The sequence below is a fragment of the Nelumbo lutea genome, chromosome 5, assembly GCF_056320005.1.
Source record: "Nelumbo lutea isolate HS-2025 chromosome 5, American lotus-T2T, whole genome shotgun sequence".
NCBI lineage: Eukaryota > Viridiplantae > Streptophyta > Magnoliopsida > Proteales > Nelumbonaceae > Nelumbo > Nelumbo lutea.
In genome coordinates this window covers 28,363,494-28,428,183 of record NC_142688.1, presented here as the reverse complement: position 1 = coordinate 28,428,183, position 64,690 = coordinate 28,363,494, and the positions used below count along the sequence as shown (strand labels likewise).

The following is a 64,690-nucleotide window of genomic DNA, read 5'->3' as shown; positions in this document are numbered from 1 at the left end:
AAGTATGTATGTATGTATGTATATATTCATTTAGCATTTCATACATTATCAGTGTAAATGTAATAATAATAATAATAATAATTGCTGGTACTTGTTGACAATTCAATTTGATATTTGAATGGGACTATTATTTATGTAGGTATGCATGTTATTTGGGCTTTTTAATTGGTTTAAGCCCAATATAATGGCTCAAGCTTTATTAAGACCAAATCACTCGATTACATTATTTAAGCACTTTCAAATTAGTTTCTATGTAACAATAGCATTTTCATAGATGTTTATTTTTGTAATTTCGTATAAAGACTAAAGCTGTATTGGATTGTATCAGGATAAATTTGATTACAGTTTTGTTATATCTATTTTGTGGGATCGAACTGGGAAATTTCTTCTATCTGATCCATTTACAGCGGCGATGTTTTACACCTGCGGTGATGTTTATAATTAAATATATAGACTCTACTACTGTGTTTCTGTGTTCTTTTAAGTTGGTGAATTTTGGAATCTGTCCACTTGATGATAGTATATACTTTTGAAATAGTTCCGAGTCATTCTTGCCAGTTAGGGGACATGTCACTTCCCTTTGTTGTTTGAGGTTCTCTGTCTCTCTCACGATGTAAACTGTAACAGTAGAGGTTGTGTAATATCGTTCGAAGCAGAGTACATACAACAACATACAATCGAAAGAAATGATGAGAGAGGGAAGCTAATTAATACAGCATAGCATCGGTTGGTGCAACTGCAACCCAGTCACTCACAGATCTGTTTCCTTCCTGCAAGGCAGATCACAATAGAGTACTTGTTTCTTTTTTATTTCTTGTTCTACTGCATGCATCTTTTATTTATTTATTTCATCAGGCAAACTGGAAATTAAGAATTAGCACAACCAGTGATAAAGATTTGATAAAATGATCACGGCCGGGACCCCATTTGTCCATTCAAAGACTTTGCACTACAAATAAACCTCTACATCAAACTCTTCTGTCCAGTAGTCTTCGTAGCTGGCACGATTATGCATCAACATAATTGACCCATTTGGCTTGAATTTATCACAAACATGCAGTAGCTGTTCGTTCTACAACTCACATAAAGATTTCTTATGACGTAGTATCTCTTCTCGCGCCGTGGGAAAAGACGAAATGAGTTTTAATCATCTGAGATTACAATAGATTTTTGTCATAAATTATTGGTGACAAATACAAAATTTGATGCCAAACCTTTTGATTGATCCCGTATTTCACACATCGAACTGGTTTGTGGAAACTATCAACCCATATTTGGATTTGTCCATTAGTCTACCCTTGGCAATCTCGCCTGTACTCATCCGGCCTAATGATTTGGACTAAGATAAGGCCTTTGGTCCATTGCCTTGTCTCTTCCCGGGCGGAAGCCGGAAGCCCGAAGCCAATTAATATGAACTCATTTGTTCAACACTTTGGTTTCCAACTCTCGTGTGAGTTATGACAGGCAGAGATATTGGGTCCCAGAATTGTTTCGTAAACATTAAAAAGGGGCCGGGTTTTCTGACTAATGTACGTACGTCGACAGATGCTTCGTTTATGATGCGTCTCAGACCCATATTCATTTTTGATTAGCTCTCAAAACTATTGATGGTCAATGATGCTCCAACTCTTCTGAGGAAATGAAGTGATGGAGAAGCAAAAATCAATCAACACGGATCGAAAGTGGCCTTTCGTAGACTTAAATGCATCTAGACATCGGTAGAGCTTTTTCTGGGTGGATCTTATCGAAATCTTTGGTCAAGTCACAGTTAATTGGTCTAATTACTTTACAGGTAGCTGTAGAGTGACCGGCAGTCTTGTTAGCTATGTTTGTGGGAGTTCACATCTGCTGGGATTGTCGTAGCTCCGTCCATATTCGGAGCAACGCCCAATGAAATACGAACAAACAACACACACCAGCGCTTGAATCAAAAGAAAATCATCAGCATGGACTTTGGTACGTACGCGATGTTTCCAAACACTGGTGTATTCTTCGAGCAGCAGATGTGAAGGAACTCCGAACTCAATAAGGGTGCTATGCCAATGCTATTATATCGATCTCATCCAAGGACCAAGGGGCCAAAGGGAGAGTCGGTCGGTGGAAGGTCTGAGTCCTTGATCATTAAATGATCATCAATTCCACACCTGTTCCATCATTACCACATCAGCAACGTTCCTTTAATTTGGAGTGAATCCATGCATGTCTGAGCCCGAATTTGCTGAAATCATAAAGATGGACCACATGGGAATGGGAGTAAGTAACTCTGTAACAAATAACAAAAGAAGAAACCGCCCATGCCCCATGGTGATGGTGCCAATGTCACGCTTACACGACAAAGTTGCCCCAAGCACTAAAGGACGGCCGGCCATGTGTATGTAATTGTAAAGCATACTTTCTCTCTGTCTGTCTGTCAGAGCGTTGTATTTGTAATTTGTTTCACCGCCATGCTCATGGGATCCCTGATTCATGCTTGTCAGAGGTATGGCCGACAACTCCCATTGTTGTGTGACTTGTGTCCTAGTTAACAATGGACTTAATTTCTCCTTAAATTTTCACAAGGCCAAACCAAAGCCCAGATATTTGGGGTTGGGGAGACAGATTTTGATTTTGATTTTGAGGCGGAGATGTGGTTTCATTTTTATGACGAGGTTGAGTTCTAACTTGTGTGGGTGGTAGTACTTAATGTGGCCCGGTTCAATTGGACCAAAAGTTTTAACAGGCGGCTCACCTTATAAAATAACCTGGCTTTAATTAAGCCTTTAATGATCGATGACCATTTGTTTGACCTTTTTCAATCACTTTGGACCTAATGGGTTGTTCATCATGCGCATGCATCAACAGCAGTGAATACATGAATGAGTCATTGGGGCAGACAATAATGAATTAAAGACAGCCAAGTCTTTAACCCTGTAGCTAGGTGCGAAGTACCAATTGCAACCCCACATTGAGAATTGGTAATACACAGTTCATCAAGTGTTGTGTGACCTGATCGCCGGATTCGGTGCAGAGTCAGCGACTATAGCAAGTTGGTTGTGTGAGTGTGACCTCACTGGACAGCGGCCTTTATCTTAATTTGATTATTTATTCCATTTAAACAAAATTATATAATATTGTTTAGATCGAATTTGATGTTGAGTGTGATATAAGTAAGTAAACCGAATCTAGCTATCTAGTATCCAGTCTACACTACAAGTCTACAAATAATGAATTCAAGTTATGTAAGTAATGAATAATAAATCTTGAAACAACTGGTGTTCATGCTTGCATGTATTAGCGGATCTAGCTATCTATGATGTCTCTTCCTGTAGGCTGTAGCTGACGTGCATGCTGGTGCTGGGGCCTGGGGTGTGCCTCTACCAACAAATCAGACTCAAAAGCCATTACCCTTGTCAGCGTCGTATGTATATTAGCGGAGCGGCCTCTGCGTTGCAGTGGCTTGCAAAAAGCTAAATTATTATATAGGAAAACGATCAATTATTTAATTAATAATTTGTAGGAAAAAGGATTTACTTAGAATAAATAGAAATGTATGAAAAATAATATATTTAATTTAATGAAATAAAATAATAAATAAATAAATAAAATTTTCAATTTTGAACTCAATTTAATATAATAAATCAACTTTTTTGTTAAATAAAGAATATAAATCTTTTTTTCTCAATTTTCTAGCTAGGCTTTGGGCTTTATATGGGGGTCGAGCTTGGGCTCAAGAACTAGGCCCGATGGTACGGTCATGCTCAGGATTGAACTTCAATATGTTTCGTGAATATGAAGGCAAAGCTTAGTGTGGCCTATGAATAGGTTTAATCCCAACCCTAGGGCGGAGACAGGGGGGACCCCAAGGAGCCATGACCCCCTATGGCCAAACAAATCCCCACTCTTAATATATTTTCCCACTCCCCACCCCAATGGCCATCTATATTTATTCCTCCTACCCCCAACCCACTTAGATTTTGGCACCCCTCATAAAAATTCCTAGATTTCCTCCTACCCAACCCAGACCTAACCTATTGATAGCCCTAAATTACACCCCCCCTACTCCACTTAGATTTTAGCTCCCCTCATAAAAAATTCCTAGATTTCCTCCTACCCAACCTAGACCTAACCTATTGATAGCCCTAAATTACACCCCCCTACTCCACTTAGATTTTAGCCCCCCTCATAAAAAATTCCTAGCTCCGCCCTTGCCCAATGTAGACCTAACCTATTGATAGACATAAATTATTAGGCTCGGGGAGAAAGAGAAATAATTTATTAGTAAAATAAATTATTAACTAATTAAATAATTTAGTAAATTAAATAAATAGAAATATATGCATAATAATTTACTTAAATTTGTAAAATAAATAAATTATTTATTTATTATAATAAAATAAGTAAGTAAATATTCATTTATTATTGGGACATGATTGGTCCGAGTTATCTAGAACCAAACCCAACCCATTGACAACCTTAAATATTAGGTGCATGTTGAATTAAATAAATAAAAATTATGGATAATAATATATTTAATTTAATAAAATAAAAAAATAAATAAATAATTAAAATTTTCACTTTTGAAGTCAATTTAATATAAATAAATCATTTTTGTTGTTAATATATTTAATTTAATAAAATAAAAAAATAAATAAATAATTAAAATTTTCACTTTTGAAGTCAATTTAATATAAATAAATCATTTTTGTTGTTAAATAAAGAATACAAATCTTTTTTGTCAATTTCTTGGTTGAGCTTCAGGCTTTATATGGGGGTTGAGCTTGGTCCTGCCATGCTCAAACTTGGACTTAAATATGTTTGGTTGGTATAAAGGCAAAGGTCACATCCCGATGTGACTTGTGAATAGGTTTAATCCCAACCCCAGGTGTGGAGCCAAGGGGACTCAAGGAAGTTAGATCTAGGACTTATATTTTGGCTCCCCTCATAAATATTGGGCTCAAACCTACCTATTGATAGCCCTAAATATAGGATTATTAACGGGTCAGGTCTAGGTTAGAACCAGCTGGAACCGGAACTAACCCAACTTGAAATGTTGAGGACTTGGATCTAGATACAAACTTGATAGGGTTTGTAATTTTTGGACCATAACCAAACTGATTAGTTCTTAAGACAATCGGGTTTGACCCGATAGACCCAATTATAATAAATAAAAATAAATATTTATGTATAATATATATATATATATATATATAAACCGATAGTAATTGGGACCTTATATTAGGACTCGGAATTGACTCGTTCATTCCAGTTCCAGGAACTAGAACTGGCCCAATCGGTTTGTGTCGATTGTGTCCATCGTGTTGGACCTGACCCATTGACAATCCTACCTAACTATTGGGCTCAAGGGGAAAAAATATTTTGTTAGTAAATTATTTCTAGATAAATAAATAAATCTCTATTAAAATCTCTCTCAATGTCAATTCTCTTTTATTTTATTGAGTTAAAATAATTTATTTAATTTTATTAAGTAAATAAATACTTAGATAATAATAATAAAATAAATAAAAGTTAAGATAAAAAAAGGAGGAGAGAGATAATTAAGAGGAAGAGAAGAAGGATGGCATAATTGCAAATAACTATATATGGCATTGCTATAAATTTTAAATATCATAAAAGCATTAGAGAGTAAATTTGCCTTATATGTGGCATTCCTATAATTTTTGAATACCTTAGAGTCAATTAAATTGAAAATTTTGTCTTATATCAAGTTGAAAGGTTTGTCTTATATGCGGTAATCATATCATTTTCGAATAGCATGGGCAATTATAAGTCAACCACATATGGGGGTTTGTATTTATGTGATATTCTTGTAATTAAAAAAAAATGGAAAATATTACTATTAGATTGGATTTATTGTATCTTCACCTTATATATATTTCAACTTAATATGTTTATATAGATATAAATATACTAATAATAGGTGTACGTATATAGTATTATTTAAGTGCATGCTATATCGCACCATCTAGCTAGCTAGCTCTCCAAGTAATTGACAGTACTGTACTCTGTCTATCCTTTTCCTTTTGTAATTAAGTCAAACTTAAAACAAAAAAAAAAAAAAGAAAGAAAAAAAAACTGGGTGGATGGCCTTAGTGATTAGATGGATTGATATCTCGATAGAAAAGGTCGGGTGGGGGTGAAGGGTAGCGTGATACTGATGAGGATCTCTATCTCTTGGGTTTCCGTCATTTGTCATACCTGCAGTATGAGTACGAAATGGTTTATGGATGGGTATTGGGTTACTGGGTTTATCTGCATGCACACAATGAATCCATTCTGGTGAATTCAATGGGTGGAGAGAATCCAAGAGTAGTTTAATTGCTTGGCACATCATCGTCAATTATCACTAAAGTTTTTTCCAAGTGTTTTGATTGGGTTTATCAATTACCAGCAAATGCGAAAGGAACATTAATGCATCTAAACTAAACTCACGTACCAAGGACACAAAGTTCATGGCTAGCTATATCAATACGTACCCAAATTTGTAGTTGTGTAGATTAGGAGATTGCCAGAGGTTCTTTTTTACAACCTTATTCCTTGTCGTGCACAACTCATATATACATTATGCTCAAACACACTCTTAGAAGTTAGATCGATACACGACATGAGTGAGCATATATTCTGTTTTATATTTTGGATTGTTATATGAAGCAAATCCAAAAGACCTTGTGGCCCGAGGGTTTGTAATTTAATTATATAACAACATCCAATTTTGAGGTGGATATACCCTAATTAAGTACGCCTTGCCCCTTAAAAACACTTGCTTTCTATGTCTTTGCCATGCTGGTTGTGGCTGGTACAAAATACAAACAATTCTTTGATTCTTTCCCTCTTGGCGAAGGGTTTGTACATTGTAGGGCACTCCATCTGCGGTGGTGGTGGTGGTCTCTGATAGAGCTAGACAGCAACCCTCCCAAGGCCGGAATAAATAACCACACAACGACGAAATCTTAAAAGAAATAAAAAATATTTGCCTTGTCAGGCAGTGACCCTTTTCCAGTCATGTCTACTACTACGCTACAAAGTGCGTGATTAAATTGGCTTTGTCCATGCAAAAGGCTAAGGTTGAGGACCACTTTTGCCTGATCTCATCTGGCCCCTTCCACATGTGGCCCATTAATACAAAAGGGAGGGAGGAATGAAGAATCCATTAAAAAGAAAGGGTTGGGCTGAATAATGGCTGATGAGAATCTGAGGTGATGATTATAAGTAATATTGAGGGGGGCCTGACCGGGGTGTTCAAGTGTTAACGTTCCACCATCAAACCATGCTGTAGCCGCATCATACGCGCCGCGTTTAATTTGGAATAATGTATGATTAATTAGAGTAGTAATTACTGGTCAAGTAAGTCTTCACATTAATCACAGAGACACTCACAGCCTTCCCAATTACGACTCCTTCACTTGCAGCCATGAGCCGTGCATATATTATATTATTAATTAATACACTTGATATATCGCCAAGCCATACGGTTCTCTCTCCCTCTTGTTTGTAAAGGAAGGTCTTCCTGGCTGGCCACTTGAGATTTCTTACTCACTTTCTCTATCAATTCCGTATCTGCTGTGAATCGGAGCCATACATCTATATTATGAATTAAGTGATGTATGACTGCAATCAACTGCAAGTGAAGAATGGATAGGAAAGTGAATAGGAAATCTGGACTCCTTCCCGGTCAGGTTATGACGCAGCGGATTTCTCACATCTGATATTCTGATGTATTCCATATTAACTCTCTTTGGACCAATTAATCTACTTTGCTATTTATTCATGAGGGCATTCTAGTAATTTTAGAGTGGACCCCAATATAAGATTTTGTCTAAAACATGCAATGCAAGTGGGGGGGTGTGACCGTGCGAGGGAGGGACGTGTAAAGATCCAGTTCCTAGTCGGTATGCCCGTGTTCCGACTCAGCCATCTGCGATTTTCTTTTTTTTTTTTTTTTGGGACATTCTGCCTTCTGCGCGCCTCTCCTCTGGTAGAGAGAGAGAGATGGGTCGTATTCCTTAGACACGTGTTTCATGAGAATCATAGTAACAAGGATTACGACAGTGCCAGACTCCCAAGATATTTCTAGAGTGGACCGATATTTATGGGTCAAAACTTTGAACTTGGGAAGTGGGGATGCTTCCTCAGTCAACTCTCCACCAGAGTTCAATTACCACTAGGATTGTAGGAATATACGTGTTCCACCTTCCACGGATTGCCGATGCCCGGAGTGGTTGGTAACCAGCAACAAGATTGAAGATTGCGAGATGCACCCGAAAACCTAACATCTACATTTTGTGTTTGGTAGTTAGTGTTTGACTGCCATTTGGCCTCAACACCATGTGTTAAATCATTTTAGATGTGGTGTGGTGGACCATCCCCCATCCCTAATTAATGGAATGGGTTCACCACCTAGGCGGCATCGTCTCCAGTTAATCGATTATTTTATACTTTTATTTCCACCAATACTACATGGCATGGGCATCCTCGATAGTCGATAGGAGATTTAGGAGAGATCCCCCACATGTATATATCTCAGAAAAAAAGATTTTATATTTATTACAGGAAGATATGATTGGATGAGCTATGGTAACATCTCCCCGTAATAAGTAGAAAAGATTTTTTGTAAGATATACGTGTGGGGGCGCCAATCTGACCTCTCCTAAATCTCCTATCGACTATCGAGGATGCCCATGCCATGTAGTATTGGTGTAAATAAAAGTATAAAATAGGACTCATGTTGTCCAAAATCCAGATACAAACAGAAGACTGTCCTGCAGCAGGTGCACACGTCAAGTGTTCAAATTAATTCAAATAAATTAAAAAATAATAATAATCTAGATGGTTGAAATCTGTGAGGGTCCCAACCTTCTCTCCACGTAAACTCGTCCATCTTCTTTTACTTGATGTTATCCTCGATCCTTTTTGGTCTGTGTCATTTTTTATAAATCTATTTTTTGAGTAAATATAATGGAAATTTAATATATATATATATAATGTTTTTATTCAATTTTAAATTTTTTATTTATAAAAATATCAAAAATTGCAATTTGAGACCAAAAAATAGGTTTTGGAAAATATAAGGGAGTGTCTTGGGATGCATAGATTTCAAAAAGTTATCCAAAATTAAAAAAAAATAATCCCCTCAATCAGATATCGGAATACAAAGTTCTAGGCTTCTAGCCTCTTAAAATTTGCATACACAATATGCAAATTGTAATCTAGGCACTGGGTCGAATGGGTCCAAGTCAGATTAACGAAGTCAATTGTTTTTTACCTTCTCTAGGTTTTATTCAAACTGAACCGAAAATCTTGACCGGATGACGGTTCAAGTGGTTCAACCGATCGGGTCAACCACACGTTGAAAACACTACTAAAAAGCAGAGGGGTCTTAGTTTCAAATTATTCTTTAGGATAATATTATTTTGTTTTTTAAGAGCATAAAAGTTAAATCACATTTTTTTATAGAAAAAGCAGGAGCTTTACAAGCCATAGGGTAGCTCTTTCCCAAGAGTCCACAAGACATTTTATTAAACTCCAAGCAAAACAATCTAAACTAACAATCCTACCAGAAAGCGCATTACGAGCTAGCTAATCTGCCTCTTGGCCTCACGAAATGTATGTGAAAAGGTGACTTTAGATCTGAGACGAAGCACCAAATTCCATGGAGCCTTAGTTTTTCTTCTGAGACAATCGGCCATGAGCTTAGAGTCTCCCTAAAAAATGACTAGGGAGTCCTTGTAATTTGGGGCTAAGTTAAGGGCTTCCCAAGCAGCCTAAGCCATAGCCAGATTAATAGCGGCCAAACCAATAATATAAGATTTGAGATAAAGAACTAAGCCCAAATGGTTCCTGACAATACACCCAATTAAGCACATACCATCTGAGCTATGAGAAGCATCAAAATAAACATTGATGGTCTGAGGACCTGGGTCACACCACCCAATCACCTTCTAATCCTTAAATGACTCCATTGGTTCATTCACCAAACTCACTCTTAACTCCACCCAAAAGGATAAAGCTCTATTGACAATAGTGACTCCATCCTCCATGGAAAAGGCACATAATCAAGAGATTTCAGATCCCAAAGATTGGAAGAGGGAATATATTAGGCACTCCTCTATCCAAGCTGCTTTAACGACCCAATACGAGAGTTGTTCAGGTTCAATTTATTTTTGAGAAAAAACGAAATGGTTGCAAGTATTTCTTAAATCCAGAGGAACAAACTTTGAACTTCTCCTAAGACCAATTTTGAAGTGATATTATCAGGTCTTACGTACTGACTTCCCTAAGACCCTCGCCTCTCTGACTCTATTCTCAGTCAAGAAAAAAATTGAAAATGATGGTTCTACAACATTTCAGAACCTCAAGTAACCCAGAAAAACTAAAAAGGACTTACCTTTCGTATGTACCTTGTTAAAAGCTTTCCAACAGCTAGGATGAGACAAAATGAATTTCAAATGGGTTCTTGAGCTAGGGAATGCTTTTGGCTGCAACAACCTTCACTTGAAAATGGAGGAGATGAGTTTGGAATATGAAGTTTAGAGTATCTCTAAAATTCGGGTGAACAAGAAGTGATATATGGGCCGGGAGAAAGCTCTTTCTTCTCTCTTTCTCTCTCTAGGGGACTTCCTCAGGTTTCCTCTCTTTCGCTCCCCCCCCCCCCCTTGAGCTCGAATTAGGTTAGTATTTATAGAGAAAGGGATGGGGTTAGGTCTGAATTCGTTCAGTTACGACGCTTGGGATTCAATTGAGGTTTTTCCCATAAATAGGCAAAGATTCTACAAAGAAATAGGTGTCCAGTCAAGGTTTCCTATTTGGTGAAACATTTTCTTCAACTTGGAGATGGTTTTCACGGGTTTTGTGCATCCAATGGGAGCTTGGGGCATGCCAAATGTTGCAGCCTCGTATTTGGGTCTGATAATGGCAAAAAACGTAAATTTGATAAACTTTTAAATGTGGGTTTGTCTTTTCTTACCTTTAAGTGGGTCTGTTTGGTATTTTGAGCTTTTTAAGCCTATTAGGCTCTATTTGATTGGTCCAAGTGTTCTAATGGGTTAAGTATAGGTCTAATATCAGCCATCACCCTTTTGAGGTTTCTGATTGGGACATATGACATGGCAATTTAATCTAGTTCATTGAAATGGTGTCTTTCTAATTTAACAGTCAAAGGAATGAATTAGGATGTGAAATTTGGCGTGCTAAGGTCTTTTGGGTCCCTGAACATAGTGGTGATGCTTGATTGGTCAAATAGGGTCGGGATGATTGAGATCTAAGGCTAAAAAGTTCGAATCAATAAGATTTGTTGAAATAAAATCTTTATTTGATTAAGGGTCAAGTGGAGGAATTTTGGATTGAAATTTGGTGGGTTGGCACTCTTGAACATCTTGAATCTGATGGGAATGATGATGGATCTTTAATCAATGGTGTAGATTGATTGTTTTAGTTAATATCATAGTCCTAGCTTATGTTTTTTTAACCAACAACATGGCCTAAAATGGAATCTTACATTTTCAACGGTCAAACGAAGGTGTTTGGTCGTGAAATTTGATGTACTGGGGTTTTTCTGGGTTTCCGAACATAGTGGGGTCTGATTGGCCATATAAGGTTGGGATCACGGATGGTAAGCTCCAATTACTGAGATTTGTTGAAATATGATCTATGCTTAATGGTGGGTCAAATAGGAGAAATTTGAGCTACAATTTGGTAGGTGAGCATGGATTAAGGGGAAGAGTCAAGTGGATGGTTCTGATCTGAGAAGGAATCAATCGATATAGGCAATCATTCAGGGCCATCAGAATGTGATCTTGATGTTTTTGCGGATGATCACTATAGATTTGTGGTGCGATTCACTAGCTGATTTTTCCTAATGATCTTGAGGGGATGGGTGTGCCGGATTTGATTTTGGGGAGCTGGAGTTTGAATATCGCATGGATCGAGGCCTTTAGAAAGGAAGTTGGAGTGATGAACAACAAATCTTTGGAGTTTAGTTATGAAAATTGGCGTGTATCTAAGTTATAGTTTTCCATGTTTGGAGATGGTGTCTGATCGTACATTGATGTTGATCTCAAGATTGTTATTTATCCAGTGGATTGTGTTAAATGAGGGCATTTCGGGTTTTGAAAAGTCTCAAGTTGATATGGTTGTGTTTTTAAGTTTTTTGGGTCTAAAAGGGGGATAAAAAGAGATAGGGTGAAGGGACCGAGCAAAAATTGGGTGCTAACACTAATGAAATCCCTTTGAATTCTCTCTAAATACTTGACCACATTATTCGGGATCTTGAAAGACTACATCACAAATTGGGTAACCATAAATGCAACAGAATTAATAAGGATCAACTTGCTAGCTAAATAAAGAGTATTTTGTTTCCAACCAGCAAGTTTCTTAGTCAATCTCTCTTTAGAGCACTAAACACCTCTTTGGAAACCCTACCATCAACAATAGGAGCACCGAAGTAAATTTTATTTTTAGTTTGAAGAGGAATCTTGAGAATTCTGGAAATAATTTTCTGGAGTCTTGTTAGAATATTCTTAGAGATAAAATTGGCCGACTTTGAAAAATTTGGCATATTTCTAGAATTTATAAATCACATTATATAAGCGATGGGTCTATAACTATTGACACCAACATCGTTTTCAGTTTTAGGAATAAGAGTGATAAAAGTTTTATTTAAATTACGATTCAATTGTCTTGGATGAAAAAAGGCCTTAATGGTCAAACAAAGAGATTCTCCAAAAATGTTCCAGAAGTTCTTAAAGAAAATAGCATTTAACCCGTTAGCCCCGGAGCTTTCAAATCCTTCATTGATAGAAGGGTATTATAAATTTCCTCAAAAGCTCTAAATTTAATACTAGAAATGAAATTATCAACATCACTAACACCATTAGTCTTAAAACACTCCTCAGTTTTCTTACAAAAAATTATTTAATTAAAACTTCATTATCGATTCACTCCCCCTCATCATTTTTAACTCTTTGAATTTTATTTCTATTCCTCTGGATAATAGCAATCGTATGGGAGAATTTATTATTATTACCACCAAGTTTTAATCAGTCAATTCTAGATTTTTGAGCCCAAAACAACTCTTCATGGGCTAGAATATTGTTGAGTAGTTTTTGGAGAGCAATTTCATGGTTGATCAAAGTGGAATTACTTGGATCCACCTCAAGCTTTTGTTGAACATTTGTTAAATTCTCAAGAATATCCTCTTTCTTCCTTCTAATGTTGCCAAAATGGGATTTATTCTACGCTTTCAACTCTTTGACCAAATTATCTCTTTTTTTTTTTTAATTGAATTGGAATGCTCTAGTACCAACGGCATCAAAATCCCCAGCTTTCTTGATAACCTCAATACTGGGGTCTAAGCATCACATGGCCTCAAACCTAAAAAGTTTTAGCCCATTGACTTGCATACAATTAGTATCAAGAATGAGAGGGGAGTGATTCGATTCCAAAAATGGGAGATTAATAAGTCTACTCTCCTCAAAATCACACTGCCACTGAGCATTCGTAAGGACCTAGTCAAGTCTCTCCTTAGTAGTACTATTCTTCCAAGTGAGTTGGGGTCCTTCCATGTCCATATCGACCAAATAACAGTGGATGATCATTTGATTGAATTCTCTTAGGTGGAATGGAAAAACTCTCATCCCACCTTTTTTTTGTTAGGGAAAATCTATGATATAGAAAAAGTATCTTTTCCATATCATATCGCATGATATGGACCAATGAACATTCGACTTGTCTGTTTTGGTGAATATGAGTTATCCCATGTAACTGGTTAAAAAAACAAACATTTAAAAAATAAATTCATTTCAAAATAAGAAAGATGTTAATGTCTTCCCCGTTAAACGTCACCCTCCCCCTTCTCTCTTTCTCTCCAAATTCCAACCCCTATCCCTCTCTCTGTTGGTGGCTGTTGTTGAGGTCTCCTCTCATGGAATGTCTTTTTATTCTCTCTTCTTGATTTCTCTCTATTTAGGACCTTTGGTAGTCTCTAGTCTGTTTCTTGCTTTCTCTCTCACGCACACACTGTTCTTCTCCTTTTGCACTTTCAATGATACAGAAAGAGACACCTCAATCTTCGCCTCTGAATTGTATGGGTTTATAATATAAGATTATATTGTTTTTTTTTTTTTTTTTGTTATTGTTGTTATTGGGAGAGGGCGAGAAGAAAATCAAAATGAAATGCCGAGTTTCTGATCTTGCTTTTGGGCGCCATCTTCTTGTTGGTGGTGGTGTTTTGTGGATTTCCGAAGAGGCTAAAGCTCGAAAGAGCCTTTCCGATAAACTGGAGAGTTGAGTTGAGTGAGTTTAGAGCTTGTGACAGTGTAAGGCACTGTCAATTCTTGCAGTGTGGGATCATTGGTTTTCCCGTCGAGAGTACCTATAATCCATTCACCGTCGGGTAATTTTTTCTGTTTTCCTGGTTCGTGGTTGATTTTAAGCTTTGAGTTCATTTGAGGATGGCATTTGGCTTTTGGGTTTTGTTTCTTGAATTAGTTTTTGTTCTTGGCTGGAATTTGTTTCTCTTCTTCTTTTACCTACTCATTATTTTATAATTTATATTGATGGGATTTTGATATTCTTTGCTTCTTTATTGTTTCCTTTTCTTTGTTCAATAGGTTCTAGATGTAATGATTCTTGATATTTTGAGGTTTTCAGTTTGCAAATTGACAACTATGTGGGTCTATATTCTTGATATTCTGAGATTCTTTAGTTTGCAAATTGACAACTGTGTGGGTTTATACTGTTCGCTCTCTTTTGATGTAGTTCATAGATGGGATTTCGAAGATTTTGATTCATTTTCTTTATTTACTTATCTTCTTCGGCTTTTGATCTCCTTGAAACTCTACAGGGTGGGGATTTATTGTAATGGCTTCGACATATTTCTTTTTCTTTGAACCAGAGTCTATTTTACAAGAGTGAAATTGGGGATTCCTCCAAAATAATTCTATGTTTAAATTGACATTGGATGTAATGCCTTTTGGGTCACCTGCAATGCCTGCATTGGTTGCCCCAAATATAGCGGCCTGAATGTAAAGCTTTGTTTTTTTCTATCTTTCTTCCACCTCATTCATCTTCTTTTATTTCCATTGACATTTTTGCGGATGAAATCCTTACCAAGACTATTACATTTTTGCAGATTGCTTTGATTTTCTTTGATGGTGCCACCTCATCCACATCTTCTCTAGTATCTTGTTCATATGAAATATGTAATTTGGCGGTTCTAACTTTCAAAATTCTCAGTGTGGTTACTCTTTTGAGTATGGTGATCAAAGTGAGACATCGGGTTATTATTGCACAAGATATGTTCTTTTTTGACACAGTTCTCAATAATATTTTAATTTTAACTATAATATAAGATAATTAGCTACTAATTACTATAATAAATCCAGTAATTGCTATAAATGTGGCATTATGAGGGATTTTCGATTCCATATGATTTTCTATATCATAGTTGGACCCTTTTTATTATCGCAATCTCTGAATGAATTAAAGTCTCCCATTAGGACGAAGGACCATTAGTGTTATTTGTAATTTATTTGAGACAATTCCATACTCTTAATTCTTCCAACTTACAAGGGTGAACCAACCAATCATTTGAGAATATAACATTGATTGAATATTTAGAGGAATCCTATAATACTCACAACTTCACAATCAGTTTTGGCCGCAGATGTAGAACATCTCATGTATTTGTATTTATTATTCATAGGAGATATTTCCAACAATGTCGTTAGAAAGAACAATTTCCAATTCATATCTTACACTGGTTCAATTAAAAGAAAGTACACCAGAAATGTGAAAAACAATTATTAAAATCTATTCAGAACATCTTTTCATAAATAATAAATCCTGATGTGCGGTAATAACAGATTATAAAATCGGTGTGAGAGGCTCTCTATGAAGAACTGATCCGGACTCAAAATAATATGAGCGGAAGGTATACAGTTGATGGACAAAATAAACAATGGGTCCATTACCATTTACCATTACCATTTACTAGCAGCCTATAAACAAGTACGAGTCCCTCAACCTTCAAATAACTTGATAACACCACCCGTAGAGGCGTAGAGGGAGGTTTCTGGCGGTTTGATTTGGAAGCTAACTTAACCGACTCCGGCAGACGTGCACAGCCCTGTTGGCTGTTGATCAAGTTTCCAGCACATAAAACCATCAACGGCCAATTAGAGACAAAAAGTACATCGAAGAAGACCAGAACGTGGAAATAATTAGGAAAGCGGCCAAACAAGATTTTTTAATTCCAACATCATCGTTACTCCTGCTCAAACCCGGAGGCTAGGCTACCACCGCCATGCCCGCCCGACCCCTCTTGCCCTTGCCCCCAATGTCCAATAATACTATTGCAAGTGTAAGTTTTACTCTAGGGATGTGCTCAATCCGATCAAACCGATTCAATTTGAGTCGGTCAGGTTTTTATCAGCATCGGTCGATTTCGAGTTGTACAAATTTATAAATCGATAGTTTGGGTCATTTCAATTTTTTTGTGTAAAAATTGAATCTGATCCGAACTGAATCGACTTAATTCCTACTTAACTAAGTTGTCTCTATCATAATTCCTAATTACAACTTAACTTAGTCTTGTAGTTAGGAATAACATTAATGACAAGTATTGTAAGATAAATAGACAAGGAATTTTTTTGGAAAAATTTAAAGAAAAGAATAAAAGAATCAAGGAATAACATTACAGTTTGACTTTCTATTTTCTTGATAACTTCTGTCTTCTATTCTAATTCTAACTTGGTCCATCCCCTTAATCGAAACCGACTCAAATCAGCCCAACCCGACTCAAACCAATTAGGTCAGTTTTGCTTAACACCGAATCGATTTCAGTTTCCATCTCAAGTAATCCGATCAAATCGGATCAGTCGGAAAAATCTCAATAAACCAACCCAACCAACCCATTCACTCAAACAATACACCACACCATAAAAAAAATAACACTTAATTTACAAAAATACCTCTTTATGGTTTCGAATTTCGATTAGGATATGAAAAAGATCTGATATGTGAAAATTCTTCCCGTTTCATGTCTTTTCCGCATCTTAAATTTTCCCCTTCCGCCTTCGGCTGTTTATTACAACTGTTTATATTTTTTTCATTAATCCTAATAAAAAGGAAAAAATCAAGAAGAATAATATAAAACTCACCTTTTTTATTTGTATGACTGACTGACTGATTGACTTTCTTTAATTTTTGGTAATCTTCCCTAACTATTACTTAGTTTAATAGGCTATTTTGCATAGACGTTTCAACTTTGCATGGTTTCTAATCTAACAAACCAACCCTTGCTGAACTTGGTCTAACCTTTCGACTGTCATACCACCTACTTCAGTGCTCCACAAGATATTCTACACCTCAAATTGAAATCATCCGCCCTAACCACCAAATTTTACTCTCGACAGTGGGGAGGGCATCGCAAATTTTAACAACACTAAAAAAATTAGGCACATATGGGATGTGGGTACTCTCGTTGTGTAATTCAGTGTTTTCAAAATGGGACAGGATCAAACAGTCAAACTACAAAAACTAGAAATAGGCACCCATTTAATCTTAAAACCACTTTTTAGCCAAAAATCATTGATTCGGGCAATTAAACCGTCTACCCGGACAATGATTTTTGCTGTTTTTTGTTTTTTTTAATTTTTAAATTTTTTTGTTAAAATAAGTCATTCATTCGGGCCATGACCGGACTATTTGACCTGGGAATCGGTCCCGCGGTTTCCTATCCAGTCCGGTTTTAAAAACATTGATGAACCGAATAACCGAATATTCCATCTGAGTTAAACGGATCTTTACAATTTAAAATCGGGTATTGCAACTATGGTTCCGACCCGCATTCCGACATTATATACCGTCTTGTTTTTTTTACCGACTTATAGCCTTGGCAGTTGGGAGCTTGGGTCCACATGTGGGCCACATCACAAACTCTCTCAGTCAAAACAAAACACAAGCATTCCCATTTCCCCCTTGAGCCTTGATTGAGTGTTATAAATAGGAACCCCTGAACTCTTTACATTTCCCCCTTGTAAGTGTTTCTTTTAGCTTGTCTAAAGAGGAGGAAGTAAGGAACAGCTTGTGTGGAGAAATACACGTTCTGCTTCTTCCTCTCCAAACTTTCCGATATATTCTTTATATCATCAAAAAAAAAAAAAAAAAACGAAAGAAAGAAGAGGAGAAACGTTGAGATCTCGTCTTATTCTTCCAATGGCTCGAATCTCTGTCCATTCTATCTTTCCTTTTATGTTTCCCCTTTTGTTCGTCTCAGGTAAAATCTATCTCCTCTGTTTTCTTCTGCTTCCCTCTGTTCTCAGGATTTTTTGCTTATATAGTCTCAGTTTTATTTCCCGGTTTCTGCAGGGGTATTGTCGGCAACATTCACGATAACCAATAACTGCGGCTACACAGTATGGCCGGGAGTGCTATCAGGAGCAGGGACCGCAGAACTATCGACCACTGGGTTCGCTCTTTCCAAGGGTGAGTCGAGGACCATCACCGTCCCGGCATCTTGGTCGGGTCGGTTATGGGGACGTAGCCTTTGTACCGAGGATTCAAGTGGGAAGTTCTCGTGCGTAACCGGGGACTGTGGGTCGGGGAAGGTAGAATGCCTAGGGGGCGGCGCTGCCCCTCCTGCAACTCTGGCTGAATTCACCTTAAACGGCGCCGGTGGCCTGGACTTCTACGATGTGAGCCTGGTGGACGGATATAACCTTCCAATGCTGATAGTGCCGCAGGGAGGTTCGGGAGGGAACTGCAGCAGCACTGGGTGCTTGGCGGACCTCAATGCTGCCTGCCCTTCCGAACTCAAGGTGTCAAGCGTGGATGAGAACGAGAGCGTGGCCTGTAAGAGCGCATGTGAAGCCTTTGCACAGCCTCAATACTGCTGTAGTGGCGCTTACGCCAATCCTGACACGTGCAAGCCAACTTCTTACTCAGAGATCTTTAAACAGGCGTGCCCTCGTGCCTATAGCTACGCCTACGATGATGGCACCAGTACCTTTACTTGTGCTTCTGCCAATTACATTATCACCTTCTGCCCTTCTCTTGCCACCAGGTAATTACATTTTTTAATTCTTTTTTTTTTTTTTTTTTTACTTTTGAACGTTAAAAAAAGTAAAAAAGTAAATTAAAAAAAAGGACGGCGTGGATGTGTAGATGAGGCCAACATAGCACGTGATTACCGCCGACAACCATCGGATTAGAATTAAAGTTAACCGATGGTGGGCGAAAGATGGCTTCAACTTTGAACCGGTCCATTTCTCACTAATAACCCAACGGTCACCGTGGTGGGTGGGGGTCCCTCCCTCCCACTTGAGAGAATCTTGCTGTCAACATGAACGTTTGGGGCTCAGAAATCAGAGAGTAGGCCTGAACTGAATATTTGTGTCATCTCTGACAGTCTGTCTGACTACAAAATATCCCAGGCTTTTTTGCGCTTACCAACAAAAATATCCTGTTCATTTTTTGGTCAATTTGTGGTTTTTGCCTCTTTTAATGGCATTTCATTCGGAGACGCGCGTGATCCAATATCTTTTTTTTTTTTTTTAATTTTAATTTTTTGGGTAACGGCGTCACCCGATATCCGAGTCAGGCTCGGGAAGTAGAGTAGTGTTAAATGTGCTTCAAGGTTTAAGGACCACACACATTTAGTTCAATGTTCCCGTGCATTTACACTTCAAACCCCACCTTATTCTCCTTTCCTTTTTTATATCTTGGTTTTTGTAGACAATTTAAGCATCTATTACTCTCTATTTGAGCTTGTTGCCGAGGACCAGGTCGGTGTCGCAAAAAGGGCGTAGCCAGGAGCCTGCCTAGTGCCTACTACATAACCCCAACACGTCTCTCTTCTCTCTTTCTTAGAAAGCTACATAGATATTCATCCTTCATTCCTTCCTTGGCACACCGTCCAAGCTTTTTACCATCACTGCACGATTGATATCTATGAATCGGGATTCGGGGGGATGGTTGTTGGTATCCGACGGAAAATTTAACATTTTTTGTTGTCTCTGTAAATTTAAAGGACGGTAAAAATTGGGTTGGTTTTTATTATGTGAGTTCACAGTAACAGTTAATTAATGTAATGGGTTGGATGTAATTGCAGTCAGAAATCGTCGGAAGGGAAACATCCAGAAGCGGCCGACGTACCTGCGCTCAATGGGTCGATGGTGTTCGTAGGGGGTAATTACGCGAGCGGGGCGTCATCGAACATGCAGCGACAGCAAGCGTTGGTGGCAGGTGCCTTGGCTATTTTGGCGGCATTTTGGAGGTTGTGCCAGCTTTTCTGACTTTCGTTCCGCTAACTTGTATCACAATCCTCCAAATTCCAAAATTAATGAGAGGTTTTTATGGAGAAGTGGAGAGAGAGAGAGAGAGAGAGAGAGAGAGTGGGTGGGGGGATTTCCTCTGTTTCGTCCACTGAACTCCTCCTATCCATATGATAGATAATACGGATGGACCCAAGCACAGGGTGGGGTCCGATAATATTTTGTCTGAGCCTGCGATCGGGAGGAGAGAAACGTTCGGAAGTCGCATGCACCACATTAAATTTTGGCCGGCCTTCTTCACGCATGCAACCGTTCCAATCTCTCTCTCCTCTCATTTTTTTATTATTTTTATATTATTATTATTTGTTTTAACAGGGAGATACGGAAGAAAAAAAATGGTGGTGAAAGCAATAGAATTTGGGGAAATTGTTATATGAATTTTTAATACTAAATGAAGGGAGGAGGTTTATTTGGAATTGGGCCGGGGGAGGGGGGTTGTACCGGTATATGTAACCATTGCCAAAAATATATATATGATGACGTTCCTGCTATTCTTGTTATTTGTTCTGGATTTTTTTTGTTATTGTGTGGTATGCGTTCGCTGTTTGATTTAACTAGTGTAAGTGCGCAAGTAAATGATAATGATGAGAGTAGATTTGGCCCTCCAGGAAAATTGTGACGTGGCATCTCGTGACATTTAGGAAAATACCCCGCCAACGCGCGGCCTGCGCGAACTTCGCACGGCCTCCGCGAACTGTGCACGGCCTGCGCGACCTGGTCGACTTGGACCAGCTTAGCGCATGATCTGGCCAAGGCGCCAGCTTGACGACCTGATCTAGACATTGACCCGTCGACTGACATAGGCGCCAGCTTGACGACCTGATCTAGGCACTGTCCCGCCGACTGACACAGGTGCCGACCTGACGACCTGGCCTAAACACTGACCCGTCGACTAACGCAGGCACCCCTTTGACAACCCGGCCCAGGCGCCGACCTGGCCGCCTGACACAAGCGCCAGCCTGACGACCTCGAGGAGTTCACCACCGTACCCCGATTCTGATCGGATGCGACGAGTCTTACTGTTTGGAGGCTTTTCACCCACCTAACTCGCGAAGACTCCGGTATATAAAGACCTCACCCCTCAAAGGGGAAGGGGATGGAAAAGAAAGGGAAGTAACCCTTGCTCTCTAGCTCTTTCATATTATCTTCAAAGCTCTCTACAATAAGAGTGCTAACTTAATCATCGGAGAGCCCCCACCGGGAAAGTACCCCTAGGACCTCTGATTCAGTTCTCGCAGGTTCTTCAGCTCCCGCCGCCTACGAAGAGGAGGAAAAGATGCAGTTCTCGGAAGTCCCTCAGCTCCCCCCACCTACAAGGAGGAGGAAGAGATGGAGTTCTCGGAGGTCCCTCAACTCCCGCCACCTACAAGGAGGAGGAAAAAATGGAGTTCTCGGAGGTCCCTTAGCTCCCGCCACCTACAAAGAGGAGGAAAAGATGGAGTTCTCGCAGGTCTCTCAGCTCCCGCCACCTACAAAGAGGAGGAAAAGATGAAGTTCTCGCAGGTCCCTCATCTCCCGTAGCCTACAAAGGAAAGAAGACCACCTCATGCTGAGGGCAGTCGGATTGCGCTGCACCAGGGAGCTCCAACATTCTCCAAGGCATCGGCCGCCTAGTAGGGAGTTCTTCCCCAGGCAGTTCGCCACCAAGGCAGTTCGCCCCCAGTGAGTTAGCCTCCAAGGCAGTTCGCCCCCAGGCAGTTCACCACCAGGCAGTTCGCCCCCAGGCAGTTCGCCACCAGGCAGTTCGCCACCAGGGAGTTCGCCACAAGGCAGTTCGCCCCTTGGGAGTTCGCCACCAAGGCAGTTCACCCCCAGGCAGTTCGCCACCAGGGAGTTCGCCACAAGGCAGTTCGCCCCCAGGCAGCTCGCCACCAAGGCAGTTCGCCCCCAGGCAGTTCGCCACCAGGGAGTTCGCCATCAGGCAGTTCGCCACCAAAGCAATTCGCCACCAAGCAATTCGCCCCCAGGGAGTTCGCCCCGAGGCAGTTCGCCACCAAGTAGCTCGTCACTACGGTACGCCACCACCGGGTCGAATAACGAGGTACTTTGCCAAAAAAATTTACATCACAAAACATTGGTACGTGGCCGAACGGTTACAACAGATAATGATATATATAAGATGTAAATCTAACTTTCATTTACTATGAATTGCACCAAAACCAATGGTTTATAGATGAATTGTATGATTTTGTGTGGAGAAGCATATTCAGTTAACCAAATACGATACGATGTAGCTGGGGGTTTATTGGTACACGAAGAATGGCGATGGTGGTGTCTACATCCATTCCCATTTTAACCATTTGGTATCCAATGCGTATGATGAGCTCCTTGACTAAGACATATGGTGTTTTGTATAATATTGTAAAGCTGATTTCTTGATTGATTGCAACTTCGTTTGTAAATTTCATGTGGTCATGGCTTTCAAAAAAGGAAAAAAATATAGTAATTTCATGTGGTGTTGCGTGTTAGTTTTGGGAACCAACTGAGAAGATGAAGTCGTGAGCCTCCCTCCAAAGTTGAGAAACAAAGAAATAAACAAACACAAAGGGAAAGGGTAAGTTTCTCACTTGAACATACATACTAGGAGCGTCGGCAAGTAGTTGCATCTCTGCCTCTGCCTAACAGAGAATTGGGGGGGGGTGATTGTTTTGACCTTTTCACGTGTGCTTAAACGCGTTCATAACCTTTGACCTCCACAACTTTACCAGGACCATGAGTCCATGGTCCAACAGAATCTTGTAGGTTACTGATTGAATTCAGATTCTCTGCGACTCTGCCAAATTTGGGTGGAGGACTTTTAAACATTTTTTTTTTCTTTTCTTTTAGGATATGAAATGTTAAAAAAACCAGAACAAATGAGCTAGGGGGCCGGTTTGGTCCGTCTGGACGTGCTCTTTATGAAGACTGAAGAGATACAACTTAAAGCTATGTTTGGTTTGTTAATAACATCCTTCGACCTTCTACTTGTATTATTTTCTATCAAAACAAACCCACAGCCACAGCCTTGTAAGTTTTGTCAATTGTCACTTACTTGGTGAAAGGACTTTTAACCAATCAAAATCCTCCACGTGGATTTTAATAAATACTATGTAATTGGTAACAACTAACCACTTTTATGATTCAGGTTGATTGGTTCCGGTATTATCATAGTCGAACCCTTGGGTTTATAGGTGGTAACGGGGTAAAGGCATCCCATTTTACAGTTTACAGTCCAAACACTGTCCACGAATACTTGGGATTGTCCACCGGATAGAGTTTGAGTCTCATGCCACGGGATCCATAAAACTGGGTGTCATAACTTGCCAGTTGTACAGTATTTTGAACGTGCAATGAATATAACTGATTTCAAATGAGGAGACCGTGTGGGTGTGTGAAATGGGAAAAGAATAATAAGCATCACCAGTGCGGTGTATGTGCATGCATGTCAATTAGGTATTGGAGAGCATCCAGAATCCAAATCGTCAGTGTTTGTGGGCGTTGAAAATGGTATAAAATGGGTTTAGAATTCAAGTTCCAGTGTTCCACGGCTCCACCCAAACGAAAGGAAATAAACAATGGTAGGTAGTAGGTCGTATATATCTCAATGTCTCCGACAAAACCAGAATCCTCTGTTGGAGAATTGCCTTATAGTAGTCAGTCAGTAACACAGCTAATATTGCTTCACCAACTAATGGAAATTGTTTTATTCATTTTAATATTTCAAAGCAAACCTACCCTAAATGAATAATCTTGTGTATATATATGCGGTTGAATCGTGTGTGTACATAAACAGTATTACAAGCTAGCTTTGCTTATACCATTACATTCACTATTTTAGGTGTGATGTTTGGTATTATTGGTGATTCTTCCAACGAGGTTTTTCATAATTACCGATTTCTCAGTCCTTTGATTTCTCACAAATCCATAATGAGTTTATTTGATAGTGGTTCTCACCAGTGGTTTTTACTTTATGGGAACTACCTCTAGTGATCTAGATTCCTTCTTTCACATCCTTTTCGTGTAATTGGCGTCACATTAAGGTAGTTGAGATCAATGCATTGCTGTAGACGCTATGGACATTCATGTACCCAAGTGTTCTGACTTCTAAAGGGTGTCAATGTTCCGGGCTTAGTTTGGACCCCGTTAAAATTAAAATCAATTAGAATCGACCAATAAAATATATTGAATTGGATCAATCCAAATTTAATGGTCAAAAATATTTATTGGACTGGATTGGACCTGATTCATCCATAATAAATTTATATTATATTAGATGGGATTAACAAATATCTCATCTATAGATGATAAGAATACAAGTGGCAATGAATTAGGTTTGGGTTGGAACCAATCTAAATTAAAAATAATTTGAATAGATTAAATTATCATCTATGTTTACATGATAAAAATACCGGTCGGATTGGGTTTATGTGTTTTCATTTCAACACTAAATCTGCGAATTTTAAAATCCCCCAAAACGCCAAAATCATCTTTTAACTTGGAACGCCAAACAGGCCAAAGAATTAGACCCCAAAGTTGCAGAATTATGCTTTCATTGGTACCCTGATGCAACTAATGTATGTCTGTTGATCTGATGATCTGATTATGTATAAAGTATAAACATTGCCATATTAAAAAATGGTGATATTGCTTAAGAGAAGGCATGCAGGCGCTCCTCACATCTGACGCTTCACGCGTCTCACATGCATATCCTACCATGCATTAAAAATATCTTCCCTACATGATAATTATTATTCGTGAGAGATGTTTTAAATGCACGATGGATATGTGAGGAGCAGATCCCGTCTCCAGGCAGGATGACAGGACCACACCTGCTAACTACGTGTGAAACAACCTGGAAGAACCAAAAGGAGAATACAGCCATGAAATTAATGGCGCAACTAACCAGGGGTACTGCTGGTGCCAACTCATCTATCCATTTCTAAGTGGACAAGCAGTCAAACTGGAGCCCACATTATCCAGAGTTGGATGTAAGACCGATGTGTCATGAGCCCACATTTTTTTTCTGTCATATACATCCCAAGTCTCATCAGGCTCTGTTCCAATATTAACGCTATAAACATGGATTCATTAAACACCCAACTGATCATAAAATTTAATAAATATATATGGCTGCTATGCAGATGCTAAGCTTCTTTTGTCAAAAGCCAAACACTATTGCATTGCTTTTGACTGAATAAAACAAGGGTTGGTGGGCTTAAAAAATTAATCGCAAATCACCTACCCCTACCCAAATTCTTTCTATTTCTATAATCGCAGGTAATTAAGTAGGGAAGAATACTTACGTGAGTCGACCACTCTCCTAGAATGGACATTATTTGGCTGGTTTAGATGAACCTATGCTGCAGCAGCCTTAGCCTTTATTATGCTAACTAATTCTATTGTAGGTTTTGTCAAATTTAATTAATTGATCATGGTGTTTTCCATTAAATTAATCTGTCAATTTACCATACATGCAATTCCTCCCAAGTCCAACCAATTGCTTTGAAAGTTGAAACTACAGCATGCCGTGCCGCGAGAAGCAGAATTCGGACTTCTGACTAGGGCTGTTCATAAGAAGGCCCAACCCCAATAAATTCATCAATCCGGATCGAACCAACTCAAGTCAGTTGGGTTTTCATTAACATCAGTTGGTTTCGAGTTGTACAAATTTATAAATCGATGGTTCAGGTCTGTTTCGTTTTTCTTGTGTGAAAATCGAAATCGATTCAAACCGACCAGGTCGGTTTTACTTAACACTGAGTCGATTTCGATTTCCATCTCAGATAACTCGATCAGATCGAATTGGTTAGAAAAATCTTAATAAACCGATCCAACCCAACCCATGAAGAACCCTAATTCTGACTTCTGATGCATCTGCTAATCCGGTTAGCTATAACTATAAACCAGATTGGCTCAGCCAACTTGCTTGGTCGCTCACTTTAATTTGGGTCCCACGCTCCCACCACATTTATTGATGCGGGAGCCAACTGCAAAACCGGGTTGACACTGCCCTGTTATTTTCTGGTTCAATCTCCTAACGATCTTAATTGATGACTATAGAGGAAAAAAGATTGCGATATATTAGTTTATTCGTTTTGAATGTAATCCGGAAGGGAAATACAATACTGGCGTCTAGCACAGGTCCAAGAGACACTAGTCGGATTTTTGCGCTTGCAGAATAGAAGATCAACAACGACGTTTGACTGCCCCAAATTGCTCATTAGGGCTGTATATGATTGTCAAACTATCGGGTTTAACGACACGATCGTGCTATTTTCTTTGTTGAACCCTTATTGATGTAACCATTTTCGGCCACGTACCAATGTTTTGTGATGTAAAATTTTTTGGCTAAGTACCTCATTCTTTGACCCGGTGGTGGTGTGCCTTAGTGATGAGCTTCTTGGTGGTGAACTGCCTACTGGCGAACTGTTCGGTGGAGAACTGCCTGGGGGCGAACTGCCTGGTGGCGAACTGCCCGGTGGCAAAGTGCCTGGTGGCGAACTGCCCGGTTGTCACGGGGGTAATCGATGGGGCCCCATGCGGCACTCGAAATGGGCGAGTAAGCCTACGAAACAAAGCAAACACACACACAAAGGCAACAAGATGGCACACGAATTAGCAAAAGGCTATTTGTATTGCATTAATCAGTGGTAAGCACAAGCACACAATACAGTGTCGAGGGGATCTCGTGCTTAACCTTTACACGCTTATGAGCTCACTCGACTACCTACCTCCCCTCAAAGAGTACGTTAAGCTTTTGGGGGAGTGACAATAGGAAACATCAAAATGATGGAAAAGCATACTAAGTAATTACAATAATGCCATTGGCGGTCCCCCTTACAAAATACAAGCAAAGCCCACCCATGACACACATGTTGACACCATGAAAGCACGCGATTGGCACTCGGATGGCTCACTGTAGGTGCTTGATGGCGCGACGAAGGAGTCACCTGTGACATTCTCCCCCACTCAATTCGATCTACGTCCTCGGAGATCGGCTTCGGCTTGGTCGCTTAGAGTCACTGTTGCGGAAGGAGGGTTCTTCTGCTGCTCCCCGAACCAGCTGTCGTCCAAGGCCGAGGTGTATATTTTGGTGGCATGGTCGGGTTGGCTCATTCTGTTGGGGTTTCCTATGGCTAAGTCCTTTCCTGGCAGCCTCAAGGTATGTTAGTGGCTGGTCCTGTTTGGCTAAGGGGTAGGTTTGGGCCAGGTAAGGATCAAAGTGGTGTTTTGGATTATTAAGGTGTGGATTCCCATGCATTTTTCCCCAAGGGTATTTCACAGGGCTACTACGGGAACTAGCCTTAGGGATGATGTGAATGTGGTCCCTAGATGGCTTGGGTGGCACTCGCTCTCCCCGGTGGTTGTGGTAGTAGATGTGGGCAAGGTTTGACACGGCCTTGGGTCTTCTTCTGTTGGGCCCACCAGTTGCGAGCACTTGCGGCTTCTGCTGCGAAGTCGACTTCTGCTGATGTGGTTGGCGTTGAAGCTGATGTTGCTGCTGGTGTTGACTTGGGCGCTGACATTGGTGTTGGCGCTGAAAATGGAACTGTCTTGGGGGTGACTTCTTCCTGGTGACGACTTCCCAACCAGTTCCAGTGTCGATGTGAGGTACTTGACAGGGGTTCTTCCTTGTTGACGCAGAGCTGTCTTCATGGTTGATAGTTTCTTGGTACAACTGCAAGGCTGAAAGCTGCTTCCCAAGTATCTACAAGGCTGAAAGCTGCTTCTCAAGTATCTGCAAGGCTGATGAGACAGGAACCATGCAAGTTGATGTGTGGCATAAGTGCTGCTTCCGCCTACTTGAGGAACTCCACTCCAAGAACCACCTGAAAATCATCCAAGGGAACCACAGATAGATTGATGGGTCCTTTCCATGGTCCAACTCGGAGTTCTACTCCACGGGTCGTGCCCTCTACTGCTTTGGCCCCGGAGTTGACAGCCTTGACCCACCCAGTTTGTTTGGTGGTGGTCAAGCCGAGTCGCTTTGCCTCCGCAAGCGAAATGAAGTTATGGGTAGCCCTAGTGTCCACCAAGGCTTGGGTCGGCCTCCCGCCGAGGGTGATGTCTACATAACTCAGCCCCTTGTGGGCTTTGGTGGGCCGCTTTGATGTGGCCTCTTTCTTGACCATGGCATTGATGAGTTGGAGGGTGACTACTCTGGGCGCCGCTATGGGTTTCTCCTCATCGCTCTCTTCACTATCACTGAGTTTGGCGATGAGGGCAGTTATTTTCTTTCGGGTTGGACAGTCACTCGTCCAATGCTTCCCGTTGCAAAGGTAACACGGCACAGGAGGAGGTCTCCTAGAGGATTGGTGGCCCTGGTAGCTTGGGCCTCCTTGTGGTTTCTTCCCTTGTTGGTAAGTGTAGGGCTTGTCCGCGGGCACTGGCTTCTCCTTTGTAGGGGTTGATTGTGGATCTCCCCCACTCAAACTCATGGTACCTAGGCTGGATGGTCTTTGCACATCTTCCTTAGGTGTTCTCATATCAACAAGCTGTTCAGCTATGGCCATGGCGGTGGCGAGGTCCTCAACCCCACGTCGCTGGAGTTCGAGCTCAGCCCATGGTCTGAGACCGTCAATAAAATTGAACAGAAGATCCTTGTCTGACATGTCACTGATCTCCAACGTCAAGGCCGAAAACTCCTTGACATAGTCATGTAGTGATTCTTGATGTCTGAGATTCTTCATTCTTCGACGCGCCAAGTACTCCACATTTTCTGGGTAGAACTGCCGCTTGATCTCACGCTTGAATCCAACCCAAGTGTCGATGGTACGGGTTCCACGTTCAATGTCTTGGCAACACCTACGCCACCATAACATTGCGATATCAGTCAAATACATAGCAGTTGTACGTACCTGAGTTTGGTTGTCAATGATGCCAGTGGCAGAGAAATATTGCTCCAATTGCCACAAGAAGTTGTCAAGCTCCCTAGCATCCCGAGCACCCGAGTAAGGTGTTGGCTCTCGGATCTTGATGTTCATGGAAGCTAGGGTGGAGGGAGTGCTTGGTGTGTTGGTCACTGCCCTCTTTAGGAGAGTCATCTCATCTCTCATCTCATCCAATTGCGCTTGGAATCTGTCTAGCAAGCCCTGTAGGCTGCTTTGGGAAGGCCCAGCTCCCGAATTCTGTATGGTGGTGTGCATGTCTCTGAAGGCGCCATTGAAACGTCCTTCTAGTTCCACCACTGCATTCTCAACCGTCTCTAGGTTGAGGTGGAGTTCATCAACCCGATCTCGGGTTTCTCCCATTGTCACCTCACAACGTAGGAGGCGCATGTCCACGGTAGCTAGTTGGTCGACTGATTTGTCGTGCTTGCTAGCTTTGGTTGTACGCCCCTTTGGGGCTTGTGTCTTGGTAGGTTCGTCAAGTGGAGCTTCGTCAGTGTCGTGGCCTTGAATCCGCCCATGTGGTGTGTCATCGGAAACGCCCCGATTGCTCTTCATTGGGTTGATGTAGGGACGAAGACGGTCCAGAGTATTTGTAGGAGCACATGCTCTGATACCAACTGTCACGGGGGTAATCGTTGGGGCCCCATGCGGCACTCGAAATGGGCGAGTAAGCCTACGAAACAAAGCAAACACACACACAAAGGCAACAAGATGGAACACGAATTAGCAAAAGGCTATTTGTATTGCATTAATCAGTGGTAAACACAAGCACACAGTACAGTGTCGAGGGGATCTCGTGCTTAACATTTACACGCTTATGAGCTCACTCGACTACCTACCTCCCCTCAAAGAGTACGTTAAGCTTTTGGGGGAGTGACAATAGGAAACATCAAAATGATGGAAAAGCATACTAAGTAATTACAATAACGCCATTGGCGGTCCCCCTTACAAAATACAAGCAAAGCCCACCCATGACACACATGTTGACACCATGAAAGCACGCGGTTGGCACTCGGATGGCTCACTGTAGGTGCTTGAAGGCGCGACGAAGGAGTCACCTGTGACACAGTGGCGAGCTGCTCGGCGGCGAACTGCCTGGTGGTGAACTACTTGGTGGCGAGCTGCTCGGTGGCGAACTGCCTGGTGGCGAACTCCCTGGTGGTGAACTGCCTACTAGGCGGCTGGTGACTTAGAGAATGTTGGGGCTCCCTAGTGCGGCGCAATCCGACTGCCCTCAGCATGAGGTGATCTTCTTTCCTTTGTAGGCAGCGGGAGTTGAGGGACCTGTGAGAACTCCATCTTTTCCTCCTCTTTGTAGGTGGCGGGAGCTGAGGGACATCCGAGAACTACATCTTTTCCTCCTCTTTGTAAGTGGCGGGAGATGAGGGACCTGCGAGAACTGAATTAGAGGTCCCGGGGGTATTTTCCCGGCGGGGGCTCTTCGACGCTTAAGTTAGCACTCTTATTGTAGAGAGCTTTGAAGATAACATGAGAGAGCTAGAGAGCAGGGGTTACTTCCCTTTCTTCCTCCCCTTTCTCTTTGGGGGGTGGAGTCCTCGTGGGTTAGGTGCGTGAAAAGCCTCCAAACGGTAAGACTCGTCGCATCCTGTCAGAACCGAGGTACGGTGGTGAATTCCTCGAGGTCGTCAGGCTGGCGCTTGTGTCAGGCGGCCAGGTCAGCACCTGGGCCGGGTTATCAGGGGGGCGCCCGTGTCAGTCGGCGGGTCGGTGTCGAGGCCAGGTCATTAGGTTGGTGCCTTTGTCAGTCGGCGGGTCAGTGTCTAGACCAGGTCGTCAAGTTAGCGCTTGTGTCAGTGGCGGGTCAGGGTCTAGGACAGGTTTGTCGGTGGGCGCCTTATGGGCGGCTTCGCCAGATCAAGCGCTAAGCTGGTCCAAGTCGGTCAGGTCGCGCAGGCCCTGCACAGTTCACGTAGGCCGCGCGCTAGCGCAGTTTGCACAGGCCACGTGCGCATGCAGGTCGCGCATGCCGCACGCTAGCGCAATTCGCGCAGGCGCGCGGCCGGGCTGGCCAGACTGGTTCCCGGGTGGGTCACCAACTTCGTAAGTTTGTTGGCTGGGTGTTTTCCTGGTTGTCCCGAGGTGCCACATGTCACAATTTCACTAGAGGGCCAAATCTGCCCTCATCAATAGCCCCCCACTCCTGAGCTGATAGTAACTCAGCGAAGGGAGTAGATTTCTTTTGGCCCGTAAGTCGATGAGCTAGTAAGTGCTGATCCAATTACTAGTGTGGCCCGTAAGCTTTGGGAGCGACTCGTAGTCTACTCTTCTTTGACTTTTGTCCGTGCCGGAGAGGTGATCGGGTCTTAAGTAGTAATGTGGCCCATAGGCTTTGGGAGTGACCAATGGTATACTCTTTTCTAACTTTGCCCGTGCTGGAGAGGCGACCGGGTCTTATGTAGTAATGTGGCCCGTAGGCTTTGGGAGTGACCAGTGGTCTACTCTTTTCTAACTTTGCCCGTGCCGGAGAGGCGACCGGGTCTTAAGTAGTAATGTGGCCCGTAGGCTTTGGAGTGACTAGTGGTCTACTCTTTTCTGACTTTGCCCGTGTCGGAGAGGCGACCAGGTCTTAGGTAGTAATGTGGCCCGTAGGCTTGGCCTGCATCAGCTTCGTAATGCCGATCACCTACTCCTACAAGAAGCTACTAGGGGCTCGACCTTCGAGGGCAGCACTACTAACTTTAGGTTGCAAGCTCACACGGGAGCCTTGGAAGGCTCGACCTGTAAGGGCGCCTATGTAGTCAGTTGGCCGCCAACTCCCGCGGAAGCCACGAAGAGCTCATCTTTGTAGGGGGACCTTGCGGAGAGGACTGATGTAGCATTATCTGAATTGAAAGTAAGGTTGGTAGAGCTACTTAGTCCGTTAGCTCCATGCATAGTCTCTGAGTTCATAAAAAATGTAAACTATAAAGCGATAGCTTCAATTTCTAAAAAGTGAGGACTTAGCTTTGGCAAGATGAGAACTTAGCTTTTGTAGGATGAGAACTTAGCTTTTTGTAGCATGTTCCCATTGACGGCGCCAATTGATGTAACCGTTTTCGGCCACGTACCAATGTTTTGTGATGTAAATTTTTTTGGCTAAGTACCTCGTTCTTTGACCCGGTGGTGGCATGCCTTAGTGATGAGCTACCTGGTGGTGAACTGCCTACTGGCGAACTGCTCGGTGGAGAACTACCTGGGGGCGAACTGCCTGGTGGCGAACTACCCGGTGGCGAACTGCCTGGTGGCGAGCTCCCTGGTGGCGAACTGCTTGGTGGCGAACTGCCTGGTGGCGAACTACTTGATGGTGAACTGCCTGCTGGCGAACTGCCCGGTGGCGAGCTGCTCGGTGGTGAACTGCCTAGTGGCGAACTACTTGGTGGCGAGCTGCTCGGTGGCGAACTGCCTACTAGGCGGCCGGTGATTTAGAGAATGCTGGGGCTCCCTGGTGCGGTGCAATCTGACTGCCCTCAGCATGAGGTGGTCTTCTTTCCTTTGTAGGCAGCGGGAGTTGAGGGACCTGCGAGAACTCCATCTTTTCCTCCTCTTTGTAGGTGGCGGGAGCTGAGGGACATACGAGAACTCCATCTTTTCCTCCTCTTTGTAGGTGGCGGGAGTTGAGGGACCTGCGAGAACTGAATCAGAGGTCCCAGGGGTATTTTCCCAGCGGGGGCTCTTCGACGCTTAAGTTAGCACTCTTATTGTAGAGAGCTTTGAAGATAACATGAGAGCTAGAGAGCAGGGGTTACTTCCCTTTCTTCCTCCCCTTTCCCTTTGGGGGGTGAGGTCTTTATATACTGGAGTCCTCGCGGGTTAGGTGGGTGAAAAGCCTCCAAATGGTAAGACTCGTCGCATCCTGTCAGAACCGGGGTACGGTGGTGAATTCCTCGAGGTCGTCAGGTTGGCGCTTGTGTCAGGCGGCCAGGTCCCCTTCCCACAACTTTCATTAAGCCATGTTACCATTTCTAACCCAATTACCCAAAAATATTCTTAGAATCTCTCTCCTAAAGATATCTCCTCTAAGCAATTAGTAAATTATCATGTTACCCCACTCCATAATTAATTCCTAAAATCTCTCCTCCCAACCTATATCCACTTTCTCTTATTTAAAACATTCATATCAATTAATAAATAGTTAAATACAGTTAATATTTAATCCAACACATATTCAATTAGTATTAAATATTCTTATTAGCACTATTAATAAATTACCAAAAATAATAAATATTGTTACTAATTAACTCATCATGATTTTTTAAAAGTATTTTGGGTAAATACTATTATATTCATGTTAATTAACAACATTTTATAGAAATTGAAAACTCTTTAACTAATATCTATAAAATTGAGAATTATATTTAACAATTATCAAACAATATAAAATTTTAGTTATTGTTATTATTATAGTTAATAACCGAATGCAGATGGGGGAATAAAATATTATAATGTTGGAAAATGGAATTATTAATTAATTTATATTGGAAAATAAAAGATAAATTAGTGTAATTTTGTTAGCAAACTACCTAATAAAAATAAATATTTAATAACAACTTAAAATAAATAAGTGTAATGTTGTTATTTAAAATGCATTAAATAATTATTGAAAATTATTGGAAATTTTAGGAAAAATTATTACATTTGATAGATTTTGGAAAAATATTGAAAAATTGTGTAGTCATTGCGAATTATTGAAAATTAATGGGAAAGGAACAACTGTAGTTTAATCCAATAATTACACAAATTATTAAGATAAATTAGTATAATATTGGAAAAGAGAAATTATTTATTAGTTTATATTATAAAGTATAAGATAAATTAGTGTAATTCTGTAAGTAAACCATTTAAAAAGAAAATAAATTATTTAATAAAATTTAAAAATAAATATGAATAAATTTTCATAAAATTGTATTTTTGAAAAAATACAATTTATATTACTTTAAAAGATTTACCATGTTGATACTCAATATATCTTTTTGATAATTTTTGTCATCAAATTGAATATTGGGTTGATGGGGGAGTGGATGCCTTTTTTTGAACTCACCCAACACTAGGGACAGGGTGGGGAAATTCGAGGATTCCCCATCCTTGATGAGGAATGGGTGCCTTGCCCTGAACCTGCCTGACACTAGGGGTGGGGGTGGGGTAGAGTGCCTTGACTACGGGGCAAGGACAAGGATGGGGTGCCCCACCCCATTGCCATTCATATATAATTTTTAATTATTAGTGAAATTAATAAAAATGTTAGTTTTTGTAATTATCTTTATTTCATTACTACAAATGATTAATAAAATTAAATTTATTAAAAATATTTATTTATATTAAATTAACAATAATTATTTTCTATAAATCAACATTAAATGAAAATACAATTATTTAAATTTTAAATACTTTTAGTTAATTAACAGTAAATTTTGATTATTAATTTATCTATTAATTAATAATAAATACAATTATTCAATCCTTCAGATTTTTTTCCGTACATCACACGGATCCCTGCTAGTATGTTATAAAGGAAATCTATCTTCTACTTTTAACAAAAACATTTTCCACCCAAAAATAATGCACTCCTTGTTATAATATTTAAAGGGTTGAGTGTAAATATGGCTGCAACAATTTTAAATAAACCTTGCAAGCCTTTACTCATATTCACATCATGGCAGTCTAAAACACGTTTCTGTTGCATAAAATAAGCCCAGCCAAAAAAGATCAGGCTAGACAGTCACAAGTTGGGTTAGGCGGGGATGACGTTACTCAATCTTGTCCTCAATGGGCCACATATGGGCTTTTAGCAGTGAACCAAGTCGAAGCTGAACTAGGTGAGACTTACCTTTACTTGTCCTCAATGGGCCGGATATGGACTTTTGGGGCACATCTTTGACAGGGAGTAATACCATGTAGGACGCATACAATCAACTACCACAACTTACAAAATATAAAGAAACTTGAAAAAGTGCAGACAGCTTAATGCATATTTCTGAAATTTACTATAGATTTATAAACATTCAAAATGTCAAATACCCCCATTCTATACAATACCTATCTATCCAATTCTGAATTGCTACTTATCCCAACTGTACTTTGAGCCTAAAAATTCTGACGCTGGGCTGAAGCGCCATTCTCCCAAATTTTTGATTGCTACTTATCCCTCATTACCAGGGATGCTCTAGGACCAACTGAACAAATGGCGAATTAGCTTTGATTTGAGTCCTCTTAGTTGATTCATGCTTTATACCTTATGACCAACAGTTTTTGTAAAGGTACGTAGAACCATGTGCATGCCCTACATGTTAGATGGCACCGAGTCAGCAACCTATCTAGTCACTAAACCTGCTGTCACAATAAGACTGATGTGTAAATGGGTCCCAGATCTTTTCTTTTTCCCTCTTCTCAAATCTTTACATGGCTATAGGTAACACTTTAAGTAAAATAGCTTTTGATTCAATTCAAAGGGCATTTGTTATACCCAAATGATATTAAGATGGGCAAACAAAGTATTATATAACGATCAGAATATAATACTACCTAACCAAATTTCTTTTTTCCAATAGCTTCGTCAGTGATGAAGTTACCTGATGAGTTGATTGACATCTCTTTTTTATTGTTCGGCCACTAAAATAGCATCTTAATGCTAACTTGCTAGGTCTAATGAACCAGGCCTGTGCTCGCAGAAGTAGCTTTCAAGGTCTTGGTAGGTTTTTCATCATCCAACCTAAGCCACTATAAAGAAAACCCATCCAATTCAAAGTCATTGTTTGGATGGTTCCGCTAAAAGAAGGAATATGATAGAATCATCAAAGAATACGCTGATGGGTTTACATTCCCATAGAATTTCCTTTGCTAGACATACTTATATGTAATGGAGTAAATGGTTCCATTTGTCTACTTCTGACTTTTCTATGTAACCCTAACCCGTCCAATCAATATTCTAGAACCTAAGCCACTATAAAGAAAACCCATCCAATTCAAAGTCATTGTTTGGATGGTTCCGCTAAAAGAAGGAATATGATAGAATCATCAAATAGTACGCTGATGGGTTTACATTCCCATAGAATTTCCTTTGGTAGACATACTTATATTTGTAATGGAGTAAATGGTTCCATTTGTCTACTTCTGACTTTTCTATGTAACCCTAACCCGTCCAATCAAAATTCTAGACCGCTTATGGTCCCATTGATTTGGATTTAAAACCTTTTGCCCTGTCTAGGTACTGGGACCTTTTACCTTTTTTTTTTAATTATGATAAGCACCTTTTAATTGTGTTGTGGTTGATTTTATGATAAGTCCCTTTTAAGTGGTTGGGCGGGGTTTAGCTCGTACCTGAGTTGGACCACCTAGCCCACAAGGCTTGTATCTGGTAAGGTTGGACTTGTATATTTTACAAACCATTCTAGCCCACCTAAATTGCATCTCCCTCTCATTCCATTTGTAAGGATTCAAATAAGGGTTTGGCGCCTTCTACAAAACATAAAAAGGGCTTGGCGGGCCTACTGGTCCTTAATAGGCCGTAAGACCCAGTTTGTGTTTGTTTGCAATTTATTGTCTCCTAATTAGTTTTTTTTTTTTTTTTGAGGAATCTCTTAATTAGTATTCAGTGTAGCCTGTAGAGCCCAGTTTGTGTTTGTACTGAGCCGATGATGATGATGATGTGGTGAATCTAACCTATTCACCAAGGAGTCGACACATCGATTGACCACGCCACGTAAGCAATTAGTATCTGCCCCACATTTTATTGATGCCCTGCACAAATAATATTGGTTAATTATTGAATGGTTTAACAATTTATGGGGTGTTGCTACTTCAAACATGGATGCAAATTAAATCCTTCCGCCAGATAGAACTATGAGATAATCTTTTCTTGCTAGATTGTTACTGATGTCTCGACTTGTTTGGGAAGCAAAAAATGACAAAGTCTTCATAAACTCTGCTCCAAAACCCCAACCATTAGGCTTATTTTGGAAGGAGTATAAATATAAATTTGTAGAGTGTAAAACCTTGTATTTCATATTATTTTGTATATATATATATATATTTATACAAATTAAGCTTTAATTAATTCAAAATTTTGCACGAGGAATTGAAGCGCCTGCATCAGATATTTGTTGATGGTCATTGGTTTTATGGTTATATCTCATAATTATAATTTCATTGCAGTAGGACACTCGTGCGTTGTAAATAGACTAGAACAAGCTGAAGGCTGGGCGATTCTGCATATGCATTAATATGGGCTCGTGTTTTTTAACTCATGATCGATCCTCAGCATATTGGACTCGTCTACACTTTCGTACAAAATATCTATCTCTACTACTAGCAAATGGATGCAGCAATTCCTCCTAGTCTTTTAACTTAAGTGGCTAATCACCAGAAAAAAAAAAAAAATTAAGGCTGTGTTTGGAAACGATGCAAATAGAATGTAAATCTTGGTTCAGGATAAATTTGCACTCTGGTTCACTTTTTCCTATGTTTGCCAACATTATATTTTTGCATTGACAAATGACAGACCAATGCATATTTACATTGATAATAAGATGTAAAAGCATATCAGTAAAAAAAAAAAAAAGGTAAATTTGCATTCAAGTGGGCTTTGATAAAAAAAAAAAAAAAAAAACATATACTTTATTGGAATTTATGTTTGCATCCATTGTAGCTTAAAAGTTTATTTGGTAAGAAGATAAATTTGATAGTGCAAAACTAACCCAATTTTGCAATTTATATGGACCATTTTATACTCTACGTATTTGCATTCACACTTATTTACATCGTTTTCAAACACAGCCTAAGTGGCAAATGAATTTTTTTTCTCTTTATATTCTTAGAGAAAAGAACACAATGGCTCATGTGGTAGCCCAAAGAGCCCCCTTACAAGGTCATGTAAATGTTACTGGCAACGCCCTACCTGGCTCAGGGATTTTTTTTTTTTTTTTTGACCTGGCCAAGAAGTAATAAATGTTACTTCCATAATTTTTCCGTATATTTCTTGGGTATGATTATATTTTCCATGTTTGAAATTTCTACATGTTTAAAGAGTTATAATACAATCGTACTTATTTTCACAAGGCAAATACATGCAACTATACCAACTTATCTTCGAATTTCTTTACTGAAATGGTGTCTAGCTGCAAATCCGATTCTTCTTTGCCTTTTCAATATATTATTAGTTGTCCTGGACAACTATTTTGTAATCTGGTAGAACTCACTCACTCTCTCTCTCTGGCTTGCCTAAGTCCAATTAGTGGTATAGGAGGCAAGTGTATGAACAATAAGAAGAAAGAGAGCATATTTCTGTGAACTTGACGGCCCAATTCAAAGTATCCCAATGCTCATGTCTCCCAAAAGTTGACTCGTGAGGTAGCTGGTTGCTTAGTGAAACGGGCACTGAAATGACAAATTAATAATTGTTGGTCTTCCTTAGAGAGACATGGTTCTAGGGTATTGAATAGGCAAAGGTGTGTATTTCTTTAATTCTATACTTTGTGAAAGAAATAGTAGCATTTGAGAATCCATTCAGCCATTTTACTCTTTGTGTAGGGGAATGCGTGTTCCATACCTAGTGCCTTTTGCTCTTTGTGTAGTCATGGACGGTTTGCTCAATGCAAGCTTGGTTCACTCTACAACATTGATCTATTTAGTATTTACCCTTGGGCTAGGCTAATGAGACAGCCCTCCCGTTCTGTACTTGATTTTGACTAGGCCTTCACGTAGCAAACCCCATTTAAACTTGTTTCTCCTTCAACCCGGAGATTCCCATTTTGGAAACATTTCAATAATTCATTGCTACGCTAATTAGTATTGTAATTATACCAATGTCAAGAAATTCCAGCAAAAACAAACAAAAAAAGGAAAAAGGATTGTCTTAAACAGATCATTTTTTCATTGGGAGCATCTTCCCATGAATGACAACCTATAGTAGTAGGGATATGGGAAGAGTTGTGGGTGGGAGACCTAGTGTGCGTGCACTCAAGGATTGTCTTAGACAGGTGGAATTTGAAAATGAATTCAGTTGACAACTGGATACAATTTGCATTTGCAGCCCAAGCTCAAACTGATCATATCAGCATTTGATCTTTCAATTTAGAGGTGGAACCATATAACAACATATAACAGGTAATTAAAACTCTCTCTCGCATCATAATCGTATATAAACTTTGGGAAATTAAGGCCATGTTTGATTCAATTTCATTCTTTTTTGACACGCCTTAAGAATCATTTTAATGGTTTAGAGAAGGCGTGTCAAAAAAGAATAAAAAAATAAAAGAGTGAATAACTCAACTCAACAACCCTTCACATGGGGGCCGGGACGGTTGAGGGGAAATGCACAAGAACATTGACAGAAGGACAAGTGCCCAGAGTCACTACCTTGTCTATCTCTTCCCAATTACACGATTCCGATGTCGTCCTTTGGATCCATAACCTAAGTCAATTAAGTAATATTTCTTTTATGTTACGGACTTGCGACGTGTCGTGTCAATTGTTATGGACAGGACGAAAATAATAGGAATATTGCATATTTCAGGCAGGTTAGAGTGAGAGGCAGAAAAGCAACAGCGTGACGGTGAAGCAGTGAAGGTGGGGGGTGGGTGAGTTGCTTGATTGGGAGTGATAGAGTCCCCGGGGAAAGGGAAGGAGAGGGCTCTGGGGGGACATGCATTAATTCACGTGTTGCTTCTTTACTGCTAAAGAAGGGCACTAGCTTGAGAGTTGTGACCTTAGTTCTTAAGAAATGCTTTCCAGTTAACGGGGAATCACCCACCAGTCCCAAAGAGATTAATTATCTCTATCCCATTGTTTTAACAGAAGAAATTTTATCTCACCAACCACATCAGAGAGAAAAACGGAAGGGACCGACCATGTGATATGTATGTGCTTCAAATTAGCTGTCGCTAAACTATTTGTGTGGGGTAATGAATAACCGGCGGCACCACAATCATGTATGTACCCACAAGCCTACAATGGCACATCTGAGATAATGGCAAGAATCAAAGAAAACATCACGAGTATGCACACCAATAATGTCCTCATCTGCCTCAGGCACTGTTCTAATGACTACTGACTCATTACACTGTTCACGACACCATAGAGCCATTAGTAGATTCATCCCACCGAAATGAATGGTAGTTTTTGTTCTCGCGTAGCAGATTGAATACAAGGAACCTTCTCAGAGATAACCTAATGAGATGAGAATTTCTTTTTTCTTTTTCTTCAAAAGAGAACTCAGAAAAAAAATCATTGACAAGCCATTAAAGGGGGTACAAGCAGAATAGTGGCTGCCCGCTGCCGTGTATAATGAGATGAGAATTTCAAGTAAAGAAGAACTTACAAGAAAGGCTTTTTGAAACAGGAGAAAAACATGTCCAAGACAATAAGAACTAAATGCACAATTAGATAACCGAACCAAAGAGCAAACGCAGATGCATCCAGATTACACTAGAAGAAGGGGTTTTTTCCAACCACCAAGTTCTGGTCGTCACAAGTACAATTAAGACATGCATTAAAAATCAATAAATATGGGATTCTTTTTAAGATGAGCAAGCCAGATATAGTAATCTAATGAACACCGAATAATTGGAAGATAACAAAAACTGCTCACTTTTAAATTAATGGAAAACTGAGAAGAAAATGGACGAATATGAGTATCAGAATATAAGATTTTATATGAAGAAAATCACTAAGAAAGATAGTGTTTACTACTAATTTAATAGTAGTGAACTTGAACTTGAACTTGAAAATCACTAGTAAACTTGAAAAAAAGAAGAAGATACAAACGCTTCTGGAAAAAGGCAGGCCCTAAAAATCTGAAAAGGGCAGCAAAAGTCAGGAAAATCACAGCTATATGGTTGAATGTGTACCCTGTCCTAAGCCCATGGTATAAGATTTGAACAACAGAACCATAACTCCAAACCAACATGGAAAATTGAACTGAAATACTTCAGACAAATTACACAAAACTTCATCCCATGAAACTGTCTAATGAAAACCAAAATATCAATGAGAAAGAGTGTTAAAGGATTAAGTTATCAACAAAGAACAACTAGCAGTATGCAAGAGTGTCAATAAAAAGAGGGAGGTGGTTTAACCAAGTGGTGAAGCTGGTAATCACCGGCAAACAGATGAGCCAAAAACACCATGGTCAGGTTTATACTTTGCACTCTAAAGAGGGAGTGTCTGAAGAAAAAAATGTATGTAATATATGCTTTGGAATTCATGTTTAGAAAAAATAAAAGCAATTTAGTGGTAAAGGAAACCTATAGAAATGGCCATATATTTATTAAAAAAGATTAAAATCATCTTATAAATTTCACAACCCGCAAAGAAATAGTTAGAAAGCTCACATCTTCAACCGAAGGTTTGAAATGGCAGCAAACTAGAGTCTAGGATGTTTTATCCAGTCATCAAGCTCTGAACCTGAGAGCAGAGTATCATAACAACCATGCTTTTTGCTTCATGGAGCACGAGTTAAAAATCATGAAGAAATTTCTTATTCCAAATTCTGGCTGCAAAACCAGATTTTCATATAATCGATTGCTCGAAGACATTTTAATAACATGACCACCTGTAGACAAAAAGTTATTGTCCCTTACACCAACATGGACATGTTCGAATATATATGAATTTGGGGAGGTTAAAATTGAAAGGATGCATTTAGTTAATGAATAATGACTTTAAATCATGAAGTTGTCCAAAACAATTCCCTTTTTCTTTCTAAAACAATAATCACGTCAATGCATCTCAATCTATAAAAGATTGAAGCAACGCGCTTCATTTATATCAATTGATTATATCGTTTTAATATGATAAACATGGGATCAGAAAGAGAAGATAAGAAGAATGGTTGACACTAAGAAATAGATGTTAATTCAAGGAACAACAATCAACAAGATCGAGAACCACAATACCATGTAATCGAACTACCCCCAGATTTTACACAAGTAGACATCCATCTGGAAGGAAATATCTAGAAAATTTTTGCTAAATAAATAAAAAAAATTCCTAACCATAGAATTAAATCTGTAGCAACCGCTTCTGAATCTTACGAAAACCATACTGACACATAGCATCTAATTAAACCATTCAAATAGATAGGAATTGCTGGTCGTTCCATTCTTTCCAATACTCTGTATGCACTCTCCATCTAAAACATTGAGAACAGAAAGGAAAGGAACCCAAAGTTAAGTGAGCCCAAATATGTAAAAGAACAGACGATAAGCGCTAGCTATTAGCTAGCCCCAAAAAGAAGAGAGATAAAAGAATATCCCGCATCTTTTACTTGAGTACATGGAAGGAGAAAGCAAAGCCTTGGGTGGGTGGATGTGGAGAGGAACCCCACCAATCCAAAGATTCATTATTCGTTTCATAAGCATTGACAGATTCCAATTTGACATTACCAATGATCACCCAATCTTTCCATTCTCAACCAGTAAACATAAATGCAAGAATCAACAAAATAAGGGAAAAGGAGAAAACTGGAGAGTGAAGTAACAGGATGGACAAAATCACATGTGAACCAACTACACCATATTTATGAAACTAACCACAAAAATCTATAGCGAAAAGGCGGGGAAACATGTGAACCAACTACATCATCATCATCATCATCCTTATCATTGTCACCATCACCAACACAACAATGTAGTGATACACCTCCACTGCATACATACATACATACGCACGCAGACGCAGTGGACACAAACCCAGATGAAACGGTGCTTCCACCGACGATGATGACGAAAACGACCGATGATAGATGACCCGCTTTTCTCCTGCTCCTCCTCCCGAGTCTTCTTCCGCTTCTGCTTCTTCTCCTTCTTGCGCTTTAGAATGACAGGGAGAAAAGGAAAAACTAGGAATAACAGTAAGAAGAAAAGAGGGTAGGGGATTGTATAGGATATAAAACGTAAAGGAAGTATACTGCCTGGCTCCATCCTGTCTGCCTTTTTCCTAGGCTGTGAGGGGAATGATGCAAAAAGAAAAAAGAAAGAAAGAAAAAAAAAGAAAAAGCTACATTGAACGCCTCATCTGGAAATGCACCAATATAAACTCTGATTTGCAAAGGACATTTCAAAAGCTACTTTTATTGGAACAAGGGTAGTTTGGTAACTATAAGAAGTGGAGGTGGAAGGAGCAGAGGCGGAGGAGGATGGAGAAGGGGAAGAGCAAGAGCATGAGCAAGAAGAAGAAGAAGAAGAACACGATAACACGTTTTCCTGAGCCATTACTGCTGCAACAGATAACCCAAAGCCCGGCGGCCCCAGCTCAGCTTTTATCTTTACCCTTCTCTTCTTCATCCTTTTGTTTATCATTATTATTAGTTAGGGGCTGGCTTTAGAGAGAGAGAGAGAGTAGAGGGAATGAATGGCCGAATGGGAAGAAAGAGGCGAAGAGGGGACTGGCTTTAAAGAAGAAGGAATGGGGGAAGCGTTATTATTTGAGCGGCTGCGTTTTAACTCGCTTCGGGGTTTTGGCCGGTGAAAAGCCTTTTTCAACCTTTCTCTCTGTTAAAAGACACACTAAACCTCCACTAACCACTATACCCTCCCCCTGGGTGCTGGGTCCCTCCCTCCCGACTCTCTCTTTCTCTCTCCACAACCCACATATGTTATGTATTTATTTATTTATTATGTAAAAACCCACACCCACCGCTCCCACTCCCACTCGGTGCCTTCAATTGATTCATTCAACTCTACAAATCATGTTTCCCATTAACCCAGTTAAGGATTTCTTCTTTCCTTTTCACTACGAGGAATATTATTAATTTAATATTAATATATTAGGATAACCGGTTGATACCCCCCGTAACCACATATCATTTTAATTTTTAAATGTGTTTTTACTTTACATGAAAAATAAAAGAATTATGGTAGAATGCATCTTGCAGCTTACAATGCAATATACATCGCCACATGTGCTAGAGTTTGTATCGTTTTAGAATTTTGATGGATAGCATATATGCCAATCTAGTCGTCCCATTTATAATTTTATATTCTATTATACATTGGTATAGGTACAAGTGTACATCCTTTGAGAGTTGAGTAGAGTTGAGAAAGTGAGAGAGGAGGAATTGATCCATACTCAGACTCAGAGAATGGGCGACTCTATACTATATGCATACACATACATGGTATTCGTATGGTGAGAAAAATCAACAAAAGAAACGAGGGGTGGGGAGAGAGAAAGGGAATCTGGATTCCGGTGTCTTCGCAAAATAGAAATAGAGATATACAATGAGTCGATGACCGACGTGGACATGGACATGGACATACATGCAGAGGGACAAAACAAGAGGCTTAGCTAATTCCAAGGGTTCCGTAATTAAAACAGTCACCATCTCAAGTACCCACCCACCCTCTCCATCCCCCATATTATATTATGTTTAATGTTTTACCTTTTACCATTTACCATTTTATATACACACACAACACAACAACCGGACCGGAGATGAACGAAAACTAAATTAACGAACAACTCAGAAGCCTCTGTTTCTTTGTTCAGTGACTTCAGTCCAGTGTGAGTGTTTCACAGAACAGATGGATAGCTTGTAACTGATTGAACGGGTGGAACAATTCAACAGTTGGACTGTTTGTGTCGACTCAACTGATTGAGAGGGTTTGAGGCTAAATAGACCCGGCCAGTGTTTCTTTCGGTGATTGGGTTGAATTAACTGATGTGTATAACAGAGAATCCGGTTTGCCTTGTATATAACAGAGAAATCCTTCAAAGCTCCAAATTAATTAAGCCTACGGTGCTCAACTCAAATATCAGGCCCTTTAATTTCCACTCAGTTTTCCTTTCTTCATTTATTTAGCAAGGAAATAATAAATTAATAGAGAAACAAAATGTAGATCATTGTTTAGTGTCAACCGATATCCAACCTCAGCCAAAGAAATGGATTGAACCGGACCATACTGCCTGTTGAGTGTTGAAACACATTCAATGGAATCGGCATCGTTTTTGCACAGTTGGGGCTTTAAAGCATTGCGGTATGTGCAGTATATGCAACCATGCATAGATTGTAAGTAAAGGATACCATATGGAAGCCCCCTGTTTCTTCCTCTCTGAACAGCTAAAAGCCTAAAACTAGATAAATACATTCCAGGGGTTGGTTAATAAAACAAATCCCCAACAATTTCCAAGAAGATTCCCAACAAAAGACACGCAGTTCAAGAAGGAAAATTGTAATTAATCCGAATGAATGTATTTGCATCTGTCACCTGCTTTGCTTTGCTTTCCTTCTATTTGCCCTTCGACATGGATGTACATGTACTAACTACTAATAGGGTTTGAGATTACAAACTCTCCCTAGTCCCTGCCCTTCTTGATTGTTTCATTGAGAATCAACCAAAAACTTGGAAAAAAAAAACATTACATTACATTACATTACAGGCCAAGAAAAAAAAAAGTGAAAAAACAAAAATACTTTTCAATGCACCTATGACCTAGCAAGCAAGCAGTAACAGAAAGTTGACATGTATAAGAGGGAATTTAATAAAGGGCAAATGCAACCCATTTTCACCAAATTATCAAATCTCTAAAAGAAGAAGACAAAACCGGCATTAAATTAATTTCTGGCTGAAACTAATATTTGACACAACTAAAACATCTAATGTGGACCCCATTGGCTCTATGCCCTGTCCATGTCAACCATACAGAATTGTTGTCGGAGACGTGATATATTGATATTTACTCATTCGTTATCCACATCTACTTTCATTATTGAATTTATTTATTTATTTATGTATAAATGTGCCAGTAATGTCGATGGGTTGCTACTAAATTTATTTATAATATCATTTTATTTATTTATTTATTGTGACAGCAACAGTGCCATCTGCAAGGTGTACAAATGACAAAACATGTGGCCAGATGCAACATCATCCCATATATGGCTGAGGAGTGACTGAGGTCCATGGGTTCAATCTGTTAATTAATTAATGTATTTAATTTAGATATAATTAATTAGTTACAAATTTAAAAGAGATAGAAACTCCACATGGACAAAGAAGCCATAGTATGGCTTGAAGGTCACCACCGATTGTGGCTATATTCAAATGAGCCCATGATCGCAAGGACAGGGCAGATAGAGAGAGACCTCCCCTTTTTTCTAGAATATCAGACAGATCAATTTCATGCCAGAGTGGGAACAAGTAGCCCGACAAAGGTGCTCCCACACAGACCCATGTCCCCACCTCTCCTCGCCTTCTCCCAACTCCTTTTACAAGCTAAAAGCCTAAAGCTTCTCCTCTGCGACTCTGTCGAGTTATTTAAGGCCGCTTTAAAATTGTAATCCTCCAGCAGTCACACACCCACAGACGGCTAGGACTGGATGGGTAGTTGGGTGCCCTAAATATTAATAGATGAAGGAGGAGAGAATCAGAGAAATGGAATGGAAGTCGGTCCCTAACCCTGACCCTATTTGGCAATTGGCATGCCTCCATTGGTAAACCCATTGTTCCTTTTTCTTTTCATTTTATGAAGTTGTCTTTTGAGCTTTTTTTTTTTTTTTGGCATCACTTGATCCTTAAAAGCAGTAAGTCTTGCATCCTCCGCACGGGACAGCAAGTAAGTCTGTAGCAATCTCTGAAGATAACTTCCTCTCCCTCAAAAAGGGTGCTTCAGTTCAGGACTTGGGATGCTGCATTTGATGTACTCCTATTCACGTTTTGAGCTGTTTTTGTGCAATTTTGGGTCAGAGTTTCGGGCACAACGCACACCCATCAGGACAAATTGGGGAACCCTCGTTTCAAACACAAAAAGATAATTCAATGTAAAAACCATCACCCACCGTGTGTTTCCCTTCTTTTTATGGCTGTCTCAAAATTATATATTTTTTATTTTTTTTTTCGATTTTATTTGGGTGGTGACCGGTGAGGGTGAGGTAGAGGTAATTTTGGGAAGACTATCTTCCTTTGTAAATGGGGTGGACCCTTTTGTGAAAAAGGCAATCGATGGACAATGAGAGGAGTGTAGAGATGCCCTTATTTAGTTTTTCTATAAATAAAGAAATAAATTTCTTTTGTTTTAGTAAAACAAAAAGAAGCCCTCTTTGGACCATAAATGTAGTATTAATTTGGGGTTACACATCAAAAATAGAATTGCATAAATTAATGCAGTTTTTTTCTTTTATTGACAGTGCCCAAATTTGTCAGTGGATTTAATTTTCTGTGTACTTCCTACAAGCAAACACTAATTAGTTCTTCATTTAAAAAAAAAATCACTAATTAATTCGAGGTTACACGTCCAAATGTTGTATTATTTCTATTTTAGTATTTCTACAATCTCCAACGAAGCCTCAAAGAAAGGAAAAAGAAAAGAACAATAGAAAAAGCCTCTTCGACTGACCATAATGTGTTAAAACATAATTATCTTTTATGAGAGGTTGTTTATGGGCTAAAACCTCAACGCTGTGCATGTCTGGGCAGCTTGCTCTAATGAGGCAAGGGACCCACTATCCCATGGTGGAGAATGAACGGAGATAAATAATTGGGCTGGATATCAGACCGAAGGATTAATGGATTATAAAACTTTTATTCTAACTCACAAGGAGAAAAGAAAAAACGATGGATTCTGATTTACTGAAAGTGGAAAAAACAAGACACAGTCAGTAGTTACTAGTTATGAGGCCCTCTCCCGCTCCCGTAACAGTGTCCACTGTAACCCCAGAACCCAAAAATTGATTTGCCAGTTGCCACTTTGATATTGATATGCATTTCACTTGTCTGTTGGTTTGGCCATTCGCTATTACTTTACATGGATTTATACAACTGATAATGAATTCTGCTTTGACAATCCATCGTGCTCAGACCTATAAAAAAACTATTAGGTCTTGTTCTTTCACTTGAATTTTCTATCCATGAAGTTGATGGGACTTGCTTTAAGAATTTATGGGGTATCATAGAAATTTAATTTAATCAGTAAACTTTTGAATTGATCTGCCTGTTGTTCTTGTATTGTGTCATCAGGTGATATGGGACCTCATAATTCTAAAACCCAAACCTAGAAGAAAAGAAAAACTACTGCCAGTGGCCCAGTGGCATCTGATCCATCTGATGGTGTTTGCTGAATTGCCGTGTTGGTGCTAGTTTTTGCCTTATTAGTGTGTTTTTCCTTTTCCCAATTCCCACCCATCCAAAGGACAATATGATCGATCTAACTGTGATATGTACGTGTCTAGTCTTTGTCATTTCCATGAGCATGAAAGCTTGGGGTCATGGCCCATGGAGGTCATTTGAATTGAAGGGCCTCTATCAACACGCCTAACCGTGTTTGGAGACCGGATCTGCTCCTTATACGCACATCCTATCATGCATTGGGAACATCTCTCGTATTTATTAGTTATAATTCATGGGAAATGTTCTCAATGCATGGTAAATGTGTCTGTGAGGTACTAACAGATCCCATCACCCGTGTTTGGTGGTCTACCACGGAATTAAAGGACTTGAATGGCAGCTGATTGAGCAGGAGAAGAGCATCAATAAGGCAGGAAGCAACAAAATCCAGACCAGACAAACAAGTGGCTGCGGAGTCCGGAGGAATTGTCTACGCTCATTGGCTTGCAAAAAACAACTTCTCTGGCTAAGCGATCTGGATGACTCTCTATATAATAATGTTCTTTCAGTTTCAGAGCAGGCTTTGGCATTGGTCCAAATTAATTAAAGAAATCACCAGTCTCCCACACGCATTCACTTAATTCGGTCCCTGGAAAACTTAAGGAGGCATTTTCCCCCTAGCGGGCAATATATTACAAAGTTCAATGGGCTCTCAAAGGCATCCCCATGCAGTTAATTAGAGTTTTTTTCTGCTCTGTTGCTTTCATGAAGCTATACAGCGACAACCCCAATTAGCCAATTGCCAACTTCCATCTCTACCAAATAACTTCACTTTCACTTCAAAGGAGTACTATATGTTCCTTTTGACGGTGGATATATATATATATATCACATCCATGGTCCAACTTATACATGTTGCCATGAGAAGTTTTTGTTGTTTTTGTTTTTCAAAATCACCCGGCCCCCTCAACATCTTTTAAATATATATATATAGGTACACGTGGCTAAGTTATATGTTGTTAAAAGTAACATTTTCAGCTTTTTAGTAAGAGTCAAAGGCTTTCCCAACCAATGGAATTTTTGGCAGAAAAATGTTGCCAAATGGGGGTTTGTGTTGCTGATGGTATCATACAGAAATCAAGAAAATTCACATTTTCTTTCCCCCAATATTCAACATTCCATTTATGTAGATGACCCATGTATCTCTATGTTGCAAATTAAGGTGCTTTTTCCCAAGGTGCAAGTATTATTTATATGGAAAAACAATTTTAAGATATGCCTAAAAAAATGCTTAGATTTGCATAGCATATTAAAATACATATTAAAATGTGCATGAATATAAATATGCTAGGAAAATTCATATCCATCATATAATTTCAAATATAACCATAAACGATGTATAAATTCATAAATAAAATCGAAAACCAAAAAAAAACATTAAAAAACACATAATTTAATATTCTAATGCCAAGTGTGAAATGAAGGGAAATAACTGAAGAGTTCATTTAATATGCATAAACACACACCTAGCAAAACAGTATAAATTTTATTAATACTTAAAGAATACTGATTTTAAGAACTTTGCTCCGTATGAATTCTAATACTCATTAATAATATTGATCAATATGGAACAATAATACAAATCCGGTAAGGGCTAATATGGACTGGCACATGGAATTGGTAGATATTCCAACCAATTATATGCCATGTATCGTCCATATGATATTGATATTTTAAGCTTTGGTATCTCTTTGAAGTAATTTTCTCAAGAAGATAGTGCCCATGTAATTAATGTATTTTCATTAATTTCACAGTTTGAAAATAAATAAAGAAATATATTATTATTATTATTATTATTATTATTTTCATTTTCAAGAGTGGGACCTACATATAAGTAAGCAAAATAACGCTCCACTAGAATACCAACTCATTTTACTAGGTTGAAAAAAATTTTAACATCCAAAAACTAGTACAAAATTCCAAATTTTGAATCCAATGGCAATAATAAAAGATATGGATATTTATAATTTATGGCAACGTTTTCGAACTGTTGTTGATTCAGACAGTTGGACCGTTTGTCCTGGGAATCATCTAGGCAACTGGTTCTGTTTTATCCAAAACTTAGAATTTGATTAAAAACCATTGAAAAAGTCAATAAATCATTGGCCCGGGCAGTCGAACCGTCGATCCGTTCAATGGTTTTGGCCCTTTTTTATTTATTTTTATTTAATTTTGTTATCAAAACGGTCCATTCATTCGAATCGGATGGTCGGACCGTTGACCTAGAAACCGATGGACAGAACGGTTTCATTTCCATATCGTTTTTTTTTAATGTTGATTTATGGTGGAACTTTATTTTTAACAACAATTTCCAAAAAAAAGGAAACAACCACAATGGATAACACAATCCTAGATTGGGATGAAAATGGGTTCACAGGAATTTTATACAATATCCTCTTTCATGTAGCAAGTTTGAATGAAGCCTTCATTCTAGCAACTGCATCCCCACTGTAATGGTATGCCTCCTTTTTCAAAATAAAAAACAAAACAAAACTTGAATTTCAATTGCTGGATTGTTTATAAAATGATAATTTTGCTCATTGATTTATTGTTTTGAACCTGGATACTAGGGATTTTTTGATCTGGTTTGTTCACAATCCAATTTCATTTGCATTGATGCAAAATCATAAAACTGCAAATCATTTGAGTGCAAGTTTTGATATATCTTTGTTTCAGTTCTTGCTTTATTTGCTTGCTTGCATTGCAAACATGAAGCAAAGTAAAACGTAAATAAAAAGTGAACCAAATTTTGCATTCTTCTCATTTGCACTATCATGCATTAATATTAATCTGAAGAAAATTAAATTGCAAACAAACAGAGCCTTAGGACCAAAGTCACTATGTTAGAAAGAGGGAAACAGAAAGTTGAGGTACAATTCACAATTGTCAAGTGATTTTCTGAAATTCCTTAAAAACTTTTCCTCAACTTTCTATTTTTCTCATACTTCCTATCAAACCAAAAAACTAGCCTTAAGGGGAAAATCAGCCGATCCATTCTAATACTGAACTCCGGGTCAATTCAGCTATGGTTTTGGACAGCTGATGACACATGATCGGAATTTGCTCACTGACAGTGCGCAACTGCGTAGTGCGTACGCTCAAATGTAAAATACTTTCACAAACATAAACAATAAGGAGGGTGGTCTCCTACCAAATTTGTTGAATCTACGACACCTTGCTCAGAGATTGGACATTACTTGAAACTGCCTGGTTTTACGTTTCAAGTTTCAACAGTGAAGTACCAATATATATTTTCAGTTCTGAACGTTCCTTTTCTTTTTTCAATTTAACGAAGGTGGTAAAAACAGTTTGAAAGTTCAGGGTGATGACTTTGGTCGGTCAGTTACTCTGAAACATCAAGATCGAGTTCAAGATCAAAGGGACGATGGGCCAAATTTTCACCAGCTTATATCTAATTCGATGCTGATCGTTTTTTTTTTTTTTTTTTTTTTTGGTGGGGGGGGGGGGGGGGTAGCTCTTCCCCAGAGTCTGAGCATGAAATATGAGGCAGTTTATGGGGCACCTGACCCCTTCCTATAGGTCTTGTAGCCCTAGAAATTACGAGGCAGTTTATTTGCTCTGTAAAAAGGCTGATAGCGCTTTGGACCTGATTAATATTGAATAGCTACTGGCCTCGAGCTTATTTTATCAGACTTATAATCCCCACGTGTTGTTCAAATGAATCTATCTCATCAGATAGGGCGCATTTAGTGCTGGATCGTAATCCTATAGCTATTAGCCTATTAGCTACTAGCTGTTGTAGGCCTAATGGTATCCTTTAAAATTAAGGGATTTTTGGACTGACCTATAAAAACCCCTAAATTAATCACCCATTTAAAATTATGTAGTTCTCCGATGTGTCCTACCTAGCCTAGAAAATAGCCATCGTCCAACCAAATGGGTATCCTTACTCAACCCATCATAATCCATCCAAAATTAACTCAATGGTTGCTCAACCCATGGGCTGGTTCATAAAGTAATGATGTGTCTTGAAGCCAAGTTATTCGGCTTGTTTAAAGGCCAATAAGGCTTGATCTTTTGAACCTAAAAAATAGAATAGCGACTGGGCTTGGGCTTATTTTAACTGGCTTAATTCAAGGTGTGGGATGTTCACCCTTTAGCCAGGGCCCTCATGACCAACCATTAGATGGGCCCCTGCTAAAACATGGGCCACACCAGAAAATAGCGTAATCGAATGACTAACACACCTGATTTATTCAGTTTATTTCACCAAGTTTCACTTTTTATTTTCACCTCCCATCAAATGGTTTAGTTATATTCTTCCATTAATTCTGGTTTTTTTCTTACTTTATTTATACATATAATCTACCGAATGAGACCGTACGTCATGATCCCTGTGTCATTGAACACAAGGTAAATTATCCACGGATTGTTGTTTCAGGGAAACCTCGCTTAGAGGGGTGGATTTTCACCTGTGAAATGATTTTCTATTGACAAATTAGGAGTATTTTCGTAATTTAGCAGTTAGGTAATTTATTTAATTTGAAGATCGTTACTTTGTTGGATTATCAGAAACTGTAGCTTCTTAGAAAGTTCCAATTATGTGTAAAGTAGATTACATTGTGAAATAAAGAAGAGAAAGAAAGAAACGAGTCAAACGACCAAGAGAATTCTTACAAGGAGATATATAGGGGCTCTGCCTCTGTATGTATGTGTGAGAGTATGGCACCTCCGACATGCTAATTTTGTGTTTTGGTTAAAACTTAAAATAGAAGGGAGAACATCTTCCGTATTTGTCAATGGAAGATGTTCCCAATTCACGAGATCACATCAGCACCCGACAGGGTGCACCCTACATGCACATCTCATCGTGTACTGGAAACATCTTCGATATTTATCATTGGGAAATGTTCCCAATACATGGTTGGGATGTACTGTAGGGCCACCCAATGGGGTGCTGATGTGAATTTCTAATACACAGCTGGGATTTACTGTTGGGTGCAAACCCCAACTCCCCAATACAAGTATACAAGGTAGTGTATAGTGCTGATGTGGACAAGAAAGTAGTGTATCTTAAAACTTCTGTTCCAAAAGAAACTGCTATTATTAATTCTTGCCAATTGTTGGAAGCTGTGGCCAAAGTACAGGTAAAGGCCTTTTGATTTACATGTGTTGTTAAGGGTGTCAATGTTGGATTAGACCCTGCCAGTCTAAAATCAATTTAGACAGATTGGATGGACTAACAAGACAAATTGGATTGGACCAGTATCTGGTCAATTGATATAACATAAGAATATATGTGTCAATGAACTGGGTTTGCGTTGAAACCAGTCTAAATCAAAATAAATTTGAACAAATTGGACAGTCTAGACATTGAATTGGACCAATCCAAATTGGTCTAAAACATTCATTGAATTAGATTGGATTGAATCAGACCTGATCCATTTATAATGGACTCACATTGGACTGAATTGGATTGGACCAAATCCAATCCAATTGACACCCCTACGTGTGGTATTATAGTGAACATCTACTCTCGCCAAAGTACAGGTAAGGCCACATTTTCCAAATGACCCCCTTTTGTCTTTTGAACTTGCAAGAAACAATGGTGATGGATACTCCTTCCCCACGACCACCGCCACTAATAATTAAAAAAAAAAAAAAAAAAGAAAACTTGACATATACATTCATCCATCATACAAGATTTGCATTAGAATTATCATTATCATCTTAAACAAAGACACGTAAAGATGACAATCGCTTTATTCAAATATCACCTAAAGTTGTATTTGATTTGAAGGAAAAGACAGGGAAACATAGTCATTTCCCTACATTTTCCTTCAAACCAAAGATAGCCTAAATGTAAACAACTTATCCTGCTGTGCATTTGCATTTGAAATTGAATTCATTATTCCTCATGAGTAGCAGGTTACTCGTAGGTGTGGGTGTGGGTGGTGCGATATATGGAAGAGGATTATGGGAAGATGCCTCAAACAAAGGCAGCCACGATTATATTTTCATGCATGTACAGTAAAAACTACAGTAGCTATGGTTGCCACCATACTAATTAGACTGTACATCATTTATGTGCAAGGTCGATGAATGTTGTTTTTCTAGTCTCTAGCATTCCTGACACGCTAGTCAAAGACTTTTCATCCTTCTTTTTCTTTTTTCAGTAACAAATTAACTGGGAAGTGGAAACTATCAACTGTGGACTATTAAAATTAAATTTTGATGATGGATGGGCTACTTTAAACTTTAAGGCCCATAACAGGTATTGGACCTGATTGGGCGTAATTAGCATGATCATAATTAATACTGTATTCTAGCTATGTGCTTCAAAAAAGGAAGTGCCTAAACTCATCGACAGTACCACTATAACCAGCCGTCCAGTACACTGTTTTCAAAATCGGAATGGATCGGACTGTCAGACCAGAAAAATCGAGAATCGGTCACCTGATTGATTCCGTTTTCCTCCAAAACTGTTTTTCCCTTAATACTGTTGATTTTGATCAATAAACCGCTAAACCGGCTGATTAATCATGCGAATCATTCAAACGGTTTTGACTGTTTTCTAATTTTATATTATTTTTTTTGTCAGAACAGACCAATCATTTGAATCAAACAGTTGGACTGTTCAAACCGGTAACTGGACCTCTGACCGATTCATTTTTAAAAACCATGGTCCAGCACATAGATTCAAGTGCTCAAGTACAGTTTTGTTTTTCATTACCAGCCCTTCAGAGCATATATGTATGTGTTGCTGTAGCAAAGATATTCCATTCCCGAGTCCCGACCCAAATGAAAATAAATAAAAGAAAAAAAAAGAAGATGTTCCTCTTATTCTCACCACCTCATTTATTAAAAAATATCTAACTCACCAAAGATATTCCATCACAGTATTGGTTACCCTTTGTTGCATTGTACTGTTGCAATAGAATAATATGGTCATTGCATCTCAATCATGCTTGAATCTTATTCTTCCGGGTGGACCTACAAAGTACCAGCCCACGCACAGTGTGGACACATCACACAAGAGCACACACACGTGTGGACGTGCATTTATGCACGTGCCTATCTTACTTATTATTTGTCCGTGACCACTGGCTTGATAAGTGGCTAAATTCTAGCATAGAATCTAGCACGCCAAGCTAAGCTACTTTCTTGAAATAAACTATATATTTTTCTACATTGTAATGCCAAGAGGCCCATATATATATATATATATTGCAAGGCCCCAACGCAATTCCATCCACAAACTCTGGTGATTAATTAGATCTCCTTTTCCTTCTGAATAGCAGAAACAAGGAAATAGAAATACTGAAATACCTCTCCTCTCTCACTCAGTCACTCATTACGCCCTTTCTAATTAAACTAATCAAGAGTTTTTGAATTGGGAGTGGAAGTGGAGTAGTTTTTTATTTTAAAAAACAATTTGATGGATAAGTTGTGAGTGGAGATTATGGCACACTATCTACGGTTGATGGAGGCTTGGAGAGTGCTTTCTCTTTCCTCCCCCCCTTCCCCTTCTCTCTCTCTCTCTCTAATATCCAATAATAATCACACTCACAAGTCACAAAGACAAAGATGCTCATCAATCAATCATGTCTCTCTCCATCTTTTACGACGGATGGCTCATCTTCTCTTTAGCGAATCTTACCCAACTTTATGTTCTAAAATCAAGAACCCAGCACTTTTGTTCCAAACGAACCCGTTACAAATCACCATCTTACGCATATCCAGTCGTCCACAACATTTCTGCATTCTTTAGGTCTCCTTTTTTGAATCACTCATGAATTAAAGAGAGAATAAAAGTTAGGAAAAACAGAATACCCCAAAAAGGAAAAAAATGAAGAGCAAGAAAACGGCTTTTTATTCTTTTGTTTTCTTTGGATCTATAATATATGTAGATGCTGTGCGTTACTATAAAGCAGCTGTAATGATCCAATTATATACATCAACTTCTTACGAGAAACAAAACAGGAGGAAAAGGAAAAGAAATAAAAAGACAGAATCTCTCTACTACAACTACTTTTTTTAATCAAGAGAGAGAGAAAGTTGATTCTACACTAATTTCTGTATTACTTACTTAAAAGGTTATGCTTGGTTTTAAGGAAAAGGTAAGGAAAGGAAGGGAAAGACAGAAAACCTATATAAAGGTTTGTAAAGGTTTACCGACCTTTCCCTTTCTTTCCTGCACTTTCCTTCAAGCCAAACATAACCTAAAACTTATCGATCTCTTTGTATGCTCATAATTCCGATGCGTACTTGGTCTTAACTCTTAACGACATCTGATGTTTCCTTCTTTGATGACTTGCAAGAATCAAATCTGCAAGGGTCTGCCTCAATCAGCAACTGAACGACCTCGTTCATGGTGGGACGGAGGGCAGGGACCCTGCAGGTACAACGGATGGCAATTCGAAGCGCCTGTATCATCTCTTCCATGAATAGCCCAACTAATCGCTTGTCTAACACCTCCATCGCTCCTTCTTTGGTTTCCACTTTGCATGAAACCCAGTATAAAATGTTCTTGCTCTCTCCGAACTCCGGTTCTACTGGTTTCTTCCCAGTTATCAATTCCATGAGCACTACGCCAAAGCTATAGACATCACACTTAACTGTTGCCTTGGATGAATAAGCATACTCTGTCATCAGACATCAACCAGAAAGATTAGTTAATTAAAGACCGACAATGAATAGAAGATGAAGGATTAACCGATATCGAACATATGGCATGCATGCATCATGCATGATGTAGTCGAGTTAAAAACATGCAGAAGCATGTAAACATGTTAATTAATTTGGATTAAAATTGAGTTGATTTAGAACATATATAATTACATACCTGGGGCAATGTACCCGTAAGTTCCTGCAATAACAGTGGTAGTGGAATCCTTGCCACCTCTTGCTTGCAACACCTTTGCAACGCCGAAGTCAGCCACCTTAGGTTGGTAATCGGCGCTGAGCAAAATGTTGGTTGACTTGATATCTCGGTGAATGATGGGTGGCGATAAATCATGGTGGAGGTAGGCCAGACCCTGTGCCACTCCGAGTGCAATTCGATGTCGAGTGGGCCAATCCAGAAAGTGTCTGTCTCGCCCTCTGTGAAGTGCATCCCATAAGTTTCCATTTGGCATGTATTCGTAAACCAGAAGATTCGAGTGTGAGCTTGAGAAGTAGCAGTATAACTTGATGATGTTCATGTGCCTGATACTCCCAAGCGTTTCCACCTCCGTTTTAAGTTCCTTATCTAGGAACAACTGATCCTCTGATGCCGAGTCCTTCACCTTTCGACTCCACAGTTTCTTCACCGCAACCGTCTTTCCGTTGCTCAACTCGATCTTATACACTGTTCCCGACCCTCCATGTCCCACAATGTTTTTGTCAACCAGGGCCTCAACGATCTCACGCTGGTCAAAGTTGATCTTGTGGAAGTTTTGGACATGTGAGGACGACCAAACTAAGATTTCATCCTGTTCCAGCATTTCTGTCTCCTTTCTAAGCCAACGTTTCAGAAACAATACTGCCCCAATGATCACGACTATCCCCGAAACCCCAATAACCCATATACAGTTTAGCCTCTTTCGGCTGTAAATCTGTGGACACACTGGGAAGTCTGAATCAGATGTATTAAGGTATATTGAAACACAAAGACCTGGATTTCCCGAAAGGCTTTCTACTAATCCTCCTTTAATCAAAGAGAGAGGAACTGGACCTGAGAGACGATTGTTTGAAAAATTGATCGAGTTGGGTAGCAATTCACAGATACTTTCTGGGATACTCCCCGTCAAGAGGTTGTTCGATAGGTCAAGAACATTAAGGGATTTCAAGGAAGAAAGCGTTTTGGGGATGGGTGAACTAAATTTGTTATCTTGGAGGAGTAGTAGATTCAACTTCCTTAGATTTCCAATTTCAGGAGGAATGGCACCCCTGAGGAGATTGTTGCTAAAATCAATCTTCACCAGATTACTAGCTTGGCTGATTTCAGGTGGTACAACACCCGAAATCATATTGTGTTGTATAAACAGCTCCGATAAGTTCTTACCATTTCCGATCGTTTTTGCAATTGCACCACTGAACCGATTAAAACCCAGATCAATGATCGAAGCATGGGGAAGACCCAAAAGGTCTTCGGGGATGGGGCCTTCCAAAAAGTTGGAGCTAACTCGAAACCTTAGGAGACACTTGCATTTCCCGTAAGTCGCGGGCAACCTACCGGTGAACATATTATCCAGCACAAGAAAATACAACAATTTACCTCCCTTGCAAATATTCGGTGGAAAATCCCCGGAGAGGTGGTTTTCCGACAAGTCCAAAGCAGTCAAATCCGATGACTCTCCAAGATTCGTAGGCACTTTGCCTGTCAAAAAATTGTCATAGAGAGACAATATCTTCAAAGTTGATGAGTTACCAATTATGCTCGGGATTTCTCCAGTGAGGCTGTTGTTGTATAACTGCAGGACACGGAGACTAGGAAGATTGCAGAGAGACTCCGGTATCTTGCCAACTAGTAGATTGACAGACATATCCACGTCAATGAGCTGCGTAAGATTTCCGAGCTCCTCAGGAATTTCACCTACGAGTTGGTTGTAGTAAAGCTCTAACTGCCGCAAATTCTTCAGCTTCCCCAGCTCTGGAGGAATTCGACCAACAAGGAAATTCCCACACAATTCGAGGTCGACGAGTGAAGTCATGTTCCCAATGGATGCTGGGATCCTGCCATGAACCATGCACGTTGACAGGATCATGGTTTTAAGCTTTGTAAGCCGGGTGATCTCCTCTGGCAGCTGCCACAAATTGAAACCTCCATTCTCATTGAAATTCAGCCACTCTAGGTTGGTGAGATTGGTGATTGACATGGGGAAATCCCCAGTAAAGAGGTTGTATGACAGGTCAAGACGTTTGAGAGATTTCATGGGTGAGAAATCTGGAAGTGTCCCAATAAGAGACGAGTAAGTCATATTGAGATCTTCTAACAGAGAGCAGTTATTGATGCCAGCAGGAAAGTTGCCATGGAGGTTGTTATGGCCGAGCCGGAGAATACGCAGTTGGGGTAGGTAGTGGCAGACGTTAGCTGGAAAATGACCACTGAGTGACCATCTGGAGACATCAATCTCTACAATATACCCTTCGTCGTTGCAACCAATTCCAGTGTAGTTACAATATGACCTCTCACCGACAATTGCAACATCCCAACTAGACAACGATTTGCCTGAGAGTGATTGTTTCATGAGAGTGAAGAAATGAGATTGGTTTTCAACGGTGGCATGAGAGGAAATGTTAGAAAGAGAAAGAAATAACATGATAAGATAGGGAAGAAATTGGGCACCCATCAGAGAATCGAGATTATACATATGGAGTAGAGAATGAAAAGAAAAACCAGAACCAGGGCGTGGGTGGTTGGTTAGTTAACGTATCTGTTGCAGGCGAAGAGAGGAGGAAGAGAGAAATGTATATAAGGCATGATGAGGTATCATTTGGTTGCAGCAATACTAAGCTGAGTTGAAGAAAAAGGTGGTGAAGGTGCGTGCAGAGATAGAGAGAGAGAGAGAGAGAGAATGGGACGGAGGTACCTTTCTTTGCATAAAGAGGCTTTTCCGTTTATACCCACTAATGGTTTTACCCTTTGTACAACTCTTGATGTCCTCCTGATCGGAATTCAACGAGGTTCATTTGTTTATTGCAGAATTCTAATCGGAAGTAATTAATTGGGCATGTTGAGATTATATGCAATAAGCTAAACAGGTTTGGGGGAATTTACAACTAAAATGGTGGGGATCTCTTTTGTCTTTACAAAGGCCAAAGGGTTAACAGATCAAACAGAGAATACTGTGGTATAGTTATATATTTTATGGAAGATATGCTTACATTTTCTTGGATGGTTATGAATTATGATCCGCAGACAATAAAGAATTGGCCAGCTTGTAAAGAGAATGTTTGGGAAAATAATGTTTAATATTACTTGTATGAGAGGGAATCCTGTCTTGCTGCCGTCGAAGTCCTTGCTGAGGTGGTGAAACTGAAGAGCTCAATGTATTTGGCCACCTCGTCATCCCCCTCTTCAGTCAATAATTATTTATTTGTATATATGATGACATCTTCTCTTTTCAGCGGCTACTCAGAGAGATGATGTGGCCAATTATTCATGCTGCTCATTTATTTGATGAGCATTTAAATTTTGCCTTCATTTTCTTTTAATTTAACTTGAAAAAAATCACTTCAACAAAGGGCTTTTGTCCTAATAAGAGTCTACTGGGCTAAAATTGAGGACGGTGGAAATAAGAAGGCTAGCTGAAGCCTGTTAATTTACGGTTGAGTGATGAAAATATATATATATATATATATATCAAAATACTGTTATTATCAATATTTTTAACCCATCCCTATCCTTTTGCTAAATTACTCATTATGCAAAAACGTCCCATCTATGGAAACAGAATCCCCTTTTTTCACATATGAAAGATGAAAGAGATTCTAAAGGTTATGCTATATTTGCTTTTCTCCCGAAGCACGATAGCAGTATTTCTGTCGATTTCTACTAGTTGAGGAATCCTTATTAGTTTTTTTCCTTTATTTTTGAAAAAAAAAACACCACAATACGAATGTCAAATGCGTGTACATATATATGGTATAGTTATCCTCTGGGTGTTCACCCAATATATATGATTTTGTATTCTAAAACAAAATTAATTATTAAATCAACAACAACATATTAATATTTTTGTTTAAAAAAATTCAAGTGGGAAAATATAAATGGTGTTGCTGAAGACTTGACACTCATAGCCATATGCTACAACTATGACATTAATGAATTTGTTTTCTTTGATGTGATGTATATATCTATATATATAGAGAGATAAATAGATAGATAGATTTTTGGATGTTGACTTCTTTGTTATCGTTGTCTATATATTTGACACCTTTTTTTTTTCGTCCATATTGGGATTCCTTCCTCTTTTTCAATGGGAGTACTGTGATTCCGTAGGTTATATGTGAATTAAACCATTAACAAAAGTAAATTTGATGTAGGACATGATTATATTCCAACATTCTGTGCTCAGGGCATCTTTGCTTGCTTCCTTCTTAGCCTTTCAAGGTTATTACTTGAAAAAAAAATATTCCTTTGTCCACCTCTGTGCTAATCTGGCTTTCCAATTGAAATTAGAATAACTCTAGGTAGGGTAATATCTCAGATCCTCCTCTTTCTTTTCTTGTCTAGTTAACCCCGTCGGTTCTTAAATAGTACTGGGTTGACTACAAATGGAAACTGGGCCAGTAGCAAAGAATCAAGCATACAGAGGCAGTGCCCCATGCATTTTCCATTTACTCCAAAAAAGCTTTTGCTGTTGTCCTCGTTTGTTGCTGTTGGAGGATATGTATGTGCTTTTATGCTTTCACATACAATAAAATAAGGGTGTGTTCTACTGCTGTAATGTAAGGAAACACAAAACAGTGATCCAAGATTTCAATAGTATATGTAACTGGAAGAAGTTTTGTTTTTACAGGAAAAAAAGTGATAGATTTATATGCAATGTTAGAAAAAAAAAAAGGGCTAAGAAGAGGAGTTTAGATTTCCTCCTGGCAAAATTGGTCCTTAACACCCACCTTACAGCCCCTGAACTGTGTACATCAGGAACATTACCGTATTTATATGTTTTTATTCATGGGGAGATGTTTCCAATGCATGGCTGCAAAGGCTCTGCAATGAATGTGAAGAGGAAACCCGATTTCTAAAAGGAGATAAGAAATATAAGATATGTGATTATTGACCAAATATATGTTTCTTTCTTTTTCACTTAAGTATTAAATATTATGCCATTTGGTCAAACAAGTTCTAATATCATTTTAACAACCCTTTCAAACTAAAAGTTTAAGCTATTAGGTGAATTCCTTGAAAAGGTTTTTATTCTCTAACAAAATCATTTCGAAATCACTTATCTTTCTTTATTTCTTTTCATTTGATTTTTTCATTTTAGCTTCAACAGATAAATATGTTTGGATGAGACTTTTTTTAGTTGGATTTTCTTCTTATTCACAAAAGAATGAAAGAAAATGGTACCTTAGTTCACAACAGATAAACATGTGTGTCTGTTTAATTATGTTTTTTATTTTTATTTATTTATTTATTTTTTAAGTAGCGTTTGTGTTTTTAGTTTGAATGTTTGTGAAAGCCCTCTAAATATTGCTGACAATCTTATGTATTTGCAGATCTACATGATAGGATGTGAATAGATATGGTTTACTATTTTTCTTTTTTTTTTGACAAAATGGTTTACTGAGATTGGAAATATTAAGATGAATAACTTCTTATATTTTACGATCCAAGGTTGAACAAAATTGGAAATATTAATAATGGGTTTGATATTGCACCATGTCATATTCCAAAATGTCACTCTCATTATTATTCTTTTGGCATTAAAATATATACTAATATACATACATATGCAGTCAACTGAAAGATAGGAAGGAATAAATACAACGCAGGGGACCATCATATCCGTATAAAATATAAATCACTTACAATTAAGATGAAGTTGAATTTTGTATAATGTCAAATACAAGTATCTGTGTTACCCAAAAAAGAAAGAAAAAGACAAGAGTATCTTGAAAACAAAGTGCATGAACCAAAAAAAAAAAAAAATCGCTCAATCATCTTTCATTTCGTGCCTTCAAATTCCAAATTCCATAGAGGAAACCCAAATTCAAATATTGGTTGAACATCAACAGTGAGTAATCTATCAACAAAAGGGAAAAAAATCAGTGAGTAGACAAACACCACTTACCTCAAAGTAGATATTTTAGGGGGCATTCTCTGAAGTGAATTGTTTTCGTTTCTTTCTTTCTTTTTTTTTTTTTTTTTTTTTTGGGGCAGGTTTTCAAAAGTAAAACCAAACCATCTGGTTTGAAAACAAACTTATTCCTAACATAAAAACACAGAATATATATATATATATATATATATATATATATATATATATATATATATATATATAACCTAAACATTTTCTTGATTTTCTAGTTCAATGAACATGTTTTCATCTGGTTATGTTCCATAAATGATATAATTTCCATACTACAAATTTGTTTCTGTTTTAAAAAAAAAATCACTTTCATGGTAATTTCTTAACCCTGTATTGTTTTTTGAAACAAAACCAACTTCTTTTTGGTTTTTAATAAGGTTCAAAATATCAATACGTCGGTAGGGGCATATCGGGCATTTTGATTTTTTTTTTTACTTTTTTTTTATTTTTTTTAAACTGGTTCAGGGGAGCCGGTCTAGGACCCCTCCATCCACTGAATCGGTCAGACCCCCCATACACCCACTGTAGGGGCGTATCGGAAGGGTCCCAATACGTAATGATACTTTGAACCTTGGTTTTTAAAACAAAAAGACAATTTAAGAGCATGTTTTTGTTTTTTTTTTTTTTTTGCTGATGTGGAAATTTCACAAACAAATGAAAAAAAACATTAATGTTGTAGAATGCCCCTTTAAAACCTATAGCTACCATTTCCCTCAAAATGAAAAATGGAAGATCCAAAACATATCCTAAGGTTGTATTTAGAAACAATGCAAATAGAGTATAAATCCCGATTCAGGGTAAATTCACACTATGGTTCATTTTTGCTTGTGATTGGCAACATTACATTTATGCATGGACAAATGACAGAAAACACATTTTCTAATGCATATTTACATTGATAATAAGGTTGTGTTTGAAGACGATGCAAATGGAGTGTAAATCCCAATTCATGGTAAATTTGCACTCTGATTCACTTTTGCATGTGTTTGACATTACATTTATGCATTCACAAATGACAGAAAACACAATTTCCAATGCATATTTACATTGATAATAAGATGTATAAGTACATCAATGAAAAAGAAGTAAATTTGCATTCAATTGAGCTTTTGATAAAAAAAGACATATGCTTTATTAAAATTTGTGTTTGCATCCATTATAGCTAAAAATCTATTTGGTAAGCCGGTAAATTTGTCGGTGCAAAACTAACCAAAGTTTGTAATTTATGTGGACCATTTACACTACATATTTGTATTCACACTTATTTGTTTCGTTTACAAACACAGCCTTGGATGTAAAAGTACATCAATAAAAAAAAAGTAAATTTGCATTCAATTGAGCTTTTGATAAAAAGAGACATATGCTTTATTAAAATTTGTATTTGCATCCATTAAAGCTAAAAATCTATTTGGTAAGCACGTAAATTTGTCGATGCAAAACTAACCAAAGTTTGTAATTTATGTGGACAGTTTACACTACATATTTGTATTCACACTTATTTGTTTCGTTTACAAACGCAGCCTTGGATGTAAAAGTATATCAATAAAAAAAAGTAAATTTGCATTCAAGTGAGCTTTTGGTAAAAAAATACATATGCTTTATTGGAATTTGTGTTTACATCCATTACATCTAAAAAT

The 64,690-nt window shown here is 38.9% G+C and overlaps 2 protein-coding genes across 2 annotated transcripts; one reads left to right on the top strand and one right to left on the bottom strand.

Annotated features, from left to right (window-relative positions):
* Positions 1-17,975: 17,975 nt before the first annotated feature.
* Positions 17,976-20,816, top strand: LOC148851283 (thaumatin-like protein 1). The gene is made up of 3 exons (XM_088942419.1): positions 17,976-18,271; positions 18,364-19,057; positions 20,105-20,816. The coding sequence occupies exons 1-3, from the start codon at positions 18,211-18,213 to the stop codon at positions 20,286-20,288; spliced, it is 939 nt and encodes a 312-aa protein (XP_088798545.1). The 5' UTR covers positions 17,976-18,210; the 3' UTR covers positions 20,289-20,816.
* A 35,289-nt stretch (positions 20,817-56,105) lies between these two features.
* Positions 56,106-59,801, bottom strand: LOC148851282 (receptor protein-tyrosine kinase CEPR1-like). Its single transcript, XM_088943647.1, has 2 exons — positions 57,098-59,801; positions 56,106-56,897 (listed from the first exon to the last, which is right to left on the bottom strand). Exons 1-2 carry the CDS (start codon positions 59,604-59,606, stop codon positions 56,527-56,529), a joined length of 2,880 nt encoding a protein of 959 aa, XP_088799773.1. The 5' UTR covers positions 59,607-59,801; the 3' UTR covers positions 56,106-56,526.
* Positions 59,802-64,690: the final 4,889 nt, after the last annotated feature.

Bases quoted from the DNA above. Each gene is read 5' to 3' on its own strand.
- LOC148851283 (XM_088942419.1), top strand. From the start codon at position 18,211: ATGGCTCGAATCTCTGTCCATTCTATCTTTCCTTTTATGTTTCCCCTT. The intron at 18,272-18,363 runs GTAAAATCTATC...CGGTTTCTGCAG, and splicing joins TCCCCTTTTGTTCGTCTCAG to GGGTATTGTCGGCAACATTC. The intron at 19,058-20,104 runs GTAATTACATTT...ATGTAATTGCAG, and splicing joins TGCCCTTCTCTTGCCACCAG to TCAGAAATCGTCGGAAGGGA.
- LOC148851282 (XM_088943647.1), bottom strand. From the start codon at position 59,606: ATGTATAATCTCGATTCTCTGATGGGTGCCCAATTTCTTCCCTATCTT. The intron at 56,898-57,097 runs GTATGTAATTAT...GTCTGATGACAG, and splicing joins TTACGGGTACATTGCCCCAG to AGTATGCTTATTCATCCAAG.